Here is a 69,213-nt window from a genome sequence, read left to right as displayed (position 1 = left end):
AGCCTAGTTATGTTCAGTGCCTGAGAGAGAGAGGCTCAGGCTGTCTCTTCCCAACAATAGTTTGGGGAAGGCCGATGACACAGCCATTTTTAGTTTCTGTAACTTGTTTTTGCTAGAATTGCCCACAGTTCTCTGTGAGGTAAACTATGTGTCTGGTGGATTTCAGTGGTTGATTTTAGATTTTCTCTGGGTACGTTTTTAGCTGCCCAAAATCCCCTAGAAAACAATGACCTTTCTTTTGCATAATGGAGCTCTGAGCTGCATCCATCTCTGTGGGATTTTCCTACAGTGTGAGTAGTCTGCTGTGCAGAGAGGAGGGAGCTAACTTTTGTGCAGTCATCATTCCAGAGATCAGCTTGGGGAAGGTGGGCAGCAGAATGGCGCTGGAAACTGCAAATTTCTTGAGTCTTTAGCAAACAAGAAAGTTGTTCTCCGGGATGGGGGTTGGGTGGGGATGGGGGTTGGGTGGGGATTCCCCTTGCCTTTTATTGCTGACCGCACTTCCCTGGTGGCTCAGATGGTAAAGCGTCTGCCTACAATGCAGGAGACCCAGGTTCAGTCCCTCAGTCGGGAAGATCCCATGGAGAAGGAAATGACAACCCACTCCAGTACTCTTGCCTGGAAAATTCCGTGGACAGAGGAGCCTGGTAGGTTACAGTCCATGGGGTCGCAAAGAGTCGGACACGACAAGCAACTTCACTCTTTACTTTATTGCTGACCAGCATTTCCAAAACTGTCTGTGGCAACAAAGGGTTAGCTAAATAGCACGAGCTTAGAGGAAATACAAGAAAAGAGGTGTGGGGGGTTCCCAGATATCCCTGAAGACCCACTCAGACTGGCCTCTGAACCTTAAACCCAGAAAGGAAAGGCCTCAGAAACTTCTCTTGACTAAGCCCCACTGGCCTTATTAAAAAGAGGAGGTGGAGCAGATTCTAGCATTCTTTGGAGGTTTCTGGCCTGACGTGATTCTGGAGGATTAGGTGACAGATGCTGTAGAGGCCTGATTCTAAATTTTTGCTACTTTAGTCCTTTTCAGTGCCCCACCTCCTTGGAGCTACAGCCAGGAGGTCTAAAACCTTCCATGTTCCCGTCTCATCTCTTTGTTTACTGCACTTTATAGACTCCGCATCATCATTCCTTTCCTCTCATCTCCTCATTTTACACGTAAGAAAATTGCCACTGAGAAGCTATTTGGGGTAGTACCCAAGGTCACATGCTGCCAGGAGAGTAATTGCCAGAAACCAGAACCAGGAGCCTCCTATTTTTAGCCTGGGCATTTTGAGGGTGCGGTGGGAGCACAAGGTGACCCATCAGCTGAGATGGATTAGCCCTCTTATACCTGTGCCCTTAGGCCCAAATAAAGACCAGGTTTCAGCCTGAGGTAGAGGGGAATAAACAGGGTTTTGAGACCAGCTGCCTTAGAATGTTATGAAGTAAAAGGAACATGAACGAGGGCCAGACAAAAGATGCCTTGAAGAAAATTTAGTTTTGTGTTAAAGAGAGCCTTGGTTCAAAAGAATTGAGAGAAAAGCTCATAATCAAATGTATTATCTATCTCCTCACCAAAGAAAATGGCAAATTTAGGCCATCTTGTTTAAATTATCTTACAGAAAAAGAGACGCACCATATCAAGAAGAAGAAGAAGGAATTAGTATTTTGCTAAGGAGTATTTTGGAGACCACTAATTTTGTGAAGCAAAAGCTAGGAGAGATGAGGGCAGTAAACCTTCAGGCCTAAATAGTAAAAAAGAGGGTCAGAGTTCATAACCTCTAAAATATTTTTTACTTACCAACTGGGGAAAAAAAGGTAAGAATTGTCTCTTTGGCAAGCCATACCTCTCACCGAAGTTTCCTTCATTCAAATCTCTTTCCCCAAATTCAGGGGGAATTAGCCAAATACAACACAGCCATTCTCACAGTATAAGCAAAATGCTACACCTGTGTGTAAGAAGAATGGAAATGACTAGTTAGCTATGTCCAGTTCAGTTCAGTTGCTCAGTCGTGTCCGACTCTTTGCGACCCCATGAATTGCATCAGGCCAGGCCTCCCTGTCCATCACCAACTCTCGGGAGTTCACCCAAACTCATGTCCATCAAGTCGGTGATGTTAGCTATGTTAACAGCTACTTAAAGCACTTCAGGGCTCTTATTTCAGTGGCTCCTGAAGAGAAAGAGTGGGCGAGAGAGCGCAGACAAGACGGGGGGCCTAGGTCTCCCATTCCCACCAAGCTCTAGAGAAGGGCAGTCAAGGAGACTGACAGGAGCCCTGGGAGAAGGGGGGTTAGTAGTAAGAGGGAGTGGGAGAGAAAGGCAAGTGCCATGAGATTGGAATTCTTAGATTCAAGAATAACTTCTGATACTAATTAGCTGTGTCTGATTCTAAGCAAATCCCAAACTCCCCAGGCCCCCAAATCCCCATTTGTAAAATGAGGTGACCCAACTCAGTTTTTCCTCCTTCTAGTCCTAAAAATCTACTAAAAATTCTCCAGTCCCTGAGCAAATATCAAAACTGCATCTGAGGGGAACCATCGGCTTCTCTGTAATATTCCACTCTTACAGGGAAAAAGATTGATTAAAAAAGTACAGCTTCACGAACATCATTTTAATTAGCTGCTTAAGCTAGCCCTGCTTTATCGGGGGGGAGGGGGGGGTGGTTAGTAAAGTTATGAGGTTAGCACAGGGTACAGAACCCTCACTTGCTAAAGGCCCCCAAGCTTGCTCCCTCACCCTTTCACAACCAGTGCCGTTTGTAAGAACCAAAGGGGTTTTAAAAATACAGATTAGAGACGTTAAGAGGCCATCCTAAGCTATACCGTGCCAATGGACTCCGTTTACCCCTTTTGGAATGTACTGCGTAAACATCTGCACACGTTCTAGAATTAAAAACTCTGGAGTTAAGAGAGGGTCAAAGAGTGGGGTCACCCTGTCCTGGGGTCTAGGTTTTATATCACCATGTGCCCTGCAGCGTTCCACTTTATCTCACCACTGCTCTCCTCAAAAACAACCAACACCCTCTTCCAAAAAAAACAAAAACAGGCAGCTGTTAGGTCAATCTCTGAGACCCCTTCTGTTTCAAGCAACCCAGATTAACAAAATCTGGTGACGTACAAACACTCAAGGGCTGTTACAATAAACAATTAAAGAGGAAGGATGATGTGCCAAAATTTTTAGTTAATGGATGACTTTGCGATAATGGAATGACAAAAGACGGAGGACGTGAAAGATAGGCCATCTGGGCTGAAAAGGAAGGCAGGATCTCCTGGAAGAGAAGAGGAGCCCAAGCGTGGTGAAAAGTTGGAGCGTCGGCCAATAAACCCCCAACCAGGGACAGCTGCCACCCTCCCCCACGCATTTCTCTAGGCTAGGCAGCGGCCTTGGGGGTGGGGCGCGCGTGCGCAGTGGCGCGCTGCGTCAACAGCCACCGCCACCGCCCCCGCCCCCGGAGGCGGCCGGGACCGGTTGGAGCCGGTTAGAACCGGCAACCCGCCCGCGAGTCGACGCCTCACAAAGGGAGGCGGCTCACGGCCAGCATATCCCTGCGCCGTGCCGGCGTGGGGTGTGGGGATCGAGCCCCACCCCTGGACTCACTGGCCGAGGGTTCTGGAGGTTATACTTATCCCGCTTGGCCTCTCCCTGGTTTCTTGTCGCCGCAGTCGCTTTAGCTGCGTGGAAGGCGTGTCTGGAAACCAGCGGCGCCATTGTCTTTTCTAAATCCTCAGCCCTCGCCCGCGAGACAGGTCCCCCTTGCAGTCGGGAGAACTGAGGCATGTCTTCAAACGTCGGAGACGCAGCAGTTCTCCTTTCCCGGTGCTTCCCTCGGATTTCCCTTTTGGTAGGACAGAGAACGTGTTTTTAAAATGGACTACTGATTAACCTGGACAAAGAAAAGGCTTTGGATTTGGGGAAAAGTTATTTCTCTTTGTGCTCTACTTTTAAAAGTCTTAAGGGAATCAAAATGGAGATAATACAAAATTTGGGGAGGGGGGAAAACCACAAAAACCTAGTAAACCCTTAACTAAAGGTTCACAAACATTTTAGAACACGTTCCTTCCGCGAGTGGCAGCCGAAGGTCTGTCTTTGACAGTGAAACCATTGGCTTTTCCGGATACTTGAAACAGCACACGTTTGGAAAGAACAGAAAGTCCAGGCCATGTCTAAACAGGCTACCAAAAGTGTAGGAGTCTAGCTGGTATTTAGTAAATACAAAATCAACAAAAGCCAAGTAACAAGCCCACCATTGTGTTAAGCCCTTCAGATGGATCCAGCTCTATTGCAGGGGACAACAGTAAACGGTAACTGTTGAGAGATTTTCCGGAAGTGGATTTCTACAATTAGTAGAATTCTTAAGTGGATAACCCGGAGTAGCTGTATTTTACGAATAAAAGGCCAAATGAGCCGGGTGAGGTATAAACATCAAAACCACCTCGCAGGACCTGAGACCGTTTTTTTTTTTTTTTTTTTTTTGGGGTGGGGGTGCCTCCCAAAACTTTACGGCTTCTAAAATGGCTGCTGTCTGTAGTTGTGAGGCTGAAGTTCGGTTGCATAATGGAAAGGAAGGCCGTCAGGAAACAACCTTCTTTCCAAAACCACTGACTTGTACCCAATGTACTCCAAGGAAACACGAAAAGTATTTTAAAACCTATTAGAAACATTCCCACGTAACGGCGCTTAGTTTTTATGAGCTATTCGATGTTTATTTAGATGTGCTTTTCATTGTTTTTGCCCAAATTTTCAGCTCAAATCTATTTGCTAATAAGTACAAGGTACAGGGCTTGCAAGCAAGTTGGATAAACTGTTAGGAAAAGTCCAGAAAGTTTTGTAAATGAGATTCTATTTTTACCTCTTCAGAGGAACTATTTTTGCTCTCCTCACAAAGGCGGCGGAGGAGTATTGAATACCGGAGGTGTGAGCTGTACTTGTTCTATAAATACTCCGCTGCAGACTGTGCGACAGGCATTGAGGCAGCGAGCGCAGAGATGGCTTTAGGGATGGAGATGCTGCTTGAGGAGCCCGCAGATAAGTTTTTCTATTAAAAAAGATAGGCGTTAGTGTATTTCTTTAGGGATTATAAGTAGTGAAAATACGGAGATACTGCTTTGCATTAAGTTCTTAGATAAATTTTAGGGAAAATATGAAGACTTAAAGAGTAGTTGGAGAAAGGAAGAGGGAAGAAAAAATAATTTTAGAACCTGATGGAGGTTAAGAGCTGAAATTTTTTCATGGAGTGAAAAATTTAAAAGAATTGATGAGCTAGGACTGCAAAGTCTGGATTTTTTTTTTTTTTTAAAGCCTTAACTTGAAGGGCAACCTTTTACCTTAACATTAAAACGTTGGGTTACGTAAATCGAACCTAAACGTTTTAAAAGGTTGAGTTGTAGGTGATTAAAATACTACAAAGGCCATCTTAAGATTTAACTGAAGGTGGTTTCAGAAATAATGCCTTCAAATTCACGGCGCAGTAAAAATGGCGTCATTTGAAGCCTGCTTGATATTAAGGCTTTGTTTGGCTAAAGTTGACGGAAATATTAGGAATGGTAGGAAAGAAAATTGGAAGTTTGAAGTGGAAAATTCGGAAGACAGAAGTACAGGAAGGTGAAGAAAAAACTAGAGAAGATAGAGATACACGTTTTAGAAGACAAAACCTGAGCCTAGTGAGTAGGCAGAAAAAGACAAATCTAGGAGAAAATTGAAAATACGGTCGAGTGCTTAAGATAGAATGAAAAGAAAGCTATTGGACGCAAACATACAAGATAGACGTCCAAAAATTTAGATAGTTCAAAATCAATAATGTTGGATAAATTACAGGAACAAAAACTAAGGAAATTTTTATAGCCAATAAGAATTTATTGTAAAAGCCCATCAACTTATTTCTGGTGGTGCAACAGTTAGATCTCAGAAGATGAGGGGTTTTTTTTTAAAACTACTGTAGACCAGGACCAACTTAGAAGAAAATCCGGAAACTAGGAGAGTCAATTTAAAATCTCAGCAAAAAGTTACTGAAGGGGACTGAAGTAACATAAAAGTTAAGAATGTATTTGGGAGAGTTAAAAATCTGAAAGGCCTTAAATGCGGTAGCGTAGTTTCCTTTGGAAAAAGTAAAGGACTTTATAAGTGAATTAAATTGAAGAGCAAGAATAACCATCGAGTTATTGGACTTTGAGCTAAGATGAATGTTTAAATCCTGAGGACTAGGCGCTAAATAACAGCTGACGCAGGTGCTACGCAGAAGTGGATTCAGTGAAGCTAGGAAGACAGGAGCGGCAGACAGGATTCGGAGCCAGTGTTGGTGAAAACTAGGACTGAGGAGCCAGCGGCAGTTCGTGAAGATAGGAAAGAGAAGCCCGGGAGCCAGTGCGACTTGGTGAAGGAAGCTAGGAAGAAGGAGCGAGTCCTAACGATTTGGAGGTGAAGCTAGGAGAGGATTCCAGGAAGGAGGAAGCCAGTGCGGTGTGGTGAAGCTAGCGTGCGGCTTGGCTTGGCAACCACGCGGAGGCGGCGAGCAGGCGGAGTGGAGGATAGATAGAGGATCCTAGAGCAGCAGACCAGTGTACGAGCCCCGCAGGGAGAGCCAGTGGTGTGGTAAAAATCCGTGAAGTCGGCACTATCGTGGGTTTTTTTTCCTCCTGTAACTCAGTATGGTAATATCTCTTATTAAATTTTCCTAATAGTAATGGGGGAGTTGTGTACTTAAGCATAAAGGGGATTTTATTACGGGGATGTAGGCCGGTTTTCGGGTGTCGTAGGTTTCTCTTTTTCAGGCCTATTTTCTCATGCATCTTGTCTGGAGCTTTTGAGGGCAGACTTCAAGGCCCGGAGGAATGGTAGATGGCAAGTGTTCTTGTTTTTAACCAATATGAGGGATGTCCTGAATTTGGTAGAACAACTGTGAGACAACTTCAGCAAGCTTTGTAAACAGGTTTTATATTCAGTTTGGGGGTAATGAAGCATTTCAGTTTCGTGAGTAGAGGGCCTACTTTTCTTTCCTCACCCTGTATTTTAAAAGTCTTCTAAATATGTAGTTTCGGTGTATAATCCTGGGCGGGGGGAGTTTTTTTTGGGGGGGAGCAAAATATGTTTTGAGTTCTTTTCCCTTTAGGTCTGTCTAGAATTCCAAAGGCAAATGACTCGAGGTAACAGGCGAAAAGAAAATCCAATATCAGGATAATCAGAACACTGCAGGTTTACAGTTATAGAAACTCTAGCACAAGCAGCTTTCACTTTGAGGTCTGTGGCGCAGCTGTCCATTGGAGTAATGGCTGGTAGTTTATTCTTTTTTTCCCCACCCCTTTATTAAGTATTTTTATAAAGTACGTAACTGGTTATTTTTACTTAAATATTTTGGGGTGGTGTGAACAGGGAAGAGGGTGGGGGAGAAACTTTTTTTTTCTAAGATTTTCCACAGATTCTATAGTACTATTGACAATCTGAGTTAGAGAAGGATTGTACTGCTACGCTGTTTGGCACCAACACCTTCAGGGATTGGAGCAGCTTTTTTCCTTGGAAGAGTATTCCCAGTGAAGCTGAAATGTACAGCCCAGTGCAGCTTTGGTTCATATTCAGTCATCTCAGGAGAACTTCAGAAGAGCTTGACTAGGCCAAATGTTGAAGTTAAGTTTTCAAATAACGACTTTTAAGATACCTTTATTAAAGGGGAGGGGCAAATTTTGGCGATTTGTAGTTGGCAGTGGCTTGTGATGATTGGGATGGGGGGGGCGTGGGTTTAGGTAATTGTTTAGTTTTTGATTACAGATAAACTCATGCCAGAGAACTTAAATACTTAAGGTGGAAAAACTAAAGAAATCTCAACTTCCAAGTTGGCAAGTAACTCGAAATCCTCTGGTTCTGTTTTGCCCCAGTTTTTGAATTTAACAGATGGGGAAGTTGATGAAGATTCACTGGATTTAAAAGAGTAGGGCTTGGGAAAGGAAAATGACTGGGGGTTGGTCTGGCCCTCTGAGCTGACTTAGATAAAAACTTGGGGAATTTTTTTTAAATGGTAAAGTTCGGATATAGTAGTGTGTGGTTCTCTCTTGGAATATTTTTCAGGTGATTTAATAAAACTTAATACTACTATAGGAGCTTCAGAGCAAAGGAGGTGGCTTAATGATCCTGAAGGGATTTCTTCTGGTGGTAGCTTTTGTATTATCAAGTAAGATTCTTTTTTCGGCTGTATATAAGCAAGATTGTTTGGTTTATTCTTTTCTTTTTTAGCGTAGGAAAAGTTTGTTGTTAAGGTATGCTTCAAAATTATTGTTAATTGTATTTTGAATTTACATCTAAGCCTTGTAAATCATAACTGGTAAGAGGGGGTGGGCTTTTGTTGATGAGGGAGGGGAAACCTTTTTTTTTCTGTAGACTTTTTTCAGATAACATCTTCTGAGTCATAACCAGCCTGGCAATCTGATGGCCTAGATGGAGAGGGGAACAGCTCCTTGGTGAATGATAAGTAAAGGCAGAAAAGATTGTATTTCATACCTACATTGGGGAAAAAAGCATAACCCTGAGATTTTCTTCTGATGAACACATTGTCTGCACATGCAAAAAAAAAAAAGCAAATGAAAACTACCAATTTAAAGTTAATGGAATCTACTACTATAAAGTTAATGGCTTATCAAGCTGTATCCACAAAAATAATGAATTGATGAAAAATAAAAATAACGATACAGTGAAGATCAAAATGTCAATCTCAATACTGCTTTTACAAAAGCAGAATTAAAAAAGCGAAATGAAAATAGCGCTACATATTAATCCTGGAAAAAAAAGAAGCTGAAATAATTGAAATGAGTGGGATCAAGTGAATTGAGAGGAGGAAGAGGCTGTGCTGTTTGCCAATCTTTCGTTTGCCTCAGACAGGTTTTTCTTCATTATCAGAAGAGTTGCTTCATTTCATCTGGGAGCAGAAAACAGCAGGCAGCTGTTAACAGATAAGTTTAACTTGCATCTGCAGTATTGCATGTTAGGAATAAGTGCTTACCTTTGTGAAGAGCTGTGGAAGTCCTAGGTCCCTTACCTAAGGGATTCCAGGATTGTGAGGCATCGTCCCATCCAGCCTTTTAAAATTAGACAGGACAGCGTTCCTGTGGGCTTTGATGATGGGACAGCACATTTCATTCAAGAGGCAAGTAATTCCTTAAAGCCTCTTGAGATTAGCAAAGATAATGTTTATAAAACTAAGAACATTTGTTTAGCCTTGAATCTGACAGCCCTATTTAAGGGATAGTATTGTACTGTTAAGAATTCAGATTTTGTTAATCTTGCTAAAATTCAAATGTTATGTGTATTGTGCAGAAAACCATTAAATCATTCAAAATAAAATACTTTTATTTTTAGAGAATGTATGCTTTTAGGAAGCTGTCTCCTTATTTAAATAAAACATTGTTTGTCTGTAGTTAGTGTTGGGGCAATCTGGGGGGGGTTTCTTCTCATCTTTCAGAAACTTTGTCTGCGAACACTCTTTAATGGACAAGATCAGGAAATTGAGCAGAAGAACGAATTTAATTTAAGGCAGGAAAAAATTTTGTCCTTCGTAAAAGTGATGAGCATTTAATAATTCCAGGCACATGGCAATAGAGGCCCTCTAAATAAGGAATAAATACCTCTTAGACAGGTGGGAGATTATGATCAGAAGAACAGGTAACTTAACTCCTACAATGTTTACAGAAAGTCAGGAGTCTGTCTAGTGGTTAAACTAGAGTAATGGAATGTACTGTCCACATTTCCAGTTTGCATGTTAACTTTGCTTAGTCATCTCATCTGGTGTTAGCCAGTGTTCACACTGTTGGCCTACTTTTTAGATACCTGGTGGGGGGGTGCTTGGTTTTTTTTTTTTTTTTTAAAGAATTTTCCTTTGCAGAGGCTTCATTTCATCCTTCGTGAAGCTTTTCAGGATTTTGGCTTTCATGTAAACGCTTGGCTCTGCCTTCTGTTCTCCTAGGGAGTGTGTCAGACCTTGCAGTGAGTTTATCGGCATATTTAAGTATAAACATTTTTCCCCTTGAATTTGGAGGGAAGGGAGGAGAGGGTGGGGCTTACTTGTTTTAGCTTTTTTTTTTACAGACTACACAGAATGCAGTTGTCTTGACCTCAGGTCTGTGTGTTCTCTTGGCAAGTAATACAGTACTGTTCTGATCCGCTGCTATTAGAATGCATTTTGAAACGACTGGAGTATGAGTCAAAGTTGTGTTTCCCCCAATGCTTGGAGTGGAGTAGTGATTGTTAAAAGAAAATCCAGCTGAGTGATAAAAGGCTGAGTGTTGAGGAAATTTCTGCAGCTTTTTAAGCATTCATGTTTGTGATTGGAGCGGAGTCCCTTTTGCTGTGCTTTTTTTAGGTAAAATGCTTTTTGTTCACTTATGGTAAGGGGGTGGGGAGGGCACTGAAGCCTTTAGTCTTTTCCAGATGCAACTTTAAAATCAGTGACAAGAAATAATTCCAAACGAGCAGCACTCTTGAAGAAATTTAACTGGCAAGTGGAAATGTTTACCAACAGTTCAGTGGTCTTAGTGCGTTTGTTTTTGTTTGGGTGTCTCTCTCTCCTCCCCTGGTCTTAATTTCATATACAGGAACATTCAAAACAACAGACGTATGCGAAAGGCCAGAGAAGCCAGACCCAGTAAGGAAAAATAGCTTACTTACTTTTAAAATAATAAACCAAATACTGCATTTTAAATGTGGGGATTGGGAACCACTAGTTCTTTCAGATGGTATTCTTCAGACTATAGAAGGAGCTTCCAGTTGAATTCACCAGTGGACAAAATGAGGACAACAGGTGAACAAGTTTTTTCTATGTCTACATACCAAGTCAGATCTGTATGAGTAAACAACAATTCAGTGTTAAATGGCCTTTCAGCTTTACGCTGGAGTCAACAGCATGAGCAAGTTGTTTGTTGGCCTGGGGGTGGAGGGGTGAGGTGGGCGCTAAGCCTTTTTTTTAAGATTTTTCAGGTACCCCTCACTAAAGGCACCAAAGGCTTAAAGTAGGACAACCATGGAGTCTTCCTGTGGCAAGAGAGACAACAAAGCGCTATTAACTAAGGTCAATCAAAATGGTGTCGGCCTCACAGCCCCATCTTCTGTTAGAAATGAGGACTTGACTCAACCCCCTTGACAATGTGCATTGAGGCTCTCTGGGGGAGCGAGCATTTAAAGGAATGCTTGAGTACCTTGTATATATATCCCTGTGCTTGTCCTAATATTTAATTTGGCTGTTTTCATAGCAGCTGTTAATGAAGCCTGAACTTCAAGTGATGCTTGAAGGGGAGGGAAAGGGGGAAAGCGGGCAACCACTTTTCCCTAGCTTTTCCAGAAGCCTGTTAAAAAGCAAGGTCTCCCCACAAGTGACTTCTCTGCCACATCGCCACCCTGTGCCTTTGGCCTAGCGCAGACCCTTCACCCCTCACCTCGATGCTGCTGGTAGCTTGGATCCTTGTGGGCATGATCCATAATCGCTTTTAAGGTAATTGCCAAGGTCTTCCGGTGGGTTGCAGTACTAGAAAAGACCATTAATTTACCTGTCAACAGGTAATATTTAGACCACAACTAAAAAGCTCTTAAAGTGTTGTAAATGTGTGGCATTATCCAATGACTTTAAAAAAACATTTCAAACCAGTAAGTGGAGAAATAGCATCTAAGAACTGTCATATTGGGTGGGAGAGTACATTTATGAACTGAAAAGTGTTTTGGCAGTTGAGAGGGCTGTTGGGTGGGATTGCAAAAATTCTCTGCTAAGACTTTTTCAGGTGAACATAACAGACTTGACCAAGCTAGCACCTTAGCTGAAGCAGATTCTCCAGTGCTCTTCAATAGGGTTATTGATAAAGGTTTTTCTTTTCCTGAGAAAACAAAATCTTTTTTGTTTTCTCAGGTTTTGCTTTTTTGCCTTTTCTTATCTTAAAAAAAAAAGCAAAAGATGCTGGTGGTTGGCACTCCTGGTTTCCAGGACGGGGTTCAAATCCCTGTGGCGTCTTTGCTTGACTTTTACTCTACAGACTCTACTTCCTGTCTCTCAGGTGCTAGGCCTTAGAATTAGGGGAGGTGGAAGATAATAGTGTGAAACTCTGCATTTGTGTTTACATGACAACGTAATGTAACTACCATGCATGTAATTTGCAGATATTCCTCATGCAATGAGTGATTGGAGAAGCCTGTTTTGAAAAATTGATTACACATATCAATAAAAATTGAAAAAACTTCACTGGTGTGATTCATTTATGTATATACCAAACTTCTGTTCGTGAATAGAAAATGGATGTTTTGTGAGTGTTCTGCCTGGTTCCTGTATAAGTATATGGTTCTGTCATGCAGCCCCATCTCCAGGAAGAGCAGGAATCTACAGAGGAAAGGGGTGAAATGGGTGAGTGACCTGAAAGACACTTGTTTAAAGAAACCTACTTTCTGCTGCTTAGCAGTTGCCTGTAAGCTGGATTGGGATAAAGAGAAACAACTGGGGAACATGGGGAGGAGAGGTGTTACATTGATTCTATCTAAGTAAGGCCAGTCTAAGAGCTCTGACAGTAGGTGACTCGCACACAATCTTTTAAAGTTGTCAATTCCCAAGCTACAAGTTGAGTATGTGGTCACGTGTCCTGTGGAATTCTGTATGTTCAGTTGCCAAGTCGTCCCCAACTCTTAGCAACGCCATGGACTGCAGCATGCCAGGCTTCTCTGTTACTGTTTCCCAGAGTTTGCTCAAAAACTCCGTTGAGTCAGTGATGCCATCCAACCATCTCGTCCTCTCCCCTTCTGCCTTCATTTTTTGCCAGTATCAGGGTCTTTCTAGTGAGCTCGCTCTTCATATCAGGTGGCCAAAAATGGCCTGTATACCAGCAGATAATGCCTTATTTGCAAGTGAAATACCCTCATGGTCCCACCCATTCTCTAAATCCCTAAAATGTCCTAGCTCAGATTGTATTCCCTGCATAGGTAGGTAAAAGGCTCCCAGTAAATCTGGCCAGTGAAACCGAGTTATAGGTCTACAGGTCTCCCAGCCTTGGCTATACCCTTGGCCCAGTGGAGGGCAGTGTTAAGTTACTTGGTTGTTTCTGACTGCACTAGCCCACCAGGCATCTCTGTCCACGGAATTCTCCAGGCAAGGATACCGAAGTGGGCAGAGGCTTTAGCAAATGAATTTCTGTCCTGTACTTCTGAACTCAAGTTATGTGTTGCAAATGGAGAAGCAAGCTCTAGGACACTGGCAAGGCGGGAGTGCTGGAATTTGAACCCTAACCTTCAACACTTCAACTCTATGGTCTACTTAAGTGCACGAATGTCCTCACATAATTATCCAGGGACTTGCCTGGTGGTGCAGTGGATATAAATTGGTCGGCCAATGCAGGGGTCATGGGTTCAATCCCTGGTGCAGGGACATTCCACATGCTGCGGAGAGCAACAACCTACACTCTAGAGCCCAAAAGTCACAACTGCAGAAGCCTGTGCACCTAGAGCCCACTGTAAGAAGCAGCTCATGCACCTCAAAGAACAGTAGCCCCTGCTGGCTGCAACTAGAGAAAGCCGGTGGGTAGCAATGAAGACTCAGCACAACCAAAAATAATTTTTTTTTAAAGAATCAACTGTCCAACTATATGTAACAAGGACCTAGCTTATATAGCACAGGGAGTATCTTGCACAGGCAATATCTTGTAATAACCTATAATGGAAAAGAATCTGAAAAGTATATAGTGTATATGCAATTTATATACACATATATATAATCTTCACTTGCTGTTCACCTGAAGCACAACATTGTAAACCAAATACACTTGAATTAAAAAAATAACTGTCCAGTGGGTCAGCAGCAATCTAATCTCCAATACGGTCCCTGGGCTTGGTTAAGTACCTATTCTGAATTGATGCCATTCCAGTACCTTATGGAGAAGTCTTTGTTCTTCCAGAGCTGTATTACTCCCTGGAAGGACTTCCCCGGAGAGCAAAGGAGAAAGAAGAGCGGCTAGGGATTCACCAGGGGCTACATGGTTCCTGGCACTGCTTAGGCTCAAAATTGGCCAGGATCGGGAAATGTCAGTGCCAGGGTCAGCAATAAGAAGGGCCAGAGAAGCAGGCCGGAAGTCATTTCCTCCTTGGCACAAAAAGAGAATACAGAAGGAGGCCAGCATAAAACTTCTGAAGGCTATATCCAAGTCAAGGGGCTAGGTCTCAATAATATAAATGAACCCCCAGGCAAGTCTTTTATATACCCCTTCAGCTTTACCAAGGGCTTTCACACTGGGCTTTTTGGTATTTCATTATCCTGATAATTTCAGTAGTTCTGTGGGTGCCTAATAAACATGAGTATTGGAGAAGAAAATGGCAACCCACTCCAGTGTTCTTGCCTGGAGAATCCCAGGGACGGGGGAGCCTGGTGGGCTGCCGTCTATGGGGTAGCACAGAGTTGGACACAACTGAAGCGACTTAGCAGCAGCAGCAGCGAGTGAGATAGCTCCATTTCGTAACCTCTCCAAACTTGTCCTGAAGTCTCCCAGGCCCAGGGCTAGTTGGTTTGGACTTGGGAAATAGATTTCTGACCTCAGTCAAAGGGTGCAACTAGGAGAATGAGACTTGGAGAGAGGGCAGGGTATACGGAAAGTGAAAAATGGGGGTATCTAGCTGGGTTGCTGATTCAGATGCTCTGAAAATCTAGGAGATGTGTCAGATCCTGGTGTCTTGGCTGGCTCTGACAAGTTGGCAAACCGGGATGTCATGTGTCCTTTCCAGGTCCTTGCTTTCCTGCTGGTTAAATGGAGATAATGTCCTGTCTACCTGCTATGGTAAGGACAGCTAGCCACAGGAGATGCAAATTTATGAAACTGGAAATGAGTGTGCTTTGCCACCATCTAGTGGACTATAACAGTATTGCACATCCTGTCCGTGGAGTGTTTCTTAATGCTACCCTTGTTCGTTCAACAAATGTTTATTTTTATTGCTGACCATTTAGGTATGACCTAAATCAACTCCCTTGCGATTATACAGTGGAAGTGACAAATAGATTCAAAGGATTAGATCTGATAGAGTGCCTGAAGAACTATGACCAAAAATTCAGGACATTGTACAGGACGTGGTGATCAAAACCATCCGCAAGAAAAAGGAATGCAAAAAGGCAAAATGGTTGTCCGAGGAGGCCTTACAAATATCTGAGAAAAGAAGAGAAGTGAAAAGGAAAGATATACCCATCTGAATGCAGAGTTCCAAAGAATAGCAAGGAGAGATAAAGTGAAAGTGAAGTCGCTCAGTCGTGTCTGACACTTTGCGAACCCATGGATTGTAGCCCGTGGAATTTTCCAGGCAAGAGGACTAGAGTGGGTTGCCATTTCCTTTTCCAGGGAATCTTCCTGACCCAGGGATCAAACCCGGTCTCCCACATTGCAGGCAGAGGCTTTACCTCTGAGCCACCAGGGAAGCAAGAACACACATAGAACTACACAAAAAAGATCTTCACGACCCAGATAACCACGGTGGTGTGATCACTCACCTAGAGTCAGACATCCTGGAGTGTGAAGTCAAATGGGCCTTAGGAAGCATCACTACGAACAAAGCTAGTGGAGGTGATGGAATTCTAGCTGAGCTATTTCAAATCCTAAAAGATGATGCTGTTTAAGTGCTGCACTCAATATGCCAGCAAATTTGGAAAACTCAACTGGGGCCACAGGTCTGAAAAAGGTCAGTTTTCATCCCAATCCCTAAGAAGGGCAATGCCAAGGAATGTTCAAACAATTGCACAATTGTACTCATTTCACATGCTAGCAAGGTAATGCTCAAAAATCTTTCAAGCTAGGCTTTAACAGTATGTGAACCAAGAACTTCCGGATGTACAAGCTGGATTTAGAAAACGCAGAGGAACCAGAGATAAAATTGCCAACATCCATTGGCTCACAGAAAAAACAAGAGAATTCCAGACAAACATTTACTTCTGCTTCATTGACTACGCTAAAGCCTTTGACTGTGTGGCTCACAATAAACTGTGGAAGATTCTTAAAGAGATGGGAATACCAGACCACCTTACCTGCCTCCTGAGAAACCTGTATGCAGGGCAAGAAGCAACGGTTAGAACCAGACATGGAATAACAGACTGGTTCAGAATTGGAAAAGTAGTACGTCAAGGCTGTATATTGTGACCCTGCTTATTTAACTTAAGTGCAGAGTACATCACGTGAAATGCTGGGCTGGAAGAAGCACAAGCCGGAATCAAGATTGCCGGGAGAAATATCAATAACCTCAGATATGCAGATGACACCACCCTTATGGCAGAAAGTGAAGATGAGCTACAGCCTCTTGATGAAAGTGAAACAGGAAAGTGAAAAAGCGGGCTTAAAACTCTACATTCAAAAAATGAAGATCATGGCATGTAATGCCATCGCTTCATGGCAAATAGATGGGGAAACAATGGAAACAGTGACAGATTTTCTTCTGTTGGGCTCCAAGATCACTGCAGATGGTGACTGCAGCCATGAAATTAAAAGATGCTTGGTCCTTGGAAGAAAAGTATGACAAACTTAGACAGTGTATTTAAAAGCAGAGACATTCATTACTTTGCAAAAAAGATCTGTATAGTCAAATGCCAGGGTCCAGCCCCAGCAGGATCCAAGGATACCCTCAGGATGGATGGCGTCGGCGAGAGAGATGACACGGGTCTTATAATGGACTGGAACCTGATGGTCCGGGGTTGAACAATAGAGAAGAAAGAAGAAAGAAAGAGGTTGATATTCCTTGGTTTACACAGAAAGCCAATAAAGCCCCTGACACGGGACTTGCTCTGTTCACGGAGGTCTCAGGCGCCCTCTCAATGGGGCGAAGACGCAGAGCGCTTTCTCGATTGGGTCTTAGAAGCCCAGGCAAAAAAGTGAACTCAGAGAGCCTCTGTGCTCCAGGGAATCAGCCTAAAAAAAAAGGAGAAAGAGAGAAAGAAAGACACAGAGACGAGAGCTCTGGTGAAATGGGATCCGCAGCTTTATTTTCAAAAGGAGCTTTTATACCCTGAGTTACACATTTCCAGAAGTGAAAGATACAAAGTCATGCAGAGTCAGCTCAACATTACATCAGTTTCACCTTCTTTGGGACCAGGATGTTTTCTGCATACCTTTTCATTTACAAGGGCCTTTGTGTTATGTGGGAGAAGGCAATGGCACCCCACTCCAGTACTGTTGCCTGGAAAATCCCATGGATGGAGGAGCCTGGTAGGCTGCAGTCCATGGGGTCGCTGGGAGTCGGACACGACTGAGCGACTTCACTTTCACTTTTCACTTTCATGCATTGGAGAAGGAAATGGCAACCCACTCCAGTGTTCTTGTCTGGAGAATCCCATGGATGGAGAAGCCTGGTGGGCTGCAGTCCATGGGGTTGCACAGAGTCGGACACGACTGAAGCGACTTAGTAGTAGTAGTAGTTGTGTTAAGTACATTATCTTCTGGCCCTGTGGCCTGCCAACATTTTATGACTCTTTCCTGATAAAGCTTGGTCAACCAGAAAACTTGTTTTCTCTTTTAAAGTGTTTTTTCTTTATTTTTCCAATCTGCATCACCCTCAAAAAAGTACTAAATAAAGTTACATTTCATAGAGCAAAGGTATAATGGGTTACAACAAAGAAAGAGCTCATTAACTCAGGGTCTTATGTTGCTAATGTCAAGGCTACTACTTGTTTTTCCTACATTTCAACTATATTAATTAATGCACTCTCAGGCACACAGTGGGTAAGGGATGTGGAGACTTGGCAGCAAGCATTGGCTCAACAATGAAACCCTTCATTAGTACTATCTAATAATTTTTCATCTCTCAAAGGGCTCTATGCTCATTAGGACTTTTAGAATGCTTAGGCTTCCCGTGCCTTTCATGGTTGGGGAGTTGTGAGCAATTATTTGTGTTAGTTGCAAGAGTATGGATAAACCTGTCAAGCAAGCTAAAATGAATTGAGATACTCCTTTCATGCCCAGGAGACTTATTAATTAGAGCCCTAAGTTGATTTTTTTCAGAGAAAGGTGGTCGGGGACAGCCCCCTGCTAATGTCAGAAGAGTTGGTGAAAGGCATAATATAGTAAACAGTAGACAGACAGACTTTGGTTTTGGGGTAGATGCTCAAGCAGGTCCAGGGAGTCCCTCGAGTCCTGATCCACCTTGCCTGTCAGGTCTCTTCCGCATGACCTTGTCATGGGTGGGATCTCCCATGCTGGCTCCCGGCAGTCAAAGCTATTGTTTTCCCAGTAGTCATGTATGGATGTGACAGTTGGACCATAAAGAAGGCTGAGCACCAAAGAACTGATGCTTTTGAACTGTGGTGCTGGAGAAGACTCTTAAAGAGTCCCTTGGACTGCAAGGAGATCCAACCAGTCAATCCTAAAGGAAATCACTCCTGAATATTCATTGGAAGGACTGATGCTGAAGTTGAAACTCCAATACTTTGGCCACCTGATGCAAAGAGCCAATTCATTGGAAAAGACCTTGATGCTGGGAAAGACTGAAGGCAGGAGGAGAAGGGGACAACAGAGGATGAGATGGTTGGGTAGCATCACAGACTCAATGGACATGAGTTTGAGCAAGCTCCAGGAGATGGTGAAGGACAGTGAAGCCTGGCATGCAGCAGTCCATGGGGTCACAAAGAGTTGGACATGATGGAGCGACTGAACAATAGCAACAGTATTCCATTGCATGGATATCATCATTTGAGTCTTTTCCCATTTTTTCTAATTATGACTAAAGGTGTTATGAACGCTGCTTACAAGTCTCTGTGGATATAAATTTTCCTTTTTCTTGGTATGTTGTATGGTAGGTATATAAGTAGTTTTTAAGAGATTTCCAAACTATTTTCCAAAGTGGTTGTACCGTTTTGGATCCTCACCAATAGTGTATGAAAGTTCCAGTTGCTCGAAATTCACCATCATATGGTTTGATCATATCTTTAAATTTTAGCTATTCTCATGAATACATAGTGATATCTCATTGTGATTTTAATTTGCATTCTGACTCTTGCTCATTGGAAGGGATGCTATGGCAAACCTAGACAGCATATTAAAATGCAGAGACATCATTTTGCCAACAGAGAACATATAGTCAAAGCTAGGGTTTTTCCAGTAGTTGTGTACAGATGTGAGTTGGACCATAAAGAAGGCTGAGCACCAAAGAGTTTATGGTTTTGAACTGTGGTGCTGAAGAAGATTCTTGAAAGTCCCTTGGACTGAAAGGAGATCAAATCAGTCAATCCTAAACGAAATCACTCCTGAATATTCATTGGAAGGACTGATGCTGAAGCTGAAACTCCAATACTTTGGTCACCTGATGTAAAGAACTGGCTCATCGGAAAAGACTCTAATGCTGGGAAAGATTGAAGCAGGAGGAGAAGGGGACGACAGAGGATGAGATGGTTGGATAGCATCACCGACTCAATGCACATGAATTTGAACAAATTCTGGGAGATAGTGGAGGACACAGGAGCCTGGTGTGCTGTAGTGCATGGTGTAGCAAAGAGTTGGACATGAGTTAGCACTGAACGACAGCATGACTAATGATGTTTAGAATCTTTTCGTGTGCTTACTTGCCATTTATATATTTTCTTAGGTGTAGTGTCTATTCATGGAGAAGGCAATGGCACCCCACTCCAGCACTCTTGCTTGGAAAATCCCATGGATGGAGGAGCCTGGTGGGCTGCAGTCCATGGGGTCGCTAGGAGTCAGACACGACTGAGCAACTTCACTTTCACTTTTCACTTTCATGCATTGGAGAAGGAAATGGCAGCCCACTCCAGTGTTCTTGCCTGGAGAATCCCAGGGATGGGGGAGCCTGGTGGCCTACCGTCTATGGGGTCGCACAGAGTTGGACACGACTGAAGCGACTTAGCAGCAGCAGCAGTGTCTATTCAGGGTTTTTTGCCAGTGTTATTGGGATGTTTATCTTTTTATTGCTGAATTGTAAGAGCTTTTACATTTATCAGGTTTAAGTTCTTTGTCAATGTATATTTTCAATATATTTTCTTTCAGTATGTGCCTTGACTTTTCATTTTTTTTGTAACTGTCTTTTCAGAGTGGTGGTGATTTAGTCACTAAGTTGTGTCCAACTCTTGGAACTCCATGCACTGGAGCCGGCCGTGCTCCTCTGTCCGTGGAATTTTCCAGGCAAGAACACTGAAGTGGGTTGCCATTTCCTTCTCCAGGGGATCTTCCTGACCCAGGAATTGAACCCAGGTCTCCTGCATTGCAGGCAGATTCTTTACCAACTGAGCTACGAGGGAAGCCTGTGTTTTCAGAGTAGAAGTTTTAAATCTTCAACAAATCACTAATGTGTACAGTAACATGGAGAAATTTCAAAATAATTACATTGTGAAGAAGAAGCCAGTTTAAAAAAAATACATACAGGGAATTCCCTGGCAGTCCACTGGTTAGGACCTTTCACTGCCAAGGGTGCAGTTTCAATCGCTGGTTGGGAAACTGAGATCCTGCAAAGTCAGTGACACTGTCAAAAAAAAAAGTACATACAGTCCGGTTCCATGTATACAAAATTTTTCAAAAATAAAAACTAATCTAAAATAACAGCCAAGGAATTCCCTGGTGGTACAGTGGGTAAGAATCTGCCTGCCAATGCAGGGGGCACAGTTTCAATCTCTGGTTCGGGAAGATCCCACATGCCGCTGAGCAACGAAGCCCATGTGCCACAACTACTGAGCCCAGGGGCTGTGACTACTAAAGCCCGTGAGCCCAGAGCCTGTGCCCCGTAAGGAGAGAAGCCCCCACGGTGAGAAGCCTGCACCACAATGAAGAGTGGCCTCCACTTATGCAGCTGGACAAAGTCCTCACATAGCAACAAACATCTAGTGCAACCGAAAAGCATAAGAGAAATGATTAAAAAAATAAAACAGCTGACTAGGAGTTACAAAGGAGCACAGGGAAACCCTGGGAGTAATGAAGATGTTCATGGCCTGGATCGTGGCTTTCAAGGATGTACATTTATGTCAGAAGTTATCCAATTACGTACTTCAGTTACTTGCACTTTATTGTACATTGATAAACTGTAAAATAAAGTGCACACACATGAACTAGCATTTCTCGTTCACTTATTGTGTGCCAAACACTGACCAGATGCTGGGGATGCAAAGAGAAAGAGTGGACTGTCTTGAGCAGCTCAAGACTTGAAGTAGAGCCCTCCTTGTCACTTCCCCAAGGTTGGGCTGACGGGGTGTGTTCCAGACCCATCTCTGCTCCTTGATCCTGTTTTCACAGATTCCCTGTTAGGGTTCCCTTGCCGATTCCAGCTGTGCCCACCTCACCGGCCTCCACCCAACCTCTGATACCCACACCCCACTTTGACCGGCAGTCTTTCCTTCCCCCTACAGGAACCACTCACACCCACACACATCTTCTCCTGTCCTGTCTCTGGCCTTCCCTCATGCCTTTCCCCCTTTCTAGAATACTCTCTGTCCTCACCAATCTCCAGGGTGAATCCCACTCCTTCGAGGTTCAGCCCCCTCCTTCAGCCCTCATCTGGGCCGTCTTGCCTGGAGCCCCCATCGTGCATGATCCCCAACCTCCTGGAGCCTGTGTCTTGGTTCCCATCCAAGCCCTACCTGGGCACCAACCCACGACCATGCTCTGGCTCACTCCACTAAAACAGGAGGACCATATCGTCCTGAACAGATGTGCATGTACACGTGTGCATGTGAGAGCCCTGGTCACAGCCCCCGGTGTTGTTGCACACTTGCCAGAGCAGCTCTTACAAAATTAAGGAAGTTTTTGACAGTGACTATATTTTGGCTGCACCATGCAGCTTGTGGGATCTCAGTTCCCCCATCGGGGCTTGAACCCAGGCTCCTGGCATTGAGAGCGTGGGGTCCTAACCATGGGGCTGCCAGCAAATCCCCTTTCTTTTGTATCTTCATAACCTTTTTTATACTGCTTTTAGACTTATAGAAAAATTGCAAAAATAGTACAGTGAGATATAGTGACTTTTTTTTTAACCAAGAAACACATCAAATCGACACACTCTTACGTTACAACATCAACAACTAATTCAACATCCAGGGAAAGAGATTCATTACTGAACTCAACACAACAGTTGGGAACAATCTGGAACAAATGGAATCATGGATCAGATTTGGTTGAGCCGAGAGCACTCAGCTTTGGACCGCAGTCCTGCCAAGCCTGAGAGTGGGCAGAGTGGAAACAGAACGGGTGGTCCTAGACTTGCAGGCCTAAGGCAGGATGCTAAGTGAAGTGGGAACTGTTGGAGGGTCTTGAGCAGTGGAGCCAGGTGACCTGCCTTACCTTCTCTAAAGATCTCTCTAGGGGCTGGAGAACAGGGGCTTGCAGGGGACATCAGTTGCCTTAGGACCCAGCAACAGAGGCTGGTGGCCTGTGGCTGGGGGAGGGGCAGCGGAGGTGGCAGTGCCAGGTGACTGGAGCCCCAGTCCCCATGCTGGTGGCCTTCGGGGATGGGAGCGGAAGCGTTGGGGTTACCTTGGCTTCTGGTCTGGAAGGGTGGAGTTGCTGAGCTAGCTGGGGACATGGAGAGCTGTTTGAGTCTGTTAGACATCTGGGCTGGGCAAAGGGGAGGGTCCCCACTGTGGTGAGGGATGCAGATGGCATTTAAAACCCCAAACTCCATGAGATGACCTGGGATGACTTGCCCTGGCCAGACCAGCTGCCTGGCCTTAGTTCCTCAGCCTAAAATTCTTCCCTGGAAGCCACCCTCCCCCCTAGCCCACCTTGGCGCCTGTGACCAGGGATTGGAACTCTGAAGGCACCACTGGGATTCAGCATCACAAACCTGTCATACGGACACTGCCAATACCCAGCAAACAGTGTGGTCGTCCCCTCCTCTTCCCACCAGGGAAAGAAACCACACCAGGCCTCCTGGCAGCCCAAGTGCCCCGAAAGGGCATCATTAGTTGCTCAGTCATGTCCAACTCTTTGTGACCCTGTGGACTGTAGCTTGCCAGGCTCCTCTGTCCATGGGATTTTCCAGGCAAGAATACTGGAGTGGGTTGTCTTTTCCTTTTTCAGGGGATCTTCCCAACCCAGGGATTGAACACCGGTCTCCTGTGTTGCAGGCAGATTCTTTACCGTCTGAGCCACCAGGGAAGGTGGAGTCAAAAGGGCTCTACCTGGAACCTGGAACAATGGCAGTAGGGGTGCAGGGTGGTAGGCGGCCAACAAACCTGGGAAGGAAGATGCGAGCATGTAGAGCAGAGGGGGATGGGGGTGTCTCACCTTCATCTGACCTGGGCCACTTTCCCCAGAGAAGTGATGCTGGGGGAGGGCGAGGGTGGTGGCAGAAGCTGACAGGTTCCCAGGCCAGTGCTGAAATGGTGTTACTGGGAACCAGGCATTCCCTGGCTCAAGCAACTGACAGTCAAACAGGTGGCTCAAGCTGCACTCATTTCTGCCCATGTGGAGCCAGGCCACCTGGAGACAGTGCAATCCCTTCATCCCTTTGCCTCACTAGGCTGTCCCATCCTGCCTGCACTCACCCACTCATAACAGTCATCCACACACCATCAGTAGTCACTGCACTGAGGTTTGGACCCAGGCAGCCTGGCACACACCCAACTTACATTCTCAGCACATTCGCCAGCCAGCTGGGCCTGGGCCTGGTGACAGAGTAGGCATGGGCCCTAACACCATCAGCCCTGACATGCTCACTAACGCTGGGTGCACAGGCCCTTAGGGTCAGGCCAGGAGCCTCAGGGCTGGGAGGAGGGTAGGCTTCCTGGAGAAGCAGGCATCTGAATTCAATCTTGACAAAATGTTGGGACTCACTCATGCAAGGACAGGGGGAACGTCAGGCCAAGGGAGAGCCAAGACAGGAGGCTGAAAGTGTCCGTCCGTGGAGTTACATCCTCAATTCCAGGTGATCATGGTTCCCAACCTACTCTATGTCACCCCTGAGCTGTGGGGACCGCCCCACCCCAATCCCCACTCCAGATCTTTTCTTGGGCCTCCCCAACATTCACTTTCTCTTGATTTCTTTTTTCCTCTCCTTCCAAAGCTTCCCTGGTGGCTCAGATGGTAAAGAATCTGCCTGCAATTCAGGAGACCCTGGTTTGATCCCTGGGTTGGGAAGATCCCCTGGAGAAGAGAATGGCAACCCATTCCGGAATTCTTGCCTGGAGAATTCCATGGACAGAGGGGCTAGGTGGGCTACAATCCACGGGGTCACAAAGACATGGGCATGACTGAGCGACTAACACTTTCACTTTTCACGACTTGCACTTATTTCTAATCTTTTGGTGTCATTCATACAAGGGCTTGGAGAAGGCAATGGCACCCCACTCCAGTACTCTTGCCTGGAGAATCCCAGGGATGGCGGAGCCTGGTGGGCTGCCGTCTATGGGGTCGCACAGAGTCAGACACGACTAAAGCGACTTAGCAGCAGCAGCAGCAGCATACAAGGGCTTCCCTGGTAGCTCAGCTGGTAAAGAATCTGCCTGCAATGCAGGAGAGACCAGTTCAATTCCCAGGCTGGGAAGATTTGCTAGAGAAGGGATCTGCTGGAGTAGGCTACCCTTGTGGCTCAGCTGGTAAAGAATCCACCTGCAACAACAAAAAAAATTATTTAAAAAAGACAAAAAAAAAAGAATCTGCCTGCAATTCGGGAGACCTGGGTTTGATCCCTATGTTGGGAAGATCCCCTAGAGAATGGGAATAGCTATCCACTCCAGTATTCTGGCCTGGAGAATTCCATGGACTGTAGAGTCCAGAGGGTTGCAAAGAGTTGGACACAACTGAGCGACTTTCACTTCACTTTATACATTTGTACCCAGGACACTGATTTTTCACAATGGCCTACTTGTGCCCCAGCTGCTCAGCTCCCCATTGCTTTCTTGGATCCTATTTCTTCCTTCTGGACTCAAGGTCCTTTTTTAAAAAATATTTATTTGGCTACATGAGGTCTGCCCTAGTTGTGGCATGCAAACTCTGAGTTGTGGCTTGTGGGATCTAGTTCCCTGACCAGGGATTGAACCCAGGACCCCTGCCTTGGGAGCATGGAGTCTTAGCCACTGAACCACCAAGTCCCAAGGTCCTTCTTCCTAAGGTTCTGGAAGTTCTCTCAGCAAGGATTTCTGAGTGGTAAATACTTCGAGCCTTTGTTTGAAATATCTTTATTTCACTGTCTGCTTTCACAGCCAGTTGAGCTGGTATGGCACTTTCAGTAGCCCTCACTTCTCAGCATCTGAAGATGTTGTCTGGATTCAGTTGTTGCTTTTCAGAAACTGCCTCTGTCCCACATTCTGCCTTCTTGGACCCTGAGTCCTCACAAGTTGCTTCTGGTTCCTCTGAGGAACCAGATTCCATTTGAGGAATCTCCAGATGGGAATCTCCCAAGGATGAAGCTCTTGGCATCCTACATTGCCCCAATTTCAGTCCTCAGAGCTGTCTGCCATTGAAGGAGGAGACAGGCAGAACAGGCTCCATCTTGAAAGCAGGACTCCTTCTTGGGCCGGACTGTGGACTTTGAGCTATATGCCCAGTATCTATGGAAATGACGTACTGTCACTCGAATGTATGTTCCTTGGTTCTTTGGTCACAACAAAGATTCGGAGTGACAGACATTAAAGCCCCCTCATCGTGTCACAGCTCTCAGGTCTCGAAAGGACCATGTTATAGCTCTTAGACATATCAGTGTTACAGCTCTATTTTATTTAGAAGATAGCAGGAAAATCCATCTCTGAGGTGTGAGGGCACGGAGATCCTAAGACGTGAAGAGAAGAACGCCCCAGGGCAACGAGTGAGCTCGAGTGCTACCTTTGTCTCCTCTTTTTATACATTTATCTCTCCCTGGGCCTGTCCTATGTAAATTGGGCCAGCCAGGAGTGTTGTTTGTTTTACCTGAGGTCCTCACTCCGGACCTTCTTTTGTTCTATTTTCAAGGGTTTTTCCCTTCCTTGTCTTTTAGCCACCGCCATTTTGGACTCCTTGTCCCTATTCTGCGTACCTAACAATACCAACTGGAAAACCAGACCCCCCCGGATGGAAGAGCCCCAGGGCTCGTACATCTGTGTAACCCAATAGAATCATAAATTTTATTATGCTTATTGGGGTATGACCACAGGCCTGTTGATAACTGTCCACTGTTAACTACCTAGGCTTAAGGCATATGAATCACGGGTTTAACTTTGATTGTATCTTTTCCTTTGTTCAGACTAGTTTCAGGGAATTTGGGGAAGTGGGTTTGGGCATGTACACTTTGGGTACATAAGGTTTTCACAAAAACTGGTCGGGCTCCTTGGCTAAGAGGAGACTCTGCCTTGGGCCCGTCGGTGTAATAAACTGCACTCCACTATCTGCATTGTCCTTCTGAGTGAGTTTGTTTCCCAGAACATGTGGCTACAATACCATTACCCTGCTCACAAAGTACCCCACCTCTCTGCCCCATGCGGTCCTTGGGCCTCTCTCCTTCTGTGTGACTCTCCCCTCTCCTGCTCCCCACCCCAGATTCTCTTCTTCCTCCTGACTCTCCACCTCCTGCCCAGCTTCAGCATCACCCATGCCTCCCACTGCCCACTGCCTCTGCCCTGGTCCAGCCACCAGCTCCCTGTACTGCACATCTACAACCCTTCCTGAGAGTTCTCTACATGATAATTTTACCCCTTCCAGTCCTTTCCCAGGCTGTGGCCTGATAGACGCTTCTAATGTGCAAATCTGATCCTGCCACCCACCTCGTTTTCTCCCAGAGTCGAGCTCCATCACCTGACTGAGGGGCCTTCCGTGATTGCCCGATCTCACTACCTGGTTCCATCTTCCCCACCTCAAACCAAGGACTCCTTCCAAGACTCCCACAGGAAGCAGTTGGGAAACAATTTTATCTACAAACAAACAGCATCAGATAAGCCAAAAGCAGCTACAATGGCACTTTGTCAAACACCACAGTCTATTGTGGGTAAATGTAAAACCCCTCTGGCTGGGTGAAATGCTGAACATTGTATTGTATTTTGGTTTCTTCTTTGAACCAGGAGGCATTTTTTTTTTTTTAACTCAACTCTATGTTTACATACAATAAAATTCATGTCTTTTAAGGATGTAGGTTGATGAACTCTGACAAATTACCTGTGTAACTACCACCACATTCAAGGTTTTTCAGAACTCTTAATTCTATTCCATTTCTCTGTATGTTTATCCTTATGACACCACACTTTCTTGCTTACTATTGCCTTGGAGTAAGTTCTGAAATCAGGAAGAGTGAATCCTCCAACTTTGTTCTTTTTCAGGATTGTTTTGGCTACTTTGAATCCCTTGCAATCACATGTGAATTTTAAAATCAGCTTGTTAATTTCTGCAAAGAAGCCCTATGGAATTCTGGTTGAGATTGTGTATTTGTGAAGAATTGATATTCTTTTTTAAATGTTTGGTGAAAGTTACCATCTAAATCATCTGGGCCTGGATTTTTCTGTGTGTGCAGGGTTTTTTTTTTTTTTTTGACCACACCACGCAGGCAGCTTGTGGGATCTTAGTTCCCTGATCAGGATCAAACCTGGGACCTCAGCAGTGAAAGTGTGGAGTCCTACCCACTGGACTGCCAGGGAATTGGTTTTGATTATTAATTCAATCTCTACTTGTTATAGATCTATTCACATTGTTTATTTTGTCTTGGGGGTTTCCCAGGTGGCACTAATGGTAAAGAACCCACCTGCCAGTGCAGGAGAGACAGAGATTTGGGTTCAATCTCTGGGTCGGGAAGATCCCCGGAGGAGGATAGCAACCCAGTATTCTTGCCTGAAGAATCCCACGGACAGAGGAGCCTGGTGGGTCCATAGGCTCGCAGAGTTGGATGTAACTGAAGCAACTTAGCATGCGTGCACACATTTCTTCTTGAGTCAATTTTGGGAGTTTGTATCATCTAAAAATTTGTCCATTTCACCTAAGTTATCTAGTCTATTGACATAAATTACTTATAGTATTCCTTTATAATCTTTTTTTAATTTCTATAAAGTCATTAATACAGTCCCTTTTTCCACTTTTGATTCTATTAATTTGAATCTTCTTTTTCCTTAGTCAACCCAGCTAAAGGTTTTTCAAATTTACTGATATCTTCAAAGAACTAGATTTTGGTTTCGTTAATTTTTCTCTTTTGTTTTTCTATTTTCTATTTCATTAATTTTATGTTTTTCTATTTTCTATTTCATTAATTTCAAATAAAGTTAAAAATTTAAAATCTTTTTCTATTTTATTGAGAAATAGACTTAATTTTTTGTTTCAGATGTACAACATAACAATTATATACAGAGAGAGAGCAAAATGATCACCGAAATAGTTCAGTTATCATCCATTACCATTGTTATTCAGTCGCTAAGTCGTGTCTGACTCTGTGACCCCATGGACTTTGGCGCACCAGGTTCCTCTGTCCTCCACTGTCTCCTGGAATTTGCTCAAATTCAAGTCCATTGAGTTGGTGATACCATCCATCTCATTCTCTGCTGCTCCCTGCTCCTCCTGCCTTCAATCCTTCCCAGGATCAGGATCTTTTCCAATGAATTGACTCTCCACATCAAGTGACCAAAGTATTGGAGCTTCAGCTTCAGCATCAGTCCTTCTAATGAATATTCAGGGTTGATTTCCTTTAGGATTGTCTGGTTTGATCTCCTTTGCTGTCCAAGGGACTCTCAAACATCTCTTCCAGCCCCACAATTTGAAAGCATCAATTCTTTGCTGCTCAGCCTTCTTTAGGGCCCGACTCTCACATCTGTACATGACTACCGGAAAAACCACAGCTTTGACCATATGGACTTTTGTCCGCAAAGCAACGTCTCTGCTTTTCAACATGTTGTTTAGGTTTGTCGTCACTTCCCTTCCAAGGAGCAGGCGTCTTTTAATTTCATTGCTGGAGTCACTGTCCCCAGTGATTTTGGTGCCCAAGAAAATAACATCTGTCACTGCTTCCACTTTTACTCCTTCTATTTGCCACAAAATGATGGGACTGAATGCCATGATCTTTGTTTCTTTAATGTTGAGTTTCAAGGAAGCTTTTTCATTCTCTTCTTTCCCCCTCATCAAGAGGCACTTAGTTCCTCTTCACATTCTGTCTTTAAAGTGGTATCAGCTATTTGTAAAGACTGCTCAGACAATCAATTTACCTTCTTGCATTTATTTTTCATTGGGATTGCAAACCATTTTTGTCTTGAGACAAGAAGTTTCAAGATCCATTCTCTTACTGACTTTCAAATATGCCATACAGTATTATAAACTATAGTCACCATGCTCTACAGTATCTCCCCACAGCTTGTTAATTTTATAACTGGAAATTTGTACCTTTTGACCCCCTTCAATCAATTTTCCCACTCCCCACTCCCAATTCCCACTTTCATCTTTATTATTTCCTTCCTTCCACTTGCTGTAGGCTTAGTTTTCTCTTTTTCTGATGTCTTAAGATAGACATTGAAGTTATTGATATGAGATATTTCTTCTTCTTCTTCTCTTTTGAGTGAGTAAATTAACTTTTTTTTTTTGGCTATGCCACATGGCATGTTTGGAGAAGGCAATGGCAACCCACTCCAGCACTCTTGCCTGGAAAATCCCACGGACAGAGGAGCCTGGTGGGCTGCATTCCATGGGGTCGCTAAGAGTCGGGCACGACTGAGCGACTTTACTTTTACTTTTCACTTTCATGCTTTGGAGAAGGAAATGGCAACCCACTCCAGTGTTCTTGCCTGGAGAATCCCAGGGATGGGGGAGCCTGGTGGGCTGCAGTCCATGGGGTCGCACAGAGTCGGACACAACTGAAGCGACTTAGCAGCAGCAGCAGCATGGCATGTGGGATCTTTAGTTCCCCATCCACGGATCAAACCTATGCTTCCTGCAGTAGAAGCATGGAGTCTTAACCACTGAACCACCAGTGAAGTCCCTAAATGCTTTCTTTAATTATCAATTTTTAGACTTAATACAAAGCACAATTGAAATACTTTCTAAAATGACATTTGGGTAACTGCCACAAAAAACCCACCATTGTTTAATAGCATTTTTTTTTTCTGTTTCATGACTTAAATCTCATAAAATAAGTAGAAAAAACACAACTGATGGTTTTATCCTGTGGTAAGTCATCAAGAAACAAAGCATGGACCATTAGCAAGTAGCTCTTGGGATCTTGCAGTGAGCTAAATGAGAAATAGTTTCCTCTGAAGTCTTTGGATCTCTGTTAGTTAAAGTTTCTATTGTATTGTAGGGGAAGATACTACTGCTGGCAAAAGACAGTTAGATTTCCCTGGTGGTGCAGCAGATAGCAATCTGCCTGCCAATGCAGGGGACATGGGTTCGGTCCCTGATCTGGGAAAATCCTACATGTCTGTGGAGCAATTAAGCCCATGCAGCACAGCTACTGAAGCCGCGCTCTAGAGCCTGTGTTCCACTACAGGAGAAACCAGTTCAATGAGAAGTCCACACACCACGACAAAGGGTAGCCCCCGCTAGCTGCAACTAGAGAAAGCTCACGCACAGGAATGAAGGCCCCATGCAACCAAAACTAAATAAGTAAATACATTTTTAAAATTAAAAACAAAAAAAAATAATAAAATAAAATTAAAAAAAAAGAAAAGAGAGAGACAGTTGGAGGGGAGACTTTCCAAAACCTACATGTATGCATAATATGTTCTTTTACATCAGCTGGTAAAGAATCCACCTGCAATGTGGTAGACCTGGGTTCCATCCCTGGGTGGGGAAGATCCCCTGGAGAAGGGAAAGGCTACCCACTCCAGTATTCTGGCATGGAGAATTCCATGGACTGTATAGTCCATGGGGTCGCAGAGAGTCAGATACAACTGAGCGACTTTCACTTTCACATTATATATGTTTTTATAATGAAAAAATATAATTACACATATACAATGAAATTATATGTATACACATATGTATACATACATATATGTATACACATATGTATACATACACATATATGTAAGTATAAATGTATATATACATATATACATAATTTCCAGTTTACAAAAGGAATTCACACATTGTGAAAACTTCAAACATCACATCTCAGAAATAAATATTATGTTGCACTTATAAATTTGCCAATATTTCACTATTTTTTGATAAATTCAGTTCAGTTCAGTCACTCAGTAGCGTCCGACTCTGCAACCCCATGAACCGCAGCATGCCAGGCCTCCCTGTCTATCACCAACTCCTGGAGTCCACCCAAACCCATGTCCATCAAGTTGATGATGTCATCCAACCATCTCATCCTCTGTCGTCCCCTTCTCCTCGTGCCCTCAATCTTTCCCAGCATCAGGGTCTTTTCCAATGAGTTAGCTCTTCGCATCAGGTGGCCAAAGTATTGGAGTTTCAGCCTCAACATCAGTCCTTCCAATGAACACCCAGGACTGATCTCCTTTAGGATGGACTGGTTGGATCTCCTTGCAGTCCAAGGGACTCTCAACAGTCTTCTCCAACACTACAGTTCAAAAGCATCAATTCTTCAGCACTCAGCTTTCTTTATAGTCCAACTCTCACATCCATACATGACCACTGGAAAAACCATAGCCTTGACTAGACGGACCTTTGTTGGCAAAGTAATGTCTCTGCTTTTGAATATACTGTCTAGGTTGGTCATAACTTTCCTTCCACGGTGTAAGCGTCTTTTAATTTCATTGCTGCAATCGCCATCTACAGTGATTCTGGAGCCCAGAAAAATAAAGTCAGCCACTTTTCCCACTGTTTCCCCATCTATCTGCCATGAAGTGATGGGACCGGATGCCATGATCTTAGTTTTCTGAATGTTGAGGTTTAAGCCAACTTTTTCACTCTCCTCTTTCACTTTCATCAAGAGGCTCTTTAGTTCTTCTAAAGACATCAATTTTCTACCGTCAACCTAGGAATATATAGGAGGACTCCCTGTAATCCTTGCATCCTAGAGGAAACCACTGACATTCAGTATACATTCCTTCATGCTGGAGAGTATGTCTGTGCACGTTTAAGGTTAGTGGAGTTATCACCACAATGATATAACGTGGATAATTTTGCAACTTGCTTTTTAATCACCTTGTAGAACAAAGCAATATTCATTGCAAGGACCGTAGCTGATGTTGAAGCTCCAATACTTCGGCCACCTGATGCAAAGAGCCAACTCATTGGAAAAGACCCTAATACTGGGAAAGTTTGAAGGCAAAAAGAAAAGGGGGTGGCAGAGAATGAGATGGTTAGGCAGCATCACCCACTCAATGGATATGAATTTGAGCAAACTCTGGGAGATAGTGGAGAACAGAGAAGCCTGGTGGGATACAGTCCTTGGGGTCGCAAAGAGTCAGACACGACTTCGCCACTGAACAAGAGCAAAGCAAATCCTAGCACTGGTTGTGCCGTTTCCCTTCGCTGGAGCCTCAGTTTCCTTACTTGTAAAAGTCAAACTAGTGATTCCGTTCCAGTTATTAATTTATTGACTCTCAGCTACAAATTTATCATGTTTGCCTTCTCTGTGAATATGAATCCAGGCCCTTTACATTTTTTTTCCTTTGCCAGATGGCAGAGTGTTAAATTTTGCCAGTAGAGGGCGCTAACAGACACTGCTTGAGGAAAAGGTTTTACTTCCGGGTTTTGATGAGCCTCTCGGCGGACTTCCGCAGGGGGCCCAGCCTCCCCAGCTCAGCTTCCTGAGGCAGCTTTTACAGCACTGGGTCTCTGCAGTGCAGGTGGCCAGCAGCCCTTAGCCCGCAACCTGGGAGGAGTGGAACGCCTCTAGGGAGACTCTTCATGAACAGTTTTTCCCAGCATCGTAGGGGGTGGTTTTCCAGCAAGTTTCACGGGGCGTGCACAGCATTTGAGTAACTTCTCTACCATCCAATGAGCCCCAGCCATTCCCTCTCCAACAGGTCGGGATCTCAGCCCAGCCCTGGGGATGGGAGCTGCTACTTATATTTGCTATTCCTGTGCCCTTTAGAGTTCTCTTTACTTCTTACTAGTCAGTTCCTGGTTATCCCAACCCCCTGTAAATAATTTTTATATTAGACTTTAATATAAGTCTTACACGGGCTTCCCTTGTGGCTCAGGTGGTAAAGAATCAGCCTGCAATGTGTGAGACCTGGGTTTGATCCCTGGGTTGGGACGATCCCCTGGAGAAGGGACAGTCTACTCCAGTATTCTGGCCTGGAGAATTCCATGGATTGTATAGTCCATGGGGTCACAGAGTATAAATAATATACATTTATAAAAATATAAATATAATATATTTATTTAAAATAAATATATTTATAAAATATAAGTAATTCTTATATTAGACTTTAATATGTATAATATAAACAGTTAATAATTCTTTATATTAGACTTTTCCTGTTCAAATCACTTTGTGGTTTTTCTCTGGCACAGATCCCCTACACTGTTATAAAGATCAAATTGCAGGCAGATTCTTTACCAGCTGAGCCACCAGGGAAGCCCCAAAATATTGGAGTGGGTAGCCTATCCCTTCTCCAGCAGATCTTCCCAACCTAAGAGTTGAACTGGGGTCTCCTGCATTGCAAGCAGATTCTTAACCAGCTGAGCTACCAGGGAAGCCCAAATAATTCTTATATTAGACTTTAAGGCTAATATAAACAGTTAGTGATTCTTTATATTAGACTTTCCCTATTAAAATCACTTTCTTTTCCCCCTCTGACTGGCACAGATCCCGTACATTGTTACAAAGATCAGACGAGATCCTGCAGGGAGAGCTCCTAGTTCAGTGCCTGTGGGGCAGTGAGCACTCAGAAAACAGTTGTAATATCTCCACCACAATCATCATTTCTCCTTGTCAGTACCTGTAGAGCAGCCTCTTTCTTAGCAACTATTGTTCTGCTTCTATAGTATGGATGGAGTTGTGAATCGCACTATTCCTGATGGAATTTGCATTATTCCAGTTTTCCATGACTACAAACAGCCCTGTGATTGCTGCACAGAAGAGCTATCTTTTATTGAGCTGCAGTAGTTACACATATTAACTCAGGAATCCTCACAACATGCCTAGTGTATTAGCTCCCATGGCTGCTGTAACGAATTGCCACAATCTTCGTGGCTTAAAACAACACATATTTATTATCTTACAGTCTGGATGTCAGAAATCTAAAATGAAGGTGTGGGTAGGGCTGTGTCCTTCTGAAAGCTGCACAAGAGAATCTGTTTCCTTGTCTTTTTCAGCTTCTAGAGGCCACCTGCCTTCCTTGGCTCATGACCTCTTCCTCCCATCCCTTCACCTTCTTGATCCAACTACTCACTGTGATCCTCCTGCCTCCCTCTTACAAGAACCCTTGTAACTGCATCAGGCTGGCCCAGATAATCCAGTATACTCTCGCCATCGCAAGGCCCTTAACTTAATCAAAACAGTAAAGTCCCTTTGATTGTATAAGGGAACATATTCATAGGTTCCAGGGATCAGGATGTGGATATCTTTGAGTGGGCATTATTCAGCCTCCCACACCTATGAACTTGAAACTACTATTCCACTCATTTGACAGGTGAGAAAACCGAGGAACAAGGAGAGTAATTAACTTGCCCAAAGTCACACAGCTCATAAGCAGCAGAGTTAGGATACAGGCAATCTGGCTTGATAATCCAAGCTCTAAGGATTACATAGCGTTGTTATAAATCTTCGCATACCTGTATAAGCACTTGTGTAGAATATATTTCTAGAAGTGGAGTGACTGGGCAAATTGTTTAACAGTTATTTCCAATTCTTCCTTCATGACAGCTGTGCCAATTATTTCCCACCAGCAGTGCCTGAAATCCTGAACTGTTACCCCAACTCTTGATGCTCTAGGGTCAGAATGTTACTTGAACACACAAAATCAAAAGATTTTTACTGCTTCTTATCAACTTAGGGACTGAAAAGTGTTTCTCTTCATGAGAGGAGAGGAACAGTTCCTTAGATAATAGTAACCAAAAAATTACAGTTGGAATAAAGAAGCATCGATTTCCTGGAGAAAAGAAAATCATTTCGTTACCTTAACATACTGTAAGACCGCAAACATTGTCCTAACACTGATCATGAAGACCAGCTTCCTGTCTTCACCAAGACTTGAACGTTCTACCTTGTCAGAAGCACTGCTTCTGAGAGTTTTATTTTCCACCTAAATGGGCTGTTTTCATCTCCCATGTCATCTCCTGAAGATCTCTGGGTAATAAATCACTTCCTTCACTGAGCCTTTTCAATCACTCCCTTTTGGGGGGCGGGGTCACACTGGTGGCATGGAGGATCTTAGTTACCTGGAGGATGGAACCTGTGGCTCCTGAAGTTGAAACACGGAATTTTAACCCCTTGACCACCAGGGAAGTCCAATCACCCTTCTTTATCTTGCAACCATGCCACATGTGTTATTTATAGCTTGCTTTTCAAGGTTTTCCATTTTCCTTCCCAGTGTATGAGACCAAATACTTCACTAACCCCAAAGGCAAACACTTAATATAGTTACTTTTAGAGTCTTCATTTTACAGATGAGGAAAAGGAGTGAAGTGACAGGTTCAAGTTCCCACAGAAATGGGATTCAAACAGGCATCTGCCTAAAGATGCTCCTGATCCTACTGTGTCTCCTCGGGAGCAAATGGCCTCCTGGTGTGCCCTTGAACCCCAGGCCTGCCTGCCCTGGGACTTCCCTGGGTCTTGGCCAAGCTTGCAGGGCTGCTTGCACTCGTCCTGGCAGGTGACGAAGGCAGCCAGCAACACTCAGGCCCTGCTACTTCCTACTGCGTGAGCCTTCAGAGCCTCAGTTTCCTCATCTGTAAGATGGGAACAACACTGGTCCCCCTCATAGGCCAGTAATGAGGAGCTGGTATTATCCCCATTTTGTAATCGATGAAATGGAGGGTCACACTGTGAGGTCAGGCTGTTCCCTTCCTAGGCTGCTAGCCTCTGTGTGCCAAGCTCAGCTGGAGAAGCAGAGTTACAGAATCTGGGAGGCCAATCCTTTATCTAGCTCTTCTTTTGTAACTCTTCCTGGTGTCCCCTGTCCATCCTGTTGTATCTCCTCGCTGTTCTTCTGTGCACTGGGACTTTCAGATGCCCCCCACCCCTGCCCCAGCTCAGGGGCCCTGCCCTTCCTGCTCTGGTTTCCTCTCTAGGTGAGGCCCCATGCATGGCACAGGACTGATGTTTGGCAGGTGCTAAGAGAATGTGCCACTAACTAAACAACACCGCCAGGCCCCTGTGTTGTTAAACCCTCCTCTCCAACTGTGATCTCTACCCCAAAGCATCACTCCAGCCCAGCCTGCCACACTCCATCATCCCACAAACACAGTTCAGACTTAAGTGGGGCAAAGTTCCAGACCCTGTATTCTGGTATTCAAGCCCCCTACTTTCTCCATTTTCATGACAAGATGCTCCCCACCCCCAACACTAACAAGTCCATATTCACAATGTTGTCCCCATCTTCCCAGGGAAGTCAGAAGAATCTCTAGTTAATATTTCTATTCTGCCCCAAGCGGCCAGCACTGTCTGATCGTCCCTCTGAGTGCCCTGCACAAGTAGTTGGATGAGAAAAGGGACAAGTCTCTGCTGAGCAGTGGCTCTGTGTCAGGTAAGGCACCCCAGTTTATAGATGGGGGAACTGAGGCTCCCAGATAATGTGAGTTCCCACAGGCAGTGATGGGGGCTGGGCCAGGATTTGAACCCAGGAAATGGCGATCCACTCCAGTACTCTTGCCTGGAGAATTCCACAGACAGTGGAAGTCGGTGGGCTACAGTCCATGGGTTCATAAAGAGTCATACACGACTAAGTGACTAATTTTGATCAGGTTTTTTTTGTTTTTTTTTTTAATCTACTGACTTTAAGGGGTGTGTCCCTGGTGGCTCAGAGGGTAAAGAACCTGTCCGCAATGCAGGAGACCTGGGTTCAATCCCTGGGTTGGGAAGATCCCCTGGAGAAGAGATGGCAACCCACTCCAGTATTCTTGCCTGGAGAATTCCATGGACAGGCAGGCTGTAGTCCACGGGGTTGAAAAGAGTCGGACACGGCTTACCATCTGAGCAACACCTACTGACTCTGGCATCCCTTCCCCTTGAATCTGCTCCCAAGGGCATCCCAACCAGACATTTCATAATCACTCTCAGAACTCTCGTCCAGGCTCCATAGGGTGTGGCTGCGGGTCTGTCCCCAACCTTGAGTCCCCTGAGACCTTACCTTTGGAGGAGCCCCTTGCCAGCCCAGTCACTCCTGGACACTGGACTCTGTCCAGCTAAGGGGCCAGGTTTCCATCAGTGTGAAAGGCATTTGAGCTGCTGACAGACCCTCTCCGCACAGACACTGGGGGACCTGGAGGCGATGCTGGCCCTAGAGACAGAGAGCCAAGTCTGCTGGGCTCAAGGGAGGAGGGGGCCCTCTTGACCTCTTGGCTTCTTCTGGACGTGCTGGGTTGTCCCTCCTCTGCCCTTCTCCTTTCCTAGGTTCACTGCCTTTTCCCTCCCCAGGCTCCCTCCCTTGTCCCAGGGTTCCTAGACCTTCCCAGGACCTTTGTTTCACTCTGCTCCCCAAACACGCTCCTTTTCAGAGTTCTGCTTCCTTATGCCTCTCTCCCCTGGTCACTCCATCATTCCACCAACACGATGCCTCACTGGATCCTCGAGGTGCCCACCGGCAGGTGGGTGCAAGAGTCTGGCTTGGGGACAGTCGCCCTCCCCAAGTTTTTTCCCACTGAACACTGCATCCTTTCATATCTTTCTATCGACTTCCTCTCCCATTTCTCTCTCTCTGCTTCCTTGCCTCGGTTTCCCTATCCTCTGTTTCTTCTCAAGGTCTCATCCTTATATAACGCTGGGAGGTGGACTCTATTACCATCCACATGTTAGACATAAGGACACAGAGGGGCTGAGAGTTTAGGGGACCTGACAGAGGGGCAGACCTGGTAACTGGCTGGGCCCGAGCAGTTGCGCCAAAGGTTGGTCTCCCAGTCACCCTCCGACTCCTACTCCGCCCGCCGACCACGCCCACCGACCAAAACCACGCCCATCCGGTTATGCCCCGCCCTCGCCCCGCCCCGCCCCGGCTCGGGCTGCCGGAGGACCAGGAGCTCAGGCGCCCGAGGCCGCCGCGGCGGCGGGGACGATGTGGTTCTTTGCCCGGGACCCGGTCCGGGATTTCCCGTTCGAGCTCAGCCCGGAACCCCCCGAGGGCAGCCCGCCGGGACCCTGGGTCCTGCACCGCGGCCGCAAGAAGGTGAGAGCGGCCCCGCTCTGCAGGCCGCGGCCGACCTCGGTCTCGCCTAACTAGCGCCGCCGGCTCCGCCGCGTCGCGCCCGCCTGACGTGGCTGCGGAGCCTCTAGGACTACGGGCCGAGGGAGGGGGACGGGCAGTGTCGACGTGGCGGGCGGAAGGACCGAGGGACCCACAGGCGGACCCAACCAGGGTTACGTGGGCCGGGTTCAATCTCCGAGGGGACTTGGGGAGAGACCCGGCCGGCGGCCCTTCTCTTCCGGCACTGAACCAACTCCGGGGACTTACCTCGGAGGTGGAGTGGTCAGCAACCTGAGGCCACAACCTGAGGCCCCTCTGCCCTCCCCCAGGCCACAGGGAGCCCGGTGTCCATCTTCGTGTATGACGTGAAGCCCGGTGCCGAAGAGCAGACCCAGGTGGCCAAAGCTGCCTTCAAGCGCCTCAAAACTCTCCGGCACCCCAATATCCTTGCCTACATCGATGGGCTGGAGGTACCTACCAGCTGCTCAGTCTACCCCACCTCTGTCCCTCACTTTCTTCCAGTCCTGTCTTCTGTCTTCCTGTGGATTTCCAGCCCTTCTGCGCCAGCGCCCCACCCCCCCAGATTTGACTTCCCCTTCTTTGCTCCTATCCCCATGTCTCTCATCGCTTCTTGCTCTCCCCCATCCCTCCCTGATACCCCGTGTTCCCTTCTTCAGACAGACAAATGCCTCCACGTAGTGACAGAGGCTGTGACCCCGCTGGGAGTATACCTCAAGGCGCGAGCGGAGGCCGGTGGCCTGAAGGAGCTGGAGCTCTCCTGGGGGCTACACCAGATTGTGGTGAGGTGGGGGGGGCAGTGGGGATGAGAGCAGGGGTGGAGGGGCTGCAGCTACTGGGCTGTGATGGGTCCTTCTGCCCCTAGAAAGCCCTCAGCTTCCTGGTCAACGACTGCAGCCTCATCCACAACAATGTCTGCATGGCCGCTGTGTTCGTGGACCGCGCTGGCGAGTGGAAGCTTGGGGGCCTGGACTACATGTATTCAGCCCAGGGCAATGGTGGGGGACCTCCCCGCAAGGGGATCCCTGAGCTTGAGCAGTATGATCCCCCGGAGTTGGCTGATGGTAGCGGCAGAGCGGTCAGAGAGAAATGGTGGGTGACTAGGGGGAGTATGTCCCATCCTGCCCTATTCTGGAAGCCTCCTGTAGTCTCAGGACCCCTAGACTAGCTGGCACTCCCTCCATCCCCTGCTGCTTGGCTGGGGAGGGAACCAGGGTCCTCAGGGTGGAGCCCACTCCTCGCTCCCAGGATCCTCAGGGAGGAAGGGCAGGAGAAACACAGGCTTTGGGGTTAGGTGGTTCTGAATTTGAATGTTATGTCACCTGGGATGGATGTCCTTGTTTCTCTGAGCCTCAGTTTCCTGATCTGTCCATTGGGGCTAATGAAACCTGCTTCTTGAGGCTGATGGGATGATCAGCTAAGGAACACAGCCCAGGGTTTGCCATGCAGTGACTGCCTGGTGCCCAGGGTAGGTTGGAGGCCTATGCAGGCAGGTGGCAGAGTCTTGAGCAGCTCTGGTCACTGTCTCAGGTCAGCTGACATGTGGCGTTTGGGCTGCCTCATCTGGGAAGTCTTCAATGGGCCCCTACCTCGAGCGGCAGCCCTGCGAAACCCTGGGAAGGTGAGTGTCCGACTCCACCTGCACCCCAGCCCCTCTCCCCCAGCCCACCAGCCGCTGCCCTGACCCTGACACTTCTCCCGCAGATCCCCAAATCACTGGTGCCCCATTACTGCGAACTGGTCGGAGCCAACCCCAAGGTGCGTCCCAACCCAGCCCGCTTCCTGCAGAACTGCCGGGCGCCTGGTGGCTTCATGAACAACCGCTTCGTGGAGACCAACCTCTTCCTGGAAGAGATTCAGGTGAGCCCCTTGCACCACCCTGGGCTCTGGCCCTACATTCCTCACCTCTGTGCGCAGATGATGGAGCTAGGCTCTTTGAGTTCATACCCTGGCTCCAACTATTGCTTATTTAAAATATTGATCTATCTGTTTGGCTGGGCCAGGTCTCAGTTGTATCTTGCAGGATCTTCCATCTTCATTGTGGCATGCCAGATCTTTAGTTGTGGCATGTGGGATATCGTTCCTTGACCAGGGATCAAACTCTGGCCCCCTGCATTGGGAGCTCAGAGTCTTAGGCACTGGACCATCAGGAAAGTCCCTCTAGTTATTATTTATGTGCGACTTTCCTCGGCTGAAGTTCAGTCCTATTAATAGTACCTGCTTCAGAGGAGCCGGATGAGGAGTCAGTGAGTCTGAAGTGCACAGTACAGTGTCTGGCACATAGTGGGTGCTTCGTGAGTGCGCCTGGCACTCTGTTAACTGCACACATACATTCCAGCCCTGGCCCTGATGTTGGCTGCAGGGTGGGGAGGAAGAGTCAGACCCAGACCCCTGCCCTCGAGGCTCTAGCATGGGGTGAATGATCCAGGTGTCCACCCTTGGGGACTCTCACTGGGGAAAAGGGACAGAAAACACGTAAATGAGGAAACGTGCTTCCCGGTTGCAGATAAGTGCCCGAAGGAAAAGAGTGAGGGTGGTGCCTGGGGAAGAGTTCTCAAGGGTGACGTCTGAGCTGTGACCTGAAGGGTGTGAAGGTGGGAGTCATGGGGATGGTAACTGGGGAAGAAAGTTCCAGGCAGAGGGAACCTCTTTGCGAGGAGGGAGCCCGCAGCTTAACCTCACTGAACCTCAGTTTCCTTATCTGTGTGGTGAGGATAATGGCGGTGTCTGCTGACCCACAGGGTTGTTGTAGGGGATGCAGAAGGGAGGCTCTGTCCCCTGCCCTGGCCTTGTGTGGGGCACAGAGAGGTGATGAGAGTGGAATGGGAGGAGTGACAGGGCTTTCATGGCCCTCCTTGGTCAGTGGAGTCTTGACTCAGATGGGGCTAGGGGGCCGTCAGAAGATGGGAACCTGCGCCGAAGGAGAAGGTGCTGGAGAAGTTGAGCCTTGCGGCCCCCGGGCAGTATGGGCGGCAGGAGCTCTGTTACATGGCGTTCTCACATGGCTGACTCCGCCGGGCTGCCCTTCTCCTTAATGTGCGCCCCATAGGAAACAAGCTGTTTCTGGAGGGTCCCGAGGAGAATGTGGGAGGGCCCTGCCTGGAGGCCTCCCTTCCCATCGGAGAGCAGAGCGATGGAGGAGCCCAGCTGTGACTGTCAGGGGGCAGCCTTGGATGCGGCTTGGCCTCTCTCTGGGACTGTGCTTCCCCAAACCCTGTGTCAGAGCACTAAGCCTGCCTGCCACGTCAGACTGAGCTGCTACAGCCCAATCAGGTCCTCCCCAACCCGGGTTAGAGGTCACTTCTGGGTCAGGCAGCGGCTGTGGCCATGAGGGTACAACCAAGAGAGCACAGGGACTATGGAAGCGTACTGGACGGGGCTGTAACACCTGTCCGGACTCTCTTGCCTGGTGACCTTGAACCTCAAGCCTCTTCCTTTGTAAATGGGGGAATGAGAGCACTTCTTCACAGGGCGCAACACAGCAGAAGTGCCACACCACTGGGCCACGCCCTTTCTTTTTATTTATTTCTCTGTTTATTTGGCTGTGTCCAGTCTTAGTTGCGATATACAGGATCTTCATTGCATCATGCAGGATCTTTGGTTGAGGAGCACAGACTCTCTAGTTGTGCGTGAGCTCAGTTGCTTCACAGCATGTGGGATCTTAGTTTCCCAACCAGGAATCAAACCTGCATCCCCTGCATTACAAGGTGGATTCTTAACCAGCAGACCACCAGAGAAGTCCCCACACCCTTCCTTGACTGCTGCTTAGCTGTGTGACTTTGGATAAGCTCCTTGCCCTTTCTGTGCCTCAGCTTCCTTGGATTATTTCATCTGTGTAACGGTTTAAGAATATAATCCTGCCTGGCCATGTGGTCTATGCTCAGGAAGTGTGAGTTGTGGATAGGACAGCCTCGGGGAGGTTAGAAGGATGGAGGGAGACCATTGAGCTGACGGTGTGGCCTGTCTCGGCTCAGTGAGAGGACCAGATCCAGGGGTAAATGCACCTCGTCCCCGCCTTCTGACAGCCTGCCACGCCTCGACCGCAGAGCTGCCGGTGAGCCCAAGCCAACAGGGCCAGGTGGCGGAGTAAGCCCTTATCCCCTGCTTCCTTGTACCGTGTGCTTAATGGTGCTCCTGGGTTAGCGGTCTCTTCTGTGGTCCTGAGGAGCTAAGGCGATACTGATAAAGGGCTTGACCCCCTAGTGGCCGCTTTCATAGCGGCAGGTCAGGTGGCAGTGCCACTGACTGGCTGGGCGCCCCCAGTGTGCCAGGCGCTGCGCTAGCAGCGTTAGTGCGCCTTCTCTGGTTGGATCCTCAGAAGAGTGATGAGGCGGTACAGGTGTTACCCCATTTCACTCGTGGAGGAACTTGCCTAAGGTCACGTTTGGCTGCTCAGTCTCACACTCGCTAGTGAAACTGTCGGTCACTCAGTCCTGTCCCATGGACTGTGGCCCACCGGGCTCCTCCGTCCATGGGACTTTCCAGGCAGGAATACTGGAGCAGATTGCCATTTCTTTCTCCAGGGGACCTTCCCAACCCAGGGATCGAACCCACGTCTCCTGCATTGGCAGGAGGATTCCTTACCACTTAAAGCCCCCTAAAGTCACATGGCTAATAAGTGGGAGAGTTGGGCTTTGAACCCAGGCAGTCTGGCTCCGCAAGCTTGTTTTCCTTCGGGTTGGAGGTGACCCCATGTCCTGGCCCTTGGCTGAAGGGACCGCGACCAGGCTAATTTCTTGTTCCCTGCCTCCTGCCCACTCTCCCCCAGATCAAAGAGCCAGCTGAGAAGCAAAAGTTCTTCCAAGAGCTGAGCAAAAGCCTGGACTCGTTCCCTGAGGATTTCTGCCGGCACAAGGTGCTGCCCCAGCTGCTGACTGCCTTCGAGTTTGGCAGTGCGGGGGCCGTGGTCCTCACACCCCTATTCAAGGTGAGTGGGGCCTGGAGCCTCAGTACCTGTGGGGCCCAGAGACTGGCTGAGTGGCCTGAAGGGCAGAAGAGAGGGCCGTGGGTGGGGCCAGCCTTGCCAGCGTCCTGGGAGGGGAGCCTGGTCAGGGGGCCCCAAGCCCACTTGAGGAGCTCTGACATCCAGCGGTTCAGCAGGCCATGGCCATGTGACCAGCTGTCAGGGAGACATGGGGACCTCCTGTCCTTGGTGAAGGGAAAATCTGTGCCTCCAAAATTCTTTTTCCAAAGACCCCTTGCTTCACAGCCTACAGCCCTTCCTCCATTTCCTCAGGACAGTCTCCCCGGTCTGACCCGGACACTCTGGTGCCCAGGGGTCAGCTGCTCACCGCCTCGCTTTCCTTCCTCCCTCCTGACTGTTCAGCACTTAGCTGTCTTGGCTTCTTGGGGCTGGATCCTCTCTCCCTCCTCAGATCCCAGCCTGCCAGTAGCTGGACACCTACCATTCCCTGCTCAGTGGGAGAACCCCTTCCCCAAAGGAACTTGGTGTGGGGGGAGGTGGGGAGGACAGCAAGTACATCCTGTATACATCCTGTGTAGCTGGGAACCCCCAGAACTTACAGGCAGAATCCTGTGTGCACATGGGATCTAGTGCCTGATTACAGGGAAAGGCCCAGAGCTTCTTCGAGCCTCCTAAGAGAGGCCTGACTTAGAAAGGGCAAGGGTAGGGCTAACTTGACATGGAGTCTGGGCAGAGGGGCTGCTGAGGAAATGCCCGCCTCATCCCACCACGATCACCCTGTTCCCACCCCGAGAAATCAGCAGGGAGCCTGAGGAAGTTCACTGAGCCCAGGGACATCATCCCACTCGTGTGGACGTGGCTGAGCCCCTCTTCCTGCTCCTTCTCAGGTGGGTAAGTTCCTCAACGCCGAGGAGTATCAGCAGAAGATCATCCCTGTCGTGGTCAAAATGTTCTCCTCGACTGACCGGGCCATGCGCATTCGCCTCCTGCAGCAGGTAGGGGCCGTGGGGAGAGCCTGCCCGCTTCTACTCCACCCAGACCTCACCCTTGCTGCAGGGTAGGCCCCTGTCTCACCTCTAGCCCCAGGCAGATAACTTGAGCCGTTGCTTTGGCTGCATGGGGGCCCCAGAAACCCCTCCTCGAAACATACACACAGGTGAGGGACCAGTGAGGCTGTGCTCTCAGGAAGTCAAGATAATCACTGGGCTCATTGGAGGCTTAGGGAACGCCCCCACCCAGGCTGCATGGCTCAAATGCTTCTCCCTGTGCTGCCCAGTCTCCCGGGTTGAGCCTGTTGTTCTGTTGTTCAGTCGCTAAGTCACATCCAACTCTGACCCCATGGACTGCAGCATGCCAGACTTCTCTGTCTTTCACTATCTCACAGAGTTTTCTCAAACTCATGTCCATTGAGTCAGTGATGCCATTCAACCACCTCATCCTCTGCCACCCACTTTTCCTCCTGCCCTCAATCTTTCCCAGCATCGGGGTCTTTTCCAAAGAGTCGGTGCTTCACATTAGGTGGCCAAAGTATTGGAGCTTCAGGATCAGTCCTTCCAATGACTATTCAGGGTTGATTTCCTCTTGAGGGGGGATAGCGTCTCTCTTGCCAACCCCCAGGCAGTTGGGAGCATCAGACAGGGTTGATGGGATCGGGGATGGGGGGCCGCTGCGTTAGGTATCCAGGTATCAGTCCTTCTCCAACTCCAAACACTCCAGCCTCCTCCCAGCACTCCTCTAGGCAGGGGTTATACCCTTTTTATAGAAAAGGTTGGGAGGCTCCGAGAGGGGGTGTGACCACTCCAGCTCTCCAGCACCCAGTCCCTGGTTCTTCTCAGCCCCCTCCCTCGCCCCCAGCTCCCTCTTCATTCCATGTGGCCCTGAGGCCAGAGGCACGGTGCAGGGCTCAGGAGACTCCCTGGCCAGCCAGTGTCTGCTGGGTAGAGAAACCATGCCAAGGGTGGCCCCCTGGCTCTGGTGAGGGGTGGAAGGCCTCACCGTGTTCTCATGCCCCAACCCGGGCCGCAGATGGAGCAGTTCATCCAGTACCTTGATGAGCCAACAGTCAACACCCAGATCTTTCCCCACGTTGTGCACGGTTTCCTGGACACCAACCCTGCCATCCGGGAGCAGACAGTCAAGGTGGGTGTGGCCAGGCCCAAAGGGGCCACCCCTGGTTTTCTAAGGCTCAGAGGCGGCTCATCAGAGGACACAGAGGCCTTGGTTTTGGTCTGTGGCTCAAACAGGGTATGGGAGGGGCAGACAGGCACTGTTCTGCATGTGGGTCCTGGCTGTGGGTATAGCACTGCAGGTGGTCGGGGGAAGGGTGGGTATGGCTAATAGTCCTGAGTGCAACAGACATTCATGAGACTGGAGTGCAGATGGGGTTCCCCTTCCAAAGCCTTCTGGGTAAGGCCCAGGAGCAGGTTGGAGGGCTCTGGCGGGTCTCCTCAGCACCCAGGGTCACTGGTGCCCTCCCAGGAGGCCCCTCCCATGTGTGGTACCCTGCCCACTCCGGCCCACACTCTCCGGTCTCCCGCCCTGCAGTCCATGCTGCTTCTGGCCCCAAAGCTGAATGAGACCAACCTCAATGTGGAGCTGATGAAGCACTTCGCGCGGCTGCAGGCCAAGGACGAGCAGGGCCCCATCCGTTGCAACACCACCGTGTGCCTGGGCAAGATTGGCTCCTACCTCAGTGCCAGTGTGAGTGCCCCGCACACGTGGCAGGAGTTCTGTCAGCGTCACAGCCACATCCCCCAGGGTCAGGTCCCCTTGTGTGGGGGCTGTCACCCCACACATACACACACACACAGACCCAGGCCCTGGGTGCTCCAGTCCCCATGTCTGAGGGACAGAGTAAGTTGTGCCAGGTCACACAGCCAGTAGGTGGTGGCTGCTGGAACCGAACCTAGGTCTGCCTGCCCCCTCAGGGTCTGTGAACGCAGACACTGCACCCCCCGGGCACTTAGCAGGAATGATTGAATGGGTCAGCAGGGCAGGCAGGCAGGGAGGCGTGGCCCGGCCCCAGGGCAGCTTCTGCTCTGGCCCCTGTCACTCTGAGCCGTGGGCCGGTGATCTGGAAGGACAAGGCAAGATCCAGAGTTGTCGTTAGTGATTAACTCACACCTGTTAGACTCTGGAGGCCCTGTGGTTGGCCTCTGTTGTGGCAGTTCTGGACCCCAGGACGGACCCTATACCCAGGAGCCCTCTTCCTGCCCCAGACCAGACACAGGGTCCTCACCTCCGCCTTTAGCCGGGCCACAAAGGACCCATTTGCACCATCCCGGGTCGCGGGCGTTTTGGGTTTTGCCGCTACCCACAACCTCTACTCGATGAACGACTGCGCCCACAAGATCCTGCCTGTGCTCTGCGGCCTCACTGTGGATCCTGAGAAATCCGTGCGAGACCAGGTGAGGCGTTACTGGGGCTGGGCCCTGGGGCTGGGGGTCCGGGGGTACCTGGGCCCCAGCTGGCCTGGCCGGCTCACAGGAACCTTGGAGGCTCCAGCTCTGCCCCTTGCTGCCCCACAGGCCTTCAAGGCCATTCGAAGCTTCCTGTCCAAACTGGAGTCTGTGTCAGAGGACCCCACACAGCTGGCCGAAGTGGGTGAGTGGCCCACGCTCATGTTCCCTGTTCCTCTTGCCACTTTCTTGACTGGCCTGTTGTGGCCCCTGTCTGCCTCGCTGGAGTGTCTGCAGAGCCCCAGGGGACAGATTGTTGCGCACTCTTCAACCTCCCATTTCACAGCTAGGAGAGCGCAGGCCTGGGGAGGAGGGCGCCCACTCTAGGTTGCTCTGCTTCAGTTAGTGCCGTCCTGTCGCCCTTCCCACGGAGGCCTGAGGTGTCTGTACTTGTCGCTCCTGTCCCTGCCCAGAGAAGGATGTCCACGCAGCCTCCAGCCCCGGGATGGGAGGAGCCGCAGCCAGCTGGGCAGGCTGGGCCGTGACGGGGGTCTCCTCGCTCACATCTAAGCTGATCCGGGCACATCCCACGGCTGCCCTGGCCGAGACCAACGTCCCCCAGAGACCTGCGCCTGAGGGTGAGAGTCCTGGACTGAGAGGGCTTGGAGTTCCCCCCAGGATGGTGATGGGGACACCCCCAGCCCCAGCAACCTCTGCCCTGTGCTGAGGCCTTCCTGGGGCTTAGTGGGCGGAAACTCAGTGAGCCTCTGCTCCCCAGGACTTCCTGCCCCAGCCCCTACCCCTGTGCCTGCCACGCCTACGACCTCAGGCCCCTGGGAGACCCAGGAGGAGAGCAAGGACACGGAAGAGGACAGCAGTGCCGCTGACAGATGGGATGATGAGGACTGGGGAAGCCTGGAGGTGAGGGGCCGAGGACTCCCACGGGGACCCAGCTGCAGGGCCACAGACTGCCATTCGGGGAGCTCTCGTGGGCTTGGCTGGAGTCAGATCTTTCCTCATCTGCAAGTATCCTAAGCAGGAGTCATGGAGCAGCCATTGTGGGTCGGAGCTGACAGCTGAGCCCCATCTCAACTCCAGAAATGAGAGGCCAAGCTGATGGTGGTTGGGTCTGCCCATCCCTCTTCCTCGCTCCCCTCCACGGCCCATCCCTCCTATGGCCTTTCTGGGGCCCGCCCTGCCCTGTGATCAGCAGAGAGAGGTTACGCCCAGGCCTACAACCAACCTGTCCTCCCTGAGGGTGGGCTCAGGATGGGCTGAGGCCAGAGTGGGGCTGTCCTAAGGGGAATGGGGTGGGCAGAGCTCCGGCTGCCAGCAGTCTCTGCCCCTGAGGCCGCAGGCAGGGGTGTGGAACTCAGGATCTCGTTCCCCACCTCACAGAGGAGTGACAACAGGCCTGGTTCAGCGTGTCCAGTTTATTGATGGGACACAGGGCTGAGGAGAAAATGAGATGGAAGACAAAAGAAGAAAGGGTGGAGCCCATAGCTAGGCAGAGACTGGGGGCTTCTTTGGCCTTTCGGGTGGAGCAAGAGGGCTCTATGGTCGTGCTTTCCTCCCCATCCTGCAGCAGGAGGCCGAATCTGTGTTGGCTCAGCGGGATGACTGGAGTACTGGGAACCAAGCCAGCCGGGCTGGGCAGGTGAGCTGGGCGGGACAGAGCGTGTGTACAGGGGAGCGGGGTGCCTCTGCTCCTCCCTCCCCTTCTCTAGCACTGTCTCCGCCGCCTCTTCTACAGGCCAGCAACCCTGGCCACAGATCCCAGGAGTCAGACTGGAGCAGTTGGGAAGCTGAGGGCTCGTGGGAGCAAGACTGGCAGGAGCCAAGCCCCCCGGCGCCACCCCCTGAGGGCACACGGCTGGCCAGCGAGTATAACTGGGGTGGACCGGAGCCTAGTGACAAAGGCGACCCTTTTGCTGCCCTGTCAGTGCATCGGGAGGCTGGGGCACAGGTACTGGTGCCTTTCCAGTGGGAGGGTGCAGACCTGGGGTGGACCTCAGCTGAGAGTAGGTCTCCACTCCAGCCCACACCTCCCTTTTCAGTCGAGGCGAGACTCATGGGGTGATGACAACTGGGAAGGCCTGGAGACCGAGAGCAGTAAGTGTTTCTCCCCAGCCAGCTGGTTGATGGCCTGGGCCTACCTTCCACCGGGGCAGGCATGGGAAGGGAAGCCGAGACCCAGGTTGTCCTGACACCTTCAGCCTTCCCTTTCTTGTTTCCAGGACAGGCGAAGGCGGAGCTAGCCCGGAAGAAGCGCGAGGAGCGAAGGAGGGAGATGGAGGCAAAACGCGCTGAGAAAAAGGCAGCCAAGGGTCCCATGAAGCTGGGAACCCGGAAGCTGGACTGAACTGCAGGTGTGGGCCCTTCCCAGTCTCGGAGGCCCCACAGATGTATTTATTGTACAAACCATGCGAGCCCGGTCAGCCTGGCCAGGCACATCTCACATGTACATAATCAGAGCCACAATAAATTCTATTTCACACCTGTTGTGCTGGGCTCAGTCCAGCGCCTCCAAGGAGGCTAGAGTCTGGCGCTGCCCTTTGGAGTCTGCGCCCATCACGGACATGAACATCAATTTACTTCGAAAACCAAGAGTAAAGAGAAACGATCTGATTTATCAGTTTCTGGGGAAATGCCCTCTGGAAGGAAGGCCGGCAGCGCCAGACAGACCCAACATCTGCCTGTGAGCCAGGCGGAACCGGCAGGGGCGCCCTTGGAACATGGGGCGCGGGGAAGGGGTCTACGGGCCCGAAGGGTCCCTGGGTCCGAGCCCCGAGTCGGGGCACCAGCGAGAGGCCGAGCTCGCCCCAATTGCTGGGCAGAAACCCCTCGGTGATTGCGAAGGTCCAGACCGAGGGTGGTGTCAGCGGCGTCGCTGGGGCACGCAGGCTCCATGCGTGCGGCTGCGCGCGAAGCCAGCTTTGCAGACGCAGCGGTAGGAACCGCTCGTGTTCACGCAGCGCTCGGTCTTACATAGTAACCCGCGCTGGTTCAGCTCTCGGCACTCATCGATGTCTGGAAGTGGGGGTGACAAGTGAGGACTTTAAGAGGGCGCCAAAGCTGTGCGACCCCTTGGTTTCTGGTCCGAGCAGAGCTTCTGCAGGGCCTGACCCCGCCCCGCCCCGCCCACATGCCCTCTGGCCCCGCCCCCTCGGCGCGGCTCACCGACGCAGCGGGCGCGGGACGCGTCCAGCTGGAAACCGCCAGGACACTCGCACACTGCGCCGCCCGGCCGCGGCACACAGCGACCGCTCACGCAGCGACACTCGTCCGAATCCTCCTCTGAGCTGTCCTCTTCTGCGCGGGCCGAGAGAATGAGACGTCAACACTGCCCCCGGCGATGGCCGCGGACCCGCCTCTGTCCCTCCAGCTACACTCACCTCTGGCGGGCTTCCCCAGCAGCAGGGGGCTCGTGTCCCAGAAAGAATTACTTTCACTCTGCGACGTCGGGCACTGGGACCCTGAGAGGGGCAGGGGGGCGATCAGCAGTCAATGGCTTTGATTCACTTCGGCTCGGCCCCCAAATTCCCTCCGGGCCAACCCCTCTCGGGCATGCTCACCAGCGCCGCGCGGCGGGCACGGACGGCACTGGGCTCCCCAACCTCGACCCTGGCGACAGCAGCAGTCATCGAAGGTGAGGGCGGGCCCGGCCAGGGGCCCCGCACACATGCCGTCATCTCCGCGCTGGCCCCAGCACACGTCCCGCCGCTCAGGGGCACGCTCTGCGGAGGGGGACCCGGCGTCAGGGAGGAGCCCAAAGCAGGGGCCGCCTTCCCCCGCTCCAATCCACCCTCGTGGGAACGACGGCCCCGGGCCTCCACGGGGCACACAGTGTTCTGGAGAGCCCAAGATGACCCTCGCCCTTACCGGCCGGGCTCTCGGGGCGCTGGCAGTCGCGGCCTGAGGGTCCGGGTACCCAGGGCGGGCGGCACTCGCAGCGGTAGGAGCCGGGCAGGTTGACACACCGGCCAGGGCGGCAGGCTGTGGGGTCCTGGCACTCGTCCACGTCTGCGGGCAGCAAGTAGATGGGTCGGGGTGGAAATCACAGCTTGGCTCGGCTAGCCTCTCTCCCGTTTCCCCAGAGGACCGATCCGGGCCTCACCCATCTCTTCTGGGCTCAGACACTGGCGCTGCACCGGGCTGTACTCGGCCGGGGGAGTGCAGGCACAGCGGTAACCACCGCGCGTATTCTCACACACTCCGTTCCGGCAATTAGACTCGTCCAAACACTCGTCCACGTCTGAAGGGAGGAAAAGCGCGAGTGGTAGGAACCGGCCTGCAGTCGGGTGGTTTTGCGTGTCTCCTGGCTGCTTTCCCACGGCCACGGGGGCAGCTGCACTCACCCACGCATTCCAGCAGGTTCGAGTCGTAGTAGAATCCGTGCTGGCAATAGCACTCGTAGCCGGGCTGCGTGTTCACGCACTTGCCCTCCTTGCATATCTCCGCCCCAAACAATATGCATTCATCGATGTCTGCAGAGCGACAGGCCGTGGGCGACCGCACCCTCTACCTGCCGGGCCTCTGAGGCCCCGCAGCAGAGGACGTGGGGGTGGCGCTTACCGTGGAAAGGCGAAAAGTCTGCTATGGCCTTTTCCCAACGCCTACTTAAGGCGATAGGGCGGGGCTTGGGAGAGGGGCGGGGCAGTCGGTGAGAGAGTGGGCGGGCCTTATCCCAGTACCCGCAATTGACAAGCAAGCACTGGAGGGATCGGGGTGGTCCAAACCGGAGGGCAGAGCGGGGCGAGCCAGGTGGGCGGAGCCATGTTGGGGCTTACCACGGTGGGCTGGGATGCCATAGTTGACAATGTTGTTGTCCTGGGTATAGCCCTTCCCGTCTGGGCAGAGGCTGTGGAACTCAGCTACAGGGAGACAGTGGCCATGGGGAAGGAAAAGAGCAGGATTGAGCACGTACGTCCTGGCCATAGGGCCAGAGCTCTGGCCTCATTTCCCACCAACTCAGGAAGGGGCCCTCTTCCCCAGTCCGGTCCCAAATGAAGAAACTGAGGTTCTGGAAAGGGGAAAGGCCTGCCCGGCTCCTGACCTGAGCTGTAGACTGGGCAGGGATAGATCTCGCAGTGGTCTCCCCAGCCAGCCCCCAGCGAGCAGCAGCACTCCTGCTGGGTGACGTTGGTGGCCAGAACACTGTCACAGAACACGGTATCATCGAAGTTAAGGTAGCACTCCTTCTTGTGGTGGGGCTGCTCCACCTCTGAGGGGAGGGGAGAGCAGCTCAGGGTCTGGCACTGTGTCTTTGCCTGTCCACACTGCCCACCAACCTCTGCCCTCTGTGCCCCCACATCGCCTGGCTCCTGGAGCTGCCACGTGAAAGCCAAGCTCCATCCTCAGTGTGGCATTCAGGGGCCGCCTGACAGGTCTGGTCCCGCCAGGGTCTCCCAGGCAAAAGAAATTTCTTCCTGTTCCTCATATTCCAGAGGGTGGGACCAGGTCCAACTCTGAGTCCCAACTGCAGCGTCTAGATTGAGGAGGGAGCCGAGAGGGCACTCACCCTCACAGCCATGTTGGTCCTGGGTGGGTGTGAAGCCCTCATCACAGATGCAAACGTAGGAGCCCTGCAGGTTCTCGCAGGCCCCATGGGGAAGGCACAGGCCTGGGTCCTGGCTGCACTCATCTATGTCTTCAGGGGGGGAGAAGAGCAGAAAGAATCACTCAGAGGGAAACCAGCCCCTCTCTCCCTGGGGGTGGGCCTCAAGGGCCTCACACAAGCCGAGAACCTGAATTTCCACTTTGACTTCAAAGCACACACAACAGGAAAGCCACTCGTGTGGGTCTGTGCACAGGGGTCGATGTATATACATTCAGTGCACTGTTCTTCACAAGCGCTAACAGAATGAAGCCCTAGCTCTCAGCTCAGCATCTGGGGTTTCAGTTTGCTCTCCCAGTATCTTTGTCTCATCACCCTTTGCTCTAAACCACTAACACCCTCAGCTCTATGTCTAGGCTAAGGTATCTACTCTCCCTAAAAACACAACTAGCTCTGCTTCCTGATCTCTGTGCTTTGCAAATACTCTTCTTTGGGCCTGGTAAATACCATCCTTTGTTTTTCTCTGCTTATGGAATCTACTTATGCTTTAGGGAAGCCTGTTTATACTTCAAGTTCCAATACAACTGTCACTTCTCAGTTGCAATTAATCACTAGTCCAGACCTCTTTTGGCACTTAGCACTCTGAATTGTAAGAATCAATTTACCCAGGGCTCCTTCCTAGGGGAGACTGTCTTCCTAGCAAGGAACCCTGGGTTATTGCTCAGTATCTAGCATATAGCATAGAACCTGGCAAATATTAGGTGTTCAGTAAATTGGTCATAGCAAACACCCTCTTCCAACAACACAAGAGAAGACTCTACACATGGACATCACCAGATGGTCAACACCGAAATCAGATTGATTATATTCTTTGCAGCCAAAGATGGAGAAGCTCTATACAGTCAGCAAAAACAAGACCGGGAGCTGACTGTGTCTCAGATCATGAACTCCTTATTGCCAAATTCAGACTTAAATTGAAGAAAATAGGGAAAACCACTATACCATTCAGGTATGACCTACATCAAATCCCTTATGATTATACAATGGAAATGAGAAATAGATTTAAGCGACTAGATGTGATAGAGTGCCTGATGAACTATGGATGGAGATTCGTGACACTGTACAGGAGACAGGGATCAAGACCATCCCCATGGAAAAGAAATGCAAAAAAGCAAAATGACTGTCTGGGGAGGCCTTACAAATAGCTGTGAATAGAAGAGAAGCAAAAAGCAAAGGAGAAAAGGAAAGATATAAGCATCTGAATGCAGAGTTCCAAAGAATAGCAAGGAGAGATAAGAAAGCCTTCCTCAGCGATCAATGCAAAGAAATAGAGGAAAACAACAGAATGGGAAAGACTAGAGATCTCTTCAAGAAAATTAGAGATACCAAGGGAACATTTCATGCAAAGATGGGCTCGATAAAGGACAGAAATGGTATGGACCTAACAGAAGCAGAAGATACTAAGAAGAGGTGGCAAGAATACACAGAAGAACTGTACGAAAAAGATCTTCATGACCAAGATAATCATGATGGTGTGATCACTCACCTAGAGCCAGATATCCTGGAATGTGAAGTCAAGTGGGCCTTAGAAAGCATCACTACAAAGCTAGTGGAGGTGATGGAATTCCAGTTGAGCTATTTCAAATCCTGAAAGATGATGCTGTGAAAGTGCTGCACTCAATATGCCAGCAAATTTGGAAAACTCAGCAGTGGCCACAGGACTGGAAAAGGTCAGTTTTCATTCCAATCCCAAAGAAAGGCAATGCCAAAGAATGCTCAAACTGCCGCACAATTGTATTCATCTCACACGCTAGTAAAGTAATGCTCAAAATTCTCCAAGCCAGGCTTCAGCAATAGGTGAACCGTGAACTTCCAGATGTTCAAGCCGGTTTTAGAAAAGGCAGAGGAACCAGAGATCAAATTGCCAACATGTGCTGGATCATGGAAAAAGGAAGAGAGTTCCAGAAAAACATCTATTTCTGCTTTATTGACTATGCCAAAGCCTTTGACTGTGTGGATCACAATAAACTGTGGAAAATTCTGAAAGAGATGGGAATACCAGACCACCTGACCTGCTTCTTGAGAAACCTATATGCAGGTCAGGAAGCAGAGTTAGAACTGGACATGGAACAACAGACTGGTTCCAAATAGGAAAAGGAGTACGTCAAGGCTGTATATTGTCACCCTGCTTATTTAACTTATATGCAGAGTACATCATGAGAAGTGCTGGGCTGGAAGAAGCACAAGCTGGAATCAAGATTGCCAGGAGAAATATCAATAACCTCAGATATGCAGATGACACCACCCTTATGGCAGAAAGTGAAGAGGAACTCAAAAGCCTCTTGATGAAGGTGAAAGTGGAGAGTGAAAAAGTTGGCTTAAAGCTCAACATTCAGAAAACGAACATCATGGCATCTGGTCCCATCACTTCTTGGGAAATAGATGGGGAAACAGTGTCAGACTTTATTTTTGGGGGCTCCAAAATCACTACAGATGGTGACTGCAGCCATGAAATTAAAAGACGCTTACTCCTTGGAAGGAAAGTTATGACCAACCTAGATAGCATATTCAAAAGCAGAGACATTACTTTGCCAACAAAGGTCCGTCTAGTCAAGGCTACGGTTTTTCCAGTAGTCATGTATGGATGTGAGAGTTGGACTGTGAAGGAAGCTGAGCGCTGAAGAACTGATGCTTTTGAACTGTGGTGTTGGAGAAGACTCTTGAAAGTCCCTCGGACTGTGAGGAGATCCAACCAGTCCATTGTAAAGGAGATCAGTCCTGGGTGTTCTTTGGAAGGACTGATGCTAAAGCTGAAACTCCAATACTTTGGCCACCTCATGCAAAGAGCTGACTCATTGGGAAAGACTCTGATGCTGGGAGGGATTGGGGGCAGGAGGAGAACGGGACAACAGAGGATGAGATGGCTGGATGGCATCACCAACTCGATGGACATGAGTCTGGGTGAACTCCGGGAGTTGGTGATGGACAGGGAGGCCTGGCGTGCTTCGATTCATGGGGTTGCAAAGAGTCGGACACGACTGAGCAACTGAACTGAACTGAACTGAAACTCTTATTGGATGAATGCATTGAGGGGTGAGTTGGCACATAGTAATAAGCATCATCTAATTACTGTCATTATTGTTATATTATTTTCTGTGAAAGAGTAAGATGAATGAGTGGGTGGATGGATGGATGGAAAGACAGATCAACAGTGCGTCTAGGAGATGACTGCTTGCTGCCATTGCTCCTTGGGAGTTCTCAGCCAATCCCCCCATACCTTGGCATTTCCGGCCGCCTACCAGCCGATGCCCCTGGGGACAGAGACATCGATAGGAGCCATTGGTGTTGATGCAATCACCCCCAATGCAGGCTGCAGGGAAGTCACACTCATTGATGTCTGTAGGGAATCAAAGGGGTGGAGAATCTCAGGGACAAAGCCCACTCTCACAGCCTAAGGCTTCCGAAGAGCCCTGGGTAGGGCCCACACCCCATGGCCTATCTTGGATCTGGATGGGGGCTGGCCATGGAGTGGTGGGCTTGCTCACAGTAGCCCCTGGGGTTGGGGCCTGGGCAGTGAAGGTCTGGGACAGGGGGGAACAGGTCAGCCCCCCAGCTTGAGGTCTCCCCTCACCCTCGCAGCGGCTCCGGTCCCTTGACAGATGGTAGCCAGAGAGGCACTGACACTGGAAGGAGCCTGGCGTGTTGGCACAGATGCCGTTGTCGCACACGTCCCCAGCCTCACACTCGTCCACATCTGTGGGGCACAGGGGCCATCAGAGGGCTAGGACGGGGTGGTCCTGTGTCTCTGCTCCCCTCTTCCCACTCCTGCCCACGGCCTGGAGCACCAGAGCTGAGGCAGGTGGAGCTGGAGACAAGCATGGGCCCCTCACCCCGCCCCTGTGTGGCACACCGTGCCCTAATGACCAGGCCAGGTGCTGGCAGGAACCCTGGGCCATTTCTGGTTCCAAAGAGCTCAGGCCTCCGCATCCTTCGTCCACCCTCACCAAACAATCCTCCCCTTCTGCCCCGGGTTCATGGCCCCAGCTGCTCTGGTGGCTGCTCCCGCCCTTCCCCCACTGCCAGGGCTCCCTTTATAAGTAAGCTCCCCTATATCTTCAGTCTCACAGAATAATTTCTCCCGCTTGTGCAGTAAAGGGACTTGGCTCTGAGAGCACGCTTCTGTGCAGTCCTTTCTGGGGGGAGCTGGTAGTTGCCCACACCCCAGACCCCTTCCAAACCCCTCACTTCCTGAAGGACACCTGAACCCCACCCCGGCCTCCCACCTCTCTATTGCCATCAGCACCCACCTCCCTAGTGCTCTCCCTTTCCCTTTCTCTCCCTCTCCATCCTGGGCGTTTTCAACATCCATTTGGCCAGCCAGGCCCAGCCTCTGATCCAACAGTCCTTCCCTCAGTGTCTGCGACCTCCACTTCAACGCCAGCCACTCGCTCTCAGTACAAGGGACTGGGAGCTGCCCCGCCATCCCCAGGCCCCAGCGTCTCAGACTCGGCTCCTTTCGCACTGCCTCCGCTGCTGCTCTCCAGGCCCCTCCTCACCTCCTCTCCCCAAGGGCCCCTGAACACCTCTCCTGCCTCCCCTCTGCTGTGGCAAAGCCAGAGCCCTCGCCTGCTTCTCAGGATGCCGGGTGCTGAGTGCGGCTGAGGCTGGCCACCATGCGGAGCACCCCGGGCCACTCCACTCCCTGTGGCCTTCAGCTGGGCTAGATCCTCTGCATGGCTGCACCACCCTCTCCTCCTCCTCTCAGGCCTTGACACCCGGGAGGCCTAGGGAGCCCCATGCCCTTCAGCAGGTCCAAACTTGTGCCGTTCTCCTCAGCCCACAGCCTCCACCCCACTCGCTCTTCCTCACCTGCTGCCTCCGTCTTCTGGCCTCTCCTCAGGACACAGAAGCTACCCTGCTAAGGCCACCTTCTCATCTCCCTGGTTAGTTCTTAGTTACAAGGACCTCTCTACTGCATTTAGCGCATCCTCCTCTGCCCTTGATGCCTGCCCTCCCCAACTGGCCCCCCAGAGCCCCCGTTCCCCCGTCTCCCGCTCCTATCCCCGCCTTCTGCCGACCTGGCAGTGTCCACCATGCTCCGCTCACTGGACTCACCCTCCTTGACTGCACCCCACGGCTCCACAGCTCCCCTAGTGTGCACCCCGAGGCTCCACAGCTCCCCTAGTGTGCACCCCGAGGCCCCACAGCTCCCCTAGTGTGCACCCCGAGGCCCCACAGCTCCCCTAGTGTGCACCCCACGGCTCCACAGCTCCCCTAGTGTGCACCCCGAGGCTCCACATCTCCCCCAGTGTGCACCCCGAGGCTCCACAGCTCCCCTAGTGTGCACCCCACGGCTCCACAGCTCCCCTAGTGTGCACCCCACAGCTCTACAGCCCACAGTCGCAACTGGGTGTGTCTGGCCCAAGGCTTCCAATCTATACTGCCGGCCCTCTGTGGGAATCACCAGCTGAGAGACCCACAGGGACCACACACTCAGCTGTCCAACAGGAAACTTAATGTCTTCCTTCTCAAACACGCCTCACCCCAGGGACCCTATCCCAGTGAACAGCACCCACTGAGTCACCCAAACTAGAAACCTGGAGACCCCTTACTCCTCTCTCTCCTTCGCCTTGACATCCAGTTAACAAGCCCAGGTAACTCGTTTTAATATTTCTCTAATATCACACTGTCTCATGACCATCTTTGAGGCCACTATTATCACATCCACCACTGTCTCTGTCCTGAGTCTCCACCAGACCTCCAGTCCTCTGCACAATGGGCATCAGGGAACTTTCTAGAACAAATAGCAAATGTCATTCTTCCCCTTAAAATGCTTCAGGTGCCTCCTAATACCTTCAGGGCGAAGCTCAACCTCCTGGGCAGGGCTTAGGTGGGCCCTTCAGGAGGTGGGGGCCTGCCCCTCACCAGCCAGCCTCAGCCCCACCCCCTACTTACACTTTACTTTCCCTGTACACTCTGTGCTGGTGTTCACAGAGCCTGGCATACTCTTCCCTCTCTCCTTTCTTTGCTTGGCTAACTCCTGTTGATCCTTTAAGACAACTCACGCCTCCTCTTCTCCCAGTCCCCCTGAGGTTTCCCAGAAACACCCAGACTCCATTGAGGCCGACAGCCCTGCGCTCCACAGTCGGTGTCCATGGTTCTCCAGTTTCTCTGACTCTCATCCCTCAGCCCACCTCCTGATGCATAAGAAACATTATTGTCGGTGGGGGGAGAGGACTACTGACACCCCCTTTCTTTTATATCTCTTCCACTCCATATTCAAGTAACTGCTTTGCAAACGCAGCTCCAAGCCTTGCCTCCTAAGATCCTTCCTACCTAGAAATTCCGCGGCCCCCTCCTCCGTCAGGTTGCGGAGAAAGTGAGTGAGTGGGTCAGTGAAGGGAAGGTGCCTGCGAATTAGCTGTCTCCCGGCCGACAGATGGAGTAACCCGGTCCCCAACTTCGACGCTCGAGTAGGTGGAGGGACGCAGGGCGGGGAGGGCTGTCGCTCACCCAGGCAACTGCGGCCGTCCTGCGCGGGCGCATAGCCCTGGGCGCACGTGCAGCGGAAGGAGCCCGGAAGGTTCTCGCACCAGCCCGGAGAGCAGGGGTTGCCCTCAGCGCACTCGTTTACATCTGCGGCGGAGAAGGCTCGCCTCGGACCCCGCCCCACTGGACGAGGTACTGTGAGGGGATGGGAGACCCTCCTTCCAGAATTGGGGGGGGGGTGTGGAAGCCGGGTTCTGGAGCCGACTCCCACGCCAATAGCCCCGCCCCATCACCGGGGCAACTCCCGAAGGGCCCCGTCCTCTTGTGATCGAAGCCCCGCCCCACCCGGGCCCCAGCCTCATGCTCACCGCGGCAGGCCCCGCCCCCCTGGCTGCGGTAGCCTGGCAGACAGGCAATGCACTTGAAGCTCCCAGGTTTGTTCTCGCATTTGCTATCCGGGCAGGTGCTAGGGTCTCGGCACTCGTCGATGTCTGCGCAGTAGGAAGGAAGAAGACTTGTCTGGGGACAACATTGCCGGACAGGTGCTCAGGGGCCTCGGCAGGGCCTCCCTCTGTCACGGATCGACCAGGCGAAGCGGGTCCTCTGGGTTCCAGTCCGAAACCTCCGAGAGGCCCAGGGGTGGGCAGAGACGGGAGTGAGGCCCTCCGCCCCCACCCTAGGCCGAGGCACCGCTGAGGACCCGCGTTGGTCCGGATGGGTCTTCCCCACCTTCGCACACGGGCGGTCTGGAGGCTTTAAGCCGGTAGCCGGGGTAGCAGTTGCACTTGTAGTGTCCCGGAAAGTTGATGCAGAAGCCGCCGTCGCCGCACAGGTGGGGCTTTGCGCACTCGTTCAGGTCTGAGCGGGAGGAAGGGGGCGCGAGGGGAATGCAAGGCGGCGGAGGGGATGACATGCGGTCGGGAGAGCCCCTCGGGTCCGCCGATCCCCGGGCCCGCCCCCGGCCCCGGCCACGCCCCCGGCCACTCCGTGCTCACCCACGCAAGAGCGCCCCCCGGCGCCGACGTGCAGGCGGTAGCCTCGGTTGCAGTGGCAGTTGTAGGAACCGCCGGTGTTCATGCAGATGCCCCGCCCGGCGCCGCAAGGCTCCGCCTCGCATTCGTTCACGTCTGAGAAGGGCGCGCAGGTGGGGAGACGTCACACGACGGTCGGGAGCCAGGGCCGCCGCCGCGCTACCCACTCTCCACGCTCACCCACGCAGTAGCGGTGCTGCGGATGCGACCGGTAGCCGGGATTGCAATGGCAGGAATAGTCCGAGGGTCCCGGGACGCACTCTCCGTGGCCACAGATGTTCTGGTTCAGTCGGCACTCGTCCGTCTCTGCGGGGGGCGCCCGGGGGAAAAGGGCGGCAGGACAGAGGGGGCAGGCAGGGAGCAGTCACTTTCTGCCACATTCCCAGGGAAGAACTGGACACCCCATCACTCTCGACGCCGATAACTGAGCCTGGTCGCACTATGAGTTCAGATCTCCATACAGCCATGCCCCCCATCCTAGGATTCCCTACACTTCCATCACAGATAACCGCAAAATCACAACCCCAAGTAGCCCCAAACCATGATCCCAGGTCCCTGGCATCCCCACCTCCTCAAGTTCAGGACCCTTGATACTTCTCTCTCCACTTACTATACTCTGACTCCAGTCACCTCAACACTTCAAACTCTGTCGCCTCAATCACACCAATATCCTCCAGACAAGTGAACCAACACCCCTTGCCTTAGAGACCTGCCCACCTCCCCCCAATTCCAGAAGTTTTCCTCCCCCTCTCAAGGCAGGCAGGAGCTAGTTTCCTGGGAACCCTGGCTGGAACAGGTGATCAGACTCAGGAGGCCTCCTTACCTTCTTTCCTAGTATTCACAGTACTCCCTGCCTCCCACCTCTTCCTCCTTGTGGCCCCTCCCCTGAACCCTGCCCTAGGAAGCCCCAGGAAGCCCTGGCGGCTGAACTCCACTCCCTCCCAAACACACCTGGCCAGTGGGCTCTTGCAGGCTGTTCTCTCTGCTTAGAGTGACTCTCCCTAGTCTCCTTAACACCCCATCCTCTGATAAGTGTCCCCAAGTGCCTCTTTCTCCACATTCCCACAGCCCCCAGGCTGTCACTGGGTTATCCCAGCCTGTGCAGATTTCCTGGGCAGCCACCTTCCACTAGGAGCTCATCTAGCCTCCAGTTTTCAATTGGGTTGGTGGCTTCCTTGTGGCTGGAGTCCAACCAGACATGGGCTTGAATCCGGCTCAACTGTGTGACCTGGGATCAGCTACTGAACCTCTCTTAGCCTCAGTTTTCTCATCTGGAAAATGAGGCTAGCCGTGCCCACTTCACAGAGGTCAAGAAAGTTAAATGGTATTTAGTATGTAAAACTCTCCAGTCAGTGCCTGGCCCAGGGCAACTGTTCAGCCATAGCTAGCAATTATTATGATGCCCCAAACCATGCAGACACTTCCCACAGCCTTTGGGATCAAATCCAAGCCTCTTAAAGCTCCCTGAGCTGGCCCTCTCCTAGTTCAGAAACACTGATCTATGTGTGGTTTCTCTCTTCTCCATGAAACCAGGGTTTCATGTTTCCATGCCTTTGCCCAAACTTCTGCCCAAACTGGAATGTCCTTTTCCCCAACCTGCTAGCCCATTTCTTTCCCACATTTTGTCGTTAATTTCTAACACTCTTAAAAGCTCTGTTCAGAAAGGCTTCTCTCATCGCCATTCTACATATGATCACAACACCCAGACTTCCTTCCTTCTTCTCTGATTTACTTTTGCACAGCCCTTATGAGACACACTAGATTTGGACTCATTGATCTGTTTGCTGTCTGTCTATTCCACAAGGACAGGGAATTTTTGTCTGTTTTGTTTATTACTGTGTCCCCAGCACCTAAACAGTGCCTGTGCATAGTAGGTGCTCCATAAATATTCATTGACTGTGAATGCCTTCAGACTGGCCTGACCATCACACCACCCGGATCAGCTGAGGGCAGAGTGGCGTCTCAGAGTGTTGCACGCCGAGGCTTCCCCAGCCCCCAGCCCAGGGTCTGGCATACAGTAAGCCCTTGAGGGTGTCAGCCCTCCGGAAGGATTGGAAGGGGTGAGGGAGGAGAAACTCTAAGTTGGAGGCGTGGCTTACCTGGGTCGTGACCTAGGTGGGCGGGTCTTACCTGTGACTTGAGTAGGGGCGATTTCCACCGCACTGCGGGACGGGGGCAAGTCGGGCAGGAACTGGGGCGGCGGGGGCCAGGAGATCAGCTCTGCGGGCAGCAGCACACGACCATCAGCGGGTGAGGAGGCTGAGAGAGCCGCCCCTCTCCCCGCAGGTCAGGGGGCCGGCAACTCCACACCCAGCTGCACCGCCCCCTGGTGCCTAAGCTGTGAACTTCCCCGTCAGTGACAGCCCTTGAGGACTGGTCCCTACAGGGCCCAGCTCACCCGGGTAGGGCCGGGCAGGAGATACGGTGACAGTCGGGTGGCTCTGCTGCGCTGACTGCTCTTCAATCACTGGCTGCGGGCGACAGCAGCGTGAACCCTCTGTGTCTCCTCGGCCTCCCCGCCCCTCCCACCTGAGTTCTCATACTCACTGAGTCTGTGCTCACCCCTAGAAGGGAAGAAGATGGGGCCATTAAGTGTTGGGCTGGGAGAAGGGAGTCAAGTCTGGGATTGGCAGTTGGACATGTGTGGTCAGAGTCCCTAAGAGTTCAACGATCATGTCTCTGGGTCAAGCATCAAGGATTAGATCCTGATGTCTGGGAATGTTTTCATCACAGGTCAGTGAAGCGATGGCTGGACAAGGTCCTCAGCTTGGGAGCTTATAGCCAGGGTCAAATCCCTGAGTCAGGGGTCAGAGGGTCAGATCTAGAGGCAGCATTTGAGCTGCATTAGTGTCCTGATCTGGAAATCAAAAGTGTCTTGGTGTCAGAGGATTGAACCTGGAGGGCAATAAATGATCAAATCCCGTGGCTCAGGGGTGACATCCTGGGCTTAGTTACAACACTGGTTAGGGGTCAGAGTGTCAGCTCCGGGGGCCAATGCTAGTCTGGGATTAGGAGCTAGAGGTTAGACTTGGGTCCTGTGGGTCAAAGGTCAAGGTGTCAGACCTAGGGGTTCTGCAACTGTCAGGAAACAGGAGGGATCGGGCCAGACCTCTCTCTTCCTCTGTGTCCTCAGGTGGTGGTGCCCGGCTGGGGCTCTCGGGCAGCTGCTGGGGCTTGGGTGGCCCATCGGGGTGCAGGAAAAGGGAAAAGTCACTTTCGCCCTGAATGGTGAGCGTCTGGTGGGAGGTGAGGATGTGGTACCCCTTCCCAGCTGGGCAGATCTCCTTGAAGGCAGCTGTGGCCAGAGCAAGAGGCAGGCAAGTGAGCCCTTCCTGGAGAAGCAGGCTCACAGACAGCCCCCCAGCCTCAAAGGCCCCTGGCTCACCAGTGCCATCAGCTGGGCAGCGCTGGCACCTGGCACCCCAGGCCTTGCCGACACTGCAGCAGCAGAGTTGGCGGGTGAGGCGTGTGGTCAGGGGGTGCTGGCACTGGTGTTCAGGGCTCACCAGGCGGAAACACAGGCTCTTCTCCTCCGGCTTGTCCGCTGCAGGGGCCAGTGATGGGCATGGGCATCTGGGCCTGAACGCTGCCCACGCCCCTCTTCCCAGCTGCCCCAGACCTCACCTCTCTGGCACAGGAGGCCTTGATTCTCGTGTTGTCCCTGACCCTGAATTCATTTGACCCCTGAAACCTGTATTATTCTGACCTCATGTAATACCTGAAACTTCTGTGACCTCTGAACCCATTGAGCCTTGATTCTAGCTGCTCTAGACTTGATCCCTCCCACTCATCAAGCCCCTGGTCTCATATGACACTGCCTTCTCATAACCCCTGACCCCATGTGACCTCTTACTCCAGATCTCATGCAACTCCTGAACCCACTGATCCCTGACCCCATCTGTTTTAGATCTTGCTACTCTAGCAGTCAACCCTTGACCCCACTCTGACCTCTGTGACCTCTGATCCTTACTGTTTGGAGCCTTACCCTCCACCCATACTTGGTGACCTCCAAGGACCCCCGAGTCTCACCAATGCACTGTGTGCGGGAGGGGCCCAAGCTATGGCCAGGTGGGCAGACACAGCGATAGGAACCAGGGTTGTTGAGGCAGTCACCATGGCGACACATGCCTGGCATCGCGCACTCATTGATGTCTGCGGTAATAAGTGAGAGTTTGGTCCCTCCAGGCTGGGGCCACAAGGTGACAGCGATCTGCTCCAGGAACCTCAGGGTTCTACCCCAGCCCCGCCTCCTCCCTCCCCCCCCCCCCCCAGTGACAACTGGCCCATACCCTGGCAGTGTGTGCTGTTGAGCCTCTTGTAGCCCTGGGGGCAGTCAGTGCCCATCTCCCCACGTACAGGCCCTGGCTTCTGCACCCCTGTGTCTGTGGAGAGAGGAGAGCATGGCAGGAGAGGACACGGGGGCTGCAGAGAGGGAAGAGACCGCACTGGGTGGGGGAGTGGGGTACTGAGGGGATCCGGGTGGCATCCAGCTGCAGGGATGGGAGGGGCTGGGTGAGGGTGTGCCCCGTGGGGAGGGCAGAGATCTCACCGAGCCAGGGCACTCACACTGCAGCTGGGGGCACTTGTGGCACTTGCTCTGGCCCCAAGCGGTGCCGATGCTCCCGCAGCAGTCTTCCTGCTTGGTGAGGCCCGGGAGGGGGTTGCTGCCACACTAGGGAGAGGAGTGTGGACAGGGGTGACAGGCTGCCCAGCCCTCACCTGGCCTCCCTCCTCGGGCCCTTTTCCTCCTCCCCCCACTCAACCTGCAGGACACCCTCCAGTTTTGAGCAAACCCGGTGGATTGGAACAGGGCGGCCCTGAGAGGCATCTGTGGGTTCACTCACTGGTTGCTTGGGCAGCGTGTCCTGGAAGCAACGGCCCAGGGGCTTCTGGGTGGGTGGCCGGGGATGCGCGGGCTTGGGGTGCGGCAGCAGGTGCTGGGAGGGGGCCGGGCCCTCGGCGTTGGGCCCTTCAATGCGGTGCACTTGGACTGAGGCCTCGGCCGGGTGGTGGACGCGCACGTTCACCACGGGGGGCGGGGCCTGCACTGGGGGGCGGGGCACGGCGGCTTCAGGGCTGCCCCGCAGCGCCGGATGGCAGGTGGTGGCGAGGAGCTCCTCCAGGGCTGGCCCCGCCCGGGTCCTGCCCACCCCGGCCAGTGCCCGCCCACCTCGGCCTCCCGGGGTCTGCCCGTTGCCTGGTACCTTCCGCTGAGATCTGTCCTGGCCCGAGGGGCACCAGGAAGGTCGCATGCTGGGCAGGAGGCCCCTCCCCGGGCCCTGGCGGATCGGCGATCACCTGGACCGCGTACATGGCGTGCTTGCTGGCCACAGACTCGCCTTCTGGAGCCAGGGGCGGCAGCGCGCCCGTGGACAGGGCCCCGGCCCGGCCAAGCCCAGGGCCTGAGCCGCCAGCGCCTCCGCCAGCTCCTCCAGCCGGCACCTGGCAGAAGCGACCCGTGAAGTCCGGGGGACACAGGCACTGGTTTCGCGAGGAGCACTGGCCGCCGTTCATACAGGGCAGGGGGCACACCACTGGGGAGGAGAGGTGGGTCAGGGCCCAGGCAGACCCCTGTGGCCAGCGCCCAGACCCAGTCCCTCACCCACATCCTGTCTCTTCTTTCCCCTCCTCCCTACTTCCAAGCCACCCACTGGTTCTGTCCTCCCTGGGAAGCTGGCCTTAGTAACACATCAGATACACACACATGCTACCCTCTAGGTCCCCCAACATCCTTATACCCTAGGGGCCACTGGCATCTTGAACTTGCATCCTAGGTAGGAGACCCTGTGCCAGCTGCGTGACCCTGAGCGACTGACTTCCCCTCCCAGGCCTGTGTCCTCATCTGTAGGGCGGTCCCATCTATTAAATGAAGCAAGGCCTGTCCAAAACTCTGCACAGTGCCCAGTGCACAGAGCGTGTTTAATAAGCAGCAGCAGCAGCTGATGATGGTGATGGACTAGCCTTTCCCTCCCCTTGGGCCTTTCCTGGACACCCAGTCTCTATCTGGTGCCTCCTCCTTGCCCCTCAGTCCTTCCCCTGACTCAGCCCCCTCTGGGCTCTCCCTCCCTCTGTTCAGCCATCCCAGGGCCCGCACCTCACCACTGCCAACTTGAGCTGTACTCCGCTGGGACCTCTCTTAAGCAACTCCACCCAGGGGACCCTGTCAGAAATCAGCATTCTGCCTCCCCACCTCTTCTTGGCCTTGGACCACCACTGGGATCCCTGCCTGCCCGGTCATTCATAACTGAGTCTTGAGGCTCCAGTCTCCCCTGCACCCACCCCAGCCAGTTCTGGCCTCTGTAATGTCTCATAATCCATCTTCCCTCCTCCCCATGCCCCCTGCCCCTCCCCTGCCTGTCCACGTCCCAAGCACCCTCAGAGAAACTTGCCTCGGGTAAAGCTCCGGCTCAGTCACAGCCCTGCTCCCAGCTAGCTTCCCTGCCTGCTCTCCGTGGCCCAGAAGGAACCGTCTTTCGGCCCATCCCCGTCTGCTCTTTCCATGTGCACCCTACGCTCCAGGACTCATCTCCTGTTTCCTACAAACGTGCCACGTCTTCTGCTTCCCTGCCCTGACCCATGCCATTTCTGCCCACTCAGAGCCTAGTCCCCATCTGTGCATATTCACATCATCTCCTTCCAGCCCCTCCCCCAGGAGGAGAGCCCTTCCTCACATCCCACCCACCCTCTGCCTCAGCTCTGGGTGCCAGAGGAGGTGCTGGGGGAATGAATGAAGGAGTGAATTCAGGGAGCTGATGGGATGTCTGTCTGTCTGTCACACACTCACATCTGAAATCCAGCCTTGGGGACCTGTGCTTGTGCACCAAGCCCAGCCCCTCTCCGGCCCCTCCCCCAGGACTGCCCTCACTTGCCAGGATGGGGAAGTAGGGGTGCTGCCCCCTGGACACCTGGAGGGCCTCAGAGGGATGGCCCACATGCAAGGCCACCGGGGCCTGGCTACGAGCATCCCAGCCCAGCCCAGCCCATCCTGCTTGGCCTCTGGGGGCCAGATTCTCAGGGCAGAAGGGGTGTGTCCTGGGCTGGGGGAGGCAGGATCCTCTCCTTCCTGCCTCCCAGTGAGTCACCCACAGCGGTGAGGGTGACCTCCCAGTGACACCCGCCCACTGTGGCCTGGGCACCGAGCCTGAGGGATGTGGGCAGCACGGATGGAGACAGCAGCCTGGGCAGGATGGCCGGGGGCTTGGGAGGCCGGGCCCAGGGACACTCACATGCACAGTCATCTCATCACACACACACATGCACAGACTCATTCTGACACCAACACAGGCTTACATAAACACTCCCATAGTCACTGCAGACGTGCACCCAAGATAACACAAAGAAACCTGTACTTGAGCCCAGTGTGCCAGCCCAAAGCCCGGGCATACCCCTGCGTGTATGCCATGTGTAAGCACGCGTGCACACATCTTATGAGAAGCGTGAACCACATCTGTGGGGTTCCTCAGATCTGTAGTGGCTATGTGAGTATAGGAGTGTGTGAGAGGGGCTGTTTTGCTGGTGCCATCGTGGGCCTAGCCTAATTACCCTGTCCAGGAGGGTAATTACTGCTGGGACACCTCCCCCAGCCTGGCCCACAGGGCCCTGGGGGAGGAGCGCTGAGCCCCAGGCCTGGCCCTTTGAAGAGCGATGTTGGGAGAAGGGTGGGCTTCAGGACCAGGAGGAGTTTTCAGGGTTTGGGGAGTTGGGGGTAGACTCTGAGGCGGAACTGTTCAGAGCTTCTGGGGGAAGCACAGATGGGGCATCAGGAAAAGGAGAGACCGAGGATCCAAGCCAGCCCCTACCTCCAGGCCTGTGCCCCACTTGTTAGGCCTCAACGCCCCTCCCCTCTAAGACCTCGCCAGTAACTAATTCCCTCACTCCCAGCCTGAGCTTGGCTCCTCCTCCCAGGGAATGCAGGTGTCTACCGCTGGCAGGCCCTACTTGAGACATTTTTTAAAGACTTTTCCTGTTTCTTTCACCGAGTCTGTTTCTAGGGGGAATACTTAACCCTTCTCTGAGACCTGGGCCAGCTGGCATCCCCGCAAAAGCCCCTGCCTGTCGACCTCGACTCCCTCTCAGAACCCAGCACTTTCCTAGAAGCCTGTGCCATCCAGGGCACCAGCATGACCCCACACCTTAGGCCTCAACCCCAACCCGAAGCTGTGAAGTCCAGGCTTCCACGCAGCCCTCCCAACCGCGACCCCAGCACTCCAGCCTCCCAAGACCCCTGAAGCCCCTGGGGCCCTCGGCCCTCCGGTTCCGCTCTCTGAACCCACGGTCGCCAGGGTCACAAGGCCTCCGCTGCCATGTCTCCCACGTGGGCTCCGGGAGCTGGCCTTCCCCGCGCCCCCCGCCCGCGCCCCCGGCCCTCACCCACGCGGAAGCCGGAGCCCGTGAGCGTGTCGGTGCTGTGGCCGTTCTCTCCGATGAGCGTCATGTTGGAGCCCTTCTGACAACTGTCCCGACACTGGCCCTTGAGACAGGTCCGCTTGCAGATCACCGGCGCAAAGACCACCTTGAAGCGCTCGCGGGCCAGCGCCCCGCCCCCGCCAGCGCCCCTCTCGCCCGCCGGCCCCCCCTCGGCCCCGCCGCCCGGGCCCAGCAGCAGCAGCAGCAGCAGCGCCAGCAGCCCCGCCGCCCCCGCCCCGCGCATCTCAGGGGCCAGGCCGCCAGCAGCCCCACGGGGCCCGGGCATCCGGGGCCGCAGGACCCGGGGGGGCGCGCCCGGGCGGGGGCGATGGTCCCGACGCCCGAGGGGGATAAGCAAGCCGGGAGCCCCGGGAGAGGCGCAGAGAGGGCAGCGAGGGACAGGATGGGAGGAAGCGCGCGTGGAGGGGACTGCAGGCGCGGGCGCGGGCCCAGTGAGAGGCAGAGAGATGGAGGCTGGACCGCGGGGAGCCCAGAAACTTCCACCGCCCCGGGAAGGAGCCCAGCCACGAGCCGGGGCCGGGGGCCTGCGGAGGCCCAAACGTGAGGCCGGAGCGAGGAGGCCGGAGCAAGTTGAGGCGGAGAGGAGGAGCGAGGGGAGAGGAAGGCCGGGCGGCCGGCCCGCTCCGCGCCTCCCCCGGCCGGGCTGGGCTCCCGCGGCCGCCGGGAAGCAGGGAGCGCGCGGGGCGGACGCAGGGAGAAGTGAGCAGTTGTTTTCCCTGGCTGGAGCGCGGCGCGGCGGCGGCGAGGGGGGCTGGGACGCTGGCCCCGGGCCAGGGAGACAGTTTTTTTCTGTTTAAAGCGTCGTCGCTGCCGCCTGGGGGAGCGAGGGTGTGCGGGCGGGTGGAGGCTAGGGGGGGCGGTCCCCGCCCCAGATGCCCGCCCCGCCGGAACCCGCCGCCGCCGCGCTGGGCCCGCTCCAGCGAGCCCTCACCTGGGACCGCTGGCCGCCCCGCCGGATTCCTCCGGGCGGGGCCGGGAGGCCCGCGCCCACCTCCGCCCCGTAGCATCCAAGTGGGAAACCGAGGCTGGAGGCGGAAGATGGGCCGGGCCCGGGGGTCGCGCGGCTGGTAGGAGGCCAGGTGGGGCTGGAACCCAGGGCTCCCAGCCCTGGCCCAGCCTCCTTTGCACATGCGGGGGTCTCACCACCCCTCAGTCACTTCTCATGAGTACCGGTCCACCCCTGCCCACTAGGACTCGAGGAGGGAGTACCCCTTCACCAGGCCCTCCGTGGGAGTCCCAGGAAGAAGTCCTTGGGGTCCTGAAGAAGAGTAGATAGAGCAAA

The 69,213-nt window shown here is 51.4% G+C and overlaps 2 protein-coding genes and 1 long non-coding RNA gene across 10 annotated transcripts; 1 reads left to right on the top strand and 2 right to left on the bottom strand.

Moving 5' to 3' along the window:
• Positions 1–26,620: 26,620 nt before the first annotated feature.
• Positions 26,621–37,871, bottom strand: LOC147341888 (uncharacterized). Its single transcript, XR_015157954.1, has 3 exons — positions 37,756–37,871; positions 37,038–37,187; positions 26,621–26,771 (listed from the first exon to the last, which is right to left on the bottom strand). It is a non-coding gene; the product is annotated as an uncharacterized LOC147341888 (long non-coding RNA).
• A 21-nt stretch (positions 37,872–37,892) lies between these two features.
• Positions 37,893–48,924, top strand: SCYL1 (SCY1 like pseudokinase 1). 5 transcript variants are annotated; one of them, XM_086384900.1, is made up of 18 exons: positions 37,893–38,069; positions 38,417–38,557; positions 38,765–38,887; positions 38,971–39,197; positions 39,636–39,726; positions 39,810–39,965; positions 42,874–43,032; positions 43,917–44,024; positions 45,055–45,168; positions 45,574–45,729; positions 46,248–46,436; positions 46,557–46,632; positions 46,901–47,065; positions 47,206–47,348; positions 48,016–48,084; positions 48,181–48,393; positions 48,485–48,539; positions 48,665–48,924. In XM_086384900.1, the coding sequence occupies exons 1-18, from the start codon at positions 37,959–37,961 to the stop codon at positions 48,787–48,789; spliced, it is 2,421 nt and encodes an 806-aa protein (XP_086241026.1). In that variant the 5' UTR covers positions 37,893–37,958; the 3' UTR covers positions 48,790–48,924. The 5 variants fall into 5 exon arrangements, with proteins under 5 accessions (XP_086241026.1, XP_086241025.1, XP_086241027.1 ...); XM_086384899.1 differs by having other exon boundaries at positions 48,013–48,084; XM_086384901.1 differs by having other exon boundaries at positions 48,013–48,084; positions 48,466–48,539.
• On the bottom strand, positions 47,846–68,627 carry LTBP3 (latent transforming growth factor beta binding protein 3). 4 transcript variants are annotated; one of them, XM_086384893.1, is made up of 28 exons: positions 67,875–68,627; positions 64,709–65,038; positions 64,349–64,551; positions 64,071–64,176; positions 63,794–63,886; positions 63,534–63,656; positions 62,890–63,048; positions 62,614–62,799; positions 62,052–62,068; positions 61,903–61,975; positions 61,635–61,724; positions 59,685–59,810; positions 59,469–59,600; positions 59,203–59,331; positions 58,842–58,964; positions 58,498–58,620; positions 55,616–55,738; positions 55,262–55,381; positions 51,949–52,077; positions 51,484–51,651; positions 51,218–51,301; positions 50,786–50,914; positions 50,545–50,682; positions 50,310–50,450; positions 50,003–50,164; positions 49,823–49,903; positions 49,608–49,739; positions 47,846–49,457 (listed from the first exon to the last, which is right to left on the bottom strand). In XM_086384893.1, the coding sequence occupies exons 1-28, from the start codon at positions 68,194–68,196 to the stop codon at positions 49,306–49,308; spliced, it is 3,894 nt and encodes a 1,297-aa protein (XP_086241019.1). In that variant the 5' UTR covers positions 68,197–68,627; the 3' UTR covers positions 47,846–49,305. The 4 variants fall into 4 exon arrangements, with proteins under 4 accessions (XP_086241019.1, XP_086241021.1, XP_086241023.1 ...); XM_086384895.1 differs by having other exon boundaries at positions 64,349–64,473; positions 67,875–68,334; XM_086384897.1 differs by lacking the exon at positions 67,875–68,627 and adding an exon at positions 65,894–66,020.
• Between the last annotated feature and the right edge of the window lie 586 nt (positions 68,628–69,213).

This window comes from Bos grunniens, chromosome 29 (genome assembly GCF_055505025.1).
Source record: "Bos grunniens cultivar Pamir isolate PY7600 chromosome 29, Bosgru_T2T1.0, whole genome shotgun sequence".
NCBI lineage: Eukaryota > Metazoa > Chordata > Mammalia > Artiodactyla > Bovidae > Bos > Bos grunniens.
Note: the sequence above shows the minus strand (reverse complement) of the source record. Positions and strands in the feature narration are given on the sequence as shown.

Bases quoted from the DNA above. Each gene is read 5' to 3' on its own strand.
- SCYL1 (XM_086384898.1), top strand. From the start codon at position 37,959: ATGTGGTTCTTTGCCCGGGACCCGGTCCGGGATTTCCCGTTCGAGCTC. The intron at 39,198-39,635 runs GTGGGTGACTAG...TCACTGTCTCAG, and splicing joins AGAGCGGTCAGAGAGAAATG to GTCAGCTGACATGTGGCGTT. The intron at 45,169-45,573 runs GTGGGTGTGGCC...CCCGCCCTGCAG, and splicing joins TCCGGGAGCAGACAGTCAAG to TCCATGCTGCTTCTGGCCCC.
- LTBP3 (XM_086384893.1), bottom strand. From the start codon at position 68,196: ATGCCCGGGCCCCGTGGGGCTGCTGGCGGCCTGGCCCCTGAGATGCGC. The intron at 58,621-58,841 runs GTGAGCATGAGG...TCTCCGCCGCAG, and splicing joins GGGGGGCGGGGCCTGCCGCG to ATGTAAACGAGTGCGCTGAG. The intron at 50,915-51,217 runs GTAAGCCCCAAC...GTCGCTCTGCAG, and splicing joins TGGCATCCCAGCCCACCGTG to ACATCGATGAATGCATATTG.